Raw genomic sequence first — 72,089 nt, 5'->3', positions numbered from 1 at the left:
TCATTGCTGAGTGATATTGCATTGTACGTAAGTACCACAACTTCTTTATCCATTTTTCGCTTTCTACGATATTGAACTTGTACCGTAAACGAGGTTCTTGAAAACAGAGCCGTCCCAAACTTTGGGGTGGCTGTGTCTTTTTGATTTTAATTTCCCTAAGCTATAGGACCATAAGTGGAAGTGACCTAGGCTCTGTTGCTTTGTTTTTTGGATGTTTCAGGAAACACCATACACTTCTCCAGAGTGGCTGTTGGCAATTTACATCCTGCCCAGCAGCATAACAAGGCTCCCAGTTCTCCATGGCCTGTCTTGCCTTTCTGGATTTTACACTTTTTTCAGATGGCCCTTTGGACCAGGGGGCAGTGAGACTTCAATGTAGTGCAGATTTCCTTTGCAAGCTTGCTTGGTTGGCCAAAAAGGGCGTATGCGTTTTTTCCTGAATATATTCAGGAAAAAACGCATACACCCTTTTTGGCCAAGTGCATCGTAGTGGACGTTCTGCCTCTTTTCCTATGCTTTACATGCAATTCCAGTCTACCTCCTGAAATCGGTTTCCTGCAATTCTGCCCCGCTTTCAAGTCCTCTTGGCAGCCTTACTTCAATATATTTTTGGACGATAGCTGTCATTTATAACTCTGCAGCTTTGTGAATGACAGTGCCCCTGAGCTCCTTTCTTCAACTCGCTTTCTTGTGAGCTGGCCGCAACACTGTTGGATTGCTTCAGGCCCTAGTGTGGTTCCGGCATGGCACTCTGAGCCTTTGGTTAATTCCTCTTCCTGGTGGGAATGAGAGTTAAATTTGCCCGTCCAGACACCTCCAGCTAGTCTCTCATTGGCTCTCCCTATTCCTGTTCATCTTACGCAGAAATTGCAAACTGGGCCAAACAGGGGGTTAAAGGCACTGACTCTCCAAGTGGGGAGAGTGTTAGTAAAGCGTCTGGAATGTTGCACCCGAGTACCAGGGGACGAAAACTGAGACACATTTGAACACGTTTCCCGATCACTCAGTGGATCATACTCTGGGTTCCACATGCATGTTTTAGCTGAAGGAAGAATCCCTTAAACCTGGAGATTTGAGACCCATGGAATGGGTACCATGCAATGTGTCTTAAAAGGGTCTGCATTTGCTCACCGAACCTCAGCAATCCTATCACTGCTGCGTTTATGCCGCTGTACACACGTTTGATTCTCTTTCGGAGACATATAAATCCATAGGTTTTTAGATTCTTACTAGTCAGGTATATTCTCAGGCGTTTAATATGGGGTGTTGAGTCCACTTTGTTGAGCAAGGAGTAGCTCCTGTCTATTACATATTTGGCTTATGGAATGGAATATGTGCTAATTTCAATCTCTCGTTTTATGCAGCACCCCAACTCACTTTTCCCCTTAAGCAAGCATAAGTTGGTTTTCTACATTTGAGACCCTGTTCTGTTTTGTAATTCAGTTCCTGTGTAGCCAAGTTTACATTCCGTGTATTAGTGATATCTTATGATTTTTCTTTTTCTGTGTGACTTATTTCATTTAGAATCATCGTACCTGAATCCACTCATTATGCTGCTACGGGCCTGATGACATAGACTTCATTGCTGAGTGATATTGCATTGTACGTATGTACCACAACTTCTATATCCATTTTTCATTTTCTGTGATATTGAACTTGTACCGTAAACGAGGTTCTTGTAAACAGAGCCGTCCCAAATTTTGGGGTGGCTTTGTCTTTTTGATTTTAATTTCCCTAAGCTATAGGACCATAAGTGGAAGTGCCCTAGGCTCTGTTGCTTTGTTTTTTGGATGTTTCAGGAAACACCATACACTTCTCCAGAGTGGCTGTTGGCAATTTACATCCAGCACATCAGCATAACAAGGCTCCCAGTTCTCCATGGCCTGTCCTGCCTTTCTGGATTTTACACTTTTTTCAGATGGCCCTTTTGACCGGGGGGTAGTGAGACTTCATTGTAGTGCAGATTTCCTTTGCAAGCTTGCTTGGTTGTCCAAAAAGGGCGTATGCGTTTTTTCCTGAATATATTCAGGAAAAAACGCATACGCCCTTTTATGCCAAGTGCATCATTGTGGACGTTCTGCCTCTTTTCGTATGCTTTACATGCAATTCCAGTCTACCTCCTGAAATCGGTTTCCTGCAATTCTGCCCCACTTTCAAGTCCTCTTGGCAGCCTTACTTCAATATATTTTTGGATGATAGCTGTCATTTATAACTCTGCAGTTTGTGAATTACAGTGCCCCTGAGCTCCTTTCTTCAACTCGCTTTCTTGTGAGCTGGCCGCAACACCGCAGGATTGCTTCAGGCCCTAGTGTGGTTCCGGCACGGCACGCAGAGCCTTTGGATAATTCCTCTTCCTGGTGGGGAATGAGAGTTAAATTTGCGCGTCCAGACACCTCCAGCTAGTCTCTCATTGGTTCTCCCTATTCCTGTTCATTTTCCGCAGAAATTGCAAACTGGGCCATACAGGAGGTTAAAGGCACTGACTCTCCAAGTGGGGAGAGTGTTAGTAAAGTGTCTGGAATGTTGCACCCGAGTACCAGGGGACGAAAACTGAGACACATTTGAACACGTTTCCCAATCACATGGTGGATCATACTCTGGGTTCCACATGCATGTTTTAGCTGAAGGAAGAATCCCTTAAACTTGGAGAGTTGAGACCCATAGAATGGGTACCATGCAATATGACTTCAAAGGGTCTGCATTTGCTCACCGAACCTCACCAATCCTATCACTGCTGCGTTTATGCCACTGTACACACGCTTGATTCTCTTTTAGAGACATATAAACCCATAGGTATTAAGATTCTTACTAGTCAGGTATACTCTTAGGCGTTTAATATGATGTCTTGGGTCCACTTCGTTGAGCAAGGAGTAGCTCTTGTCTATTACATATTTGGCTTATCGAACGGTATCCCTGCTAATTTCAATCTGTGGTTTTATGCAGCACCCCAACTCACCTTTCCCCTTAAGCAAGCATAAGTTGGTTTTCTACATTTGAGACCCTGTTCTGTTTTGTAATTCAGTTCCTGTGTAGCCAAGTTTACATTCCGTGTAGTAGTGATATCTTATGATGTTTCTTTTTCTGTGTGACTTATTTCACTTAGAATCATCGTACCTGAATCCACTCATTATGCTGCTACGGGCCTGATGACATAGATTTCATTGCTGAGTGATATTGCATTGTACGTAAGTACCACAACTTCTTTATCCATTTTTCGCTTTCTACGATATTGAACTTGTACCGTAAACGAGGTTCTTGAAAACAGAGCCGTCCCAAACTTTGGGGTGGCTGTGTCTTTTTGATTTTAATTTCCCTAAGCTATAGGACCATAAGTGGAAGTGACCTAGGCTCTGTTGCTTTGTTTTTTGGATGTTTCAGGAAACACCATACACTTCTCCAGAGTGGCTGTTGGCAATTTACATCCTGCCCAGCAGCATAACAAGGCTCCCAGTTCTCCATGGCCTGTCTTGCCTTTCTGGATTTTACACTTTTTTCAGATGGCCCTTTGGACCAGGGGGCAGTGAGACTTCAATGTAGTGCAGATTTCCTTTGCAAGCTTGCTTGGTTGGCCAAAAAGGGCGTATGCGTTTTTTCCTGAATATATTCAGGAAAAAACGCATACACCCTTTTTGGCCAAGTGCATCGTAGTGGACGTTCTGCCTCTTTTCCTATGCTTTACATGCAATTCCAGTCTACCTCCTGAAATCGGTTTCCTGCAATTCTGCCCCGCTTTCAAGTCCTCTTGGCAGCCTTACTTCAATATATTTTTGGACGATAGCTGTCATTTATAACTCTGCAGCTTTGTGAATGACAGTGCCCCTGAGCTCCTTTCTTCAACTCGCTTTCTTGTGAGCTGGCCGCAACACTGTTGGATTGCTTCAGGCCCTAGTGTGGTTCCGGCATGGCACTCTGAGCCTTTGGTTAATTCCTCTTCCTGGTGGGAATGAGAGTTAAATTTGCCCGTCCAGACACCTCCAGCTAGTCTCTCATTGGCTCTCCCTATTCCTGTTCATCTTACGCAGAAATTGCAAACTGGGCCAAACAGGAGGTTAAAGGCACTGACTCTCCAAGTGGGGAGAGTGTTAGTAAAGCGTCTGGAATGTTGCACCCGAGTACCAGGGGACGAAAACTGAGGCACATTTGAACACGTTTCCCGATCACTCAGTGGATCATACTCTGGGTTCCACATGCATGTTTTAGCTGAAGGAAGAATCCCTTAAACCTGGAGATTTGAGACCCATGGAATGGGTACCATGCAATGTGTCTTAAAAGGGTCTGCATTTGCTCACCGAACCTCAGCAATCCTATCACTGCTGCGTTTATGCCGCTGTACACACGTTTGATTCTCTTTCGGAGACATATAAATCCATAGGTTTTTAGATTCTTACTAGTCAGGTATATTCTCAGGCGTTTAATATGGGGTGTTGAGTCCACTTTGTTGAGCAAGGAGTAGTTCCTGTCTATTACATATTTGGCTTATGGAATGGAATATGTGCTAATTTCAATCTCTCGTTTTATGCAGCACCCCAACTCACTTTTCCCCTTAAGCAAGCATAAGTTGGTTTTCTACATTTGAGACCCTGTTCTGTTTTGTAATTCAGTTCCTGTGTAGCCAAGTTTACATTCCGTGTATTAGTGATATCTTATGATTTTTCTTTTTCTGTGTGACTTATTTCATTTAGAATCATCGTACCTGAATCCACTCATTATGCTGCTACGGGCCTGATGACATAGACTTCATTGCTGAGTGATATTGCATTGTACGTATGTACCACAACTTCTATATCCATTTTTCATTTTCTGTGATATTGAACTTGTACCGTAAACGAGGTTCTTGTAAACAGAGCCGTCCCAAATTTTGGGGTGGCTTTGTCTTTTTGATTTTAATTTCCCTAAGCTATAGGACCATAAGTGGAAGTGCCCTAGGCTCTGTTGCTTTGTTTTTTGGATGTTTCAGGAAACACCATACACTTCTCCAGAGTGGCTGTTGGCAATTTACATCCAGCCCATCAGCATAACAAGGCTCCCAGTTCTCCATGGCCTGTCCTGCCTTTCTGGATTTTACACTTTTTTCAGATGGCCCTTTTGACCGGGGGGTAGTGAGACTTCATTGTAGTGCAGATTTCCTTTGCAAGCTTGCTTGGTTGTCCAAAAAGGGCGTATGCGTTTTTTCCTGAATATATTCAGGAAAAAACGCATACGCCCTTTTATGCCAAGTGCATCATTGTGGACGTTCTGCCTCTTTTCGTATGCTTTACATGCAATTCCAGTCTACCTCCTGAAATCGGTTTCCTGCAATTCTGCCCCACTTTCAAGTCCTCTTGGCAGCCTTACTTCAATATATTTTTGGATGATAGCTGTCATGTATAACTCTGCAGTTTGTGAATTACAGTGCCCCTGAGCTCCTTTCTTCAACTCGCTTTCTTGTGAGCTGGCCGCAACACCGCAGGATTGCTTCAGGCCCTAGTGTGGTTCCGGCACGGCACGCAGAGCCTTTGGATAATTCCTCTTCCTGGTGGGGAATGAGAGTTAAATTTGCGCGTCCAGACACCTCCAGCTAGTCTCTCATTGGTTCTCCCTATTCCTGTTCATTTTCCGCAGAAATTGCAAACTGGGCCATACAGGAGGTTAAAGGCACTGACTCTCCAAGTGGGGAGAGTGTTAGTAAAGTGTCTGGAATGTTGCACCCGAGTACCAGGGGACGAAAACTGAGACACATTTGAACACGTTTCCCAATCACATGGTGGATCATACTCTGGGTTCCACATGCATGTTTTAGCTGAAGGAAGAATCCCTTAAACTTGGAGAGTTGAGACCCATAGAATGGGTACCATGCAATATGACTTCAAAGGGTCTGCATTTGCTCACCGAACCTCACCAATCCTATCACTGCTGCGTTTATGCCACTGTACACACGCTTGATTCTCTTTTAGAGACATATAAACCCATAGGTATTAAGATTCTTACTAGTCAGGTATACTCTTAGGCGTTTAATATGATGTCTTGGGTCCACTTCGTTGAGCAAGGAGTAGCTCTTGTCTATTACATATTTGGCTTATCGAACGGTATCCCTGCTAATTTCAATCTGTGGTTTTATGCAGCACCCCAACTCACCTTTCCCCTTAAGCAAGCATAAGTTGGTTTTCTACATTTGAGACCCTGTTCTGTTTTGTAATTCAGTTCCTGTGTAGCCAAGTTTACATTCCGTGTAGTAGTGATATCTTATGATGTTTCTTTTTCTGTGTGACTTATTTCACTTAGAATCATCGTACCTGAATCCACTCATTATGCTGCTACGTGCCTGATGACATAGATTTCATTGCTGAGTGATATTGCATTGTACGTAAGTACCACAACTTCTTTATCCATTTTTCGCTTTCTACGATATTGAACTTGTACCGTAAACGAGGTTCTTGAAAACAGAGCCGTCCCAAACTTTGGGGTGGCTGTGTCTTTTTGATTTTAATTTCCCTAAGCTATAGGACCATAAGTGGAAGTGACCTAGGCTCTGTTGCTTTGTTTTTTGGATGTTTCAGGAAACACCATACACTTCTCCAGAGTGGCTGTTGGCAATTTACATCCTGCCCAGCAGCATAACAAGGCTCCCAGTTCTCCATGGCCTGTCTTGCCTTTCTGGATTTTACACTTTTTTCAGATGGCCCTTTGGACCAGGGGGCAGTGAGACTTCAATGTAGTGCAGATTTCCTTTGCAAGCTTGCTTGGTTGGCCAAAAAGGGCGTATGCGTTTTTTCCTGAATATATTCAGGAAAAAACGCATACACCCTTTTTGGCCAAGTGCATCGTAGTGGACGTTCTGCCTCTTTTCCTATGCTTTACATGCAATTCCAGTCTACCTCCTGAAATCGGTTTCCTGCAATTCTGCCCCGCTTTCAAGTCCTCTTGGCAGCCTTACTTCAATATATTTTTGGACGATAGCTGTCATTTATAACTCTGCAGCTTTGTGAATGACAGTGCCCCTGAGCTCCTTTCTTCAACTCGCTTTCTTGTGAGCTGGCCGCAACACTGTTGGATTGCTTCAGGCCCTAGTGTGGTTCCGGCATGGCACTCTGAGCCTTTGGTTAATTCCTCTTCCTGGTGGGAATGAGAGTTAAATTTGCCCGTCCAGACACCTCCAGCTAGTCTCTCATTGGCTCTCCCTATTCCTGTTCATCTTACGCAGAAATTGCAAACTGGGCCAAACAGGAGGTTAAAGGCACTGACTCTCCAAGTGGGGAGAGTGTTAGTAAAGCGTCTGGAATGTTGCACCCGAGTACCAGGGGACGAAAACTGAGGCACATTTGAACACGTTTCCCGATCACTCAGTGGATCATACTCTGGGTTCCACATGCATGTTTTAGCTGAAGGAAGAATCCCTTAAACCTGGAGATTTGAGACCCATGGAATGGGTACCATGCAATGTGTCTTAAAAGGGTCTGCATTTGCTCACCGAACCTCAGCAATCCTATCACTGCTGCGTTTATGCCGCTGTACACACGTTTGATTCTCTTTCGGAGACATATAAATCCATAGGTTTTTAGATTCTTACTAGTCAGGTATATTCTCAGGCGTTTAATATGGGGTGTTGAGTCCACTTTGTTGAGCAAGGAGTAGCTCCTGTCTATTACATATTTGGCTTATGGAATGGAATATGTGCTAATTTCAATCTCTCGTTTTATGCAGCACCCCAACTCACTTTTCCCCTTAAGCAAGCATAAGTTGGTTTTCTACATTTGAGACCCTGTTCTGTTTTGTAATTCAGTTCCTGTGTAGCCAAGTTTACATTCCGTGTATTAGTGATATCTTATGATTTTTCTTTTTCTGTGTGACTTATTTCATTTAGAATCATCGTACCTGAATCCACTCATTATGCTGCTACGGGCCTGATGACATAGACTTCATTGCTGAGTGATATTGCATTGTACGTATGTACCACAACTTCTATATCCATTTTTCATTTTCTGTGATATTGAACTTGTACCGTAAACGAGGTTCTTGTAAACAGAGCCGTCCCAAATTTTGGGGTGGCTTTGTCTTCTTGATTTTAATTTCCCTAAGCTATAGGACCATAAGTGGAAGTGCCCTAGGCTCTGTTGCTTTGTTTTTTGGATGTTTCAGGAAACACCATACACTTCTCCAGAGTGGCTGTTGGCAATTTACATCCCGCCCATCAGCATAACAAGGCTCCCAGTTCTCCATGGCCTGTCCTGCCTTTCTGGATTTTACACTTTTTTCAGATGGCCCTTTTGACCGGGGGGTAGTGAGACTTCATTGTAGTGCAGATTTCCTTTGCAAGCTTGCTTGGTTGGCCAAAAAGGGCGTATGCGTTTTTTCCTGAATATATTCAAGAAAAAACGCATACGCCCTTTTTGGCCAAGTGCATCATTGTGGACGTTCTGCCTCTTTTCGTATGCTTTACATGCAATTCCAGTCTACCTCCTGAAATCGGTTTCCTGCAATTCTGCCCCGCTTTCAAGTCCTCTTGGCAGCCTTACTTCAATATATTTTTGGACGATAGCTATCATTTATAACTCTGCAGTTTGTGAATTACAGTGCCCCTGGGCTCCTTTCTTCAACTCGCTTTCTTGTGAGCTGGCCGCAACACCGCAGGATTGCTTCAGGCCCTAGTGTGGTTCCAGCACGGCACGCTGAGCCTTTGGATAATTCCTCTTCCTGGTGGAGAATGAGAGTTAAATTTGCGCGTCCAGACACCTGCAGCTAGTCTCTCATTGGTTCTCCCTATTCCTGTTCATCTTCCGCAGAATTTGCAAACTGGGCCAAACAGGAGGTTAAAGGCACTGACTCTCCAAGTGGGGAGAGTGTTAGTAAAGCGTCTGGAATGTTGCACCCAAGTACCAGGGGACGAAAACTGAGACACATTTGAACACATTTCCCGATCACACTGTGGATCATACTCTGCATACCACATGCATGTTTTAGCTGAAGGAAGAATCCCTTAAACCTGGAGAGTTGAGACCCATGGAATGGGTACCATGCAATATGACTTCAAAGGGTCTGCATTTGCTCACCGAACCTCACCAATCCTATCACTGCTGCGTTTATGCCCCTGTACACATGCTTGATTCTGTTTCGGAGACATATAAATCCATAGGTTTTAAGATTCTTACTAGTCAGGTATATTCTTAGGCGTTTAATATGGGGTGTTGAGTCCACTTCGTTGAGCAAGGAGTAGCTCTTGTCTATTACATATTTGGCTTATGGAACAGTATCTGTGCTAATTTCAATCACTGGTTTTATGCAGCACCCCAACTCACCTTTCCCCTTAAGCAAGCATAAGTTGGTGTTCTACATTTGAGACCCTCTACTGTTTTGTAATTCAGTTCCTGTGTAGCCAACTTTACATTCCGTGTATTAGTGATATCTTATGATGTTTCTTTTTCTCTGTGACTTATTTTACGTAGAATCATTGTACCTGAATCCACTCATTATGCTGCTACGGGCCTGATGACATAGATTTCATTGCTGAGTGATATTGCATTGTACGTAAGTACCACAACTTCTTTATCCATTTTTCGCTTTCTGCGATATTGAACTTGTACCGTAAACAAGGTTCTTGTAAACAGAGGCGTCCCAAACTTTGGGGTGGCTGTGTCTTTTTGGTTTTAATTTCCCTAAGCTGTAGGACCATAAGTGGAAGTGCCCTAGGCTCTGTTGCTTTGTTTTTTGGATGTTTCAGGAAACACCATACACTTCTCCAGAGTGGCTGTTGGGAATTTACATCCCGGCCATCAGCATAACAAGGCTCCCAGTTCTCCATGGCCTGTCCTGCCTTTCTGGATTTTACACTTTTTTCAGAGGGCCCTTTTGACCGGGGGGCAGTGAGACTTCATTTTAGTTCAGATTTCCTTTGCAAGCTTGCTTGGTTGGCCAAAAAGGGCCTATGCGTTTTTTCCTAAATATATTCAGGAAAAAACGCATACGCCCTTTTTGGCCAAGTGCATCATTGTGGACGTTCTGCCTCTTTTCCTATGCTTTACATGCAATTCCAGTCTACCTCCTGAAATCTGTTTCCTGCAATTCTGACCCGCTTTCAGGTCCTCTTGGCAGCCTTACTTCAATATATTTCTGGACGATAGCTGTCATTTATAACTCTGCAGGTTTGTGAATGACAGTGCCCCTGAGCTCCTTTCTTTAACTTGCTTTCTTGTGAGCTGGCTGCAATACCGCAGGATTGCTTCAGGCCCTAATCTGGTTCCGGCACGGCACGCTGAACATTTGGTTAATTAGTCTTCCTGGTGGGAAATGAGAGTTAAATTTGCCCGTCCAGACACCTCCAGCTAGTCTCTCATTGGTTCTCCCTATTCCTGTTCATTTTCCGCAGAAATTGCAAACTGGGCCAAACAGGAGGTTAAAGGCACTGATTCTCCAAGTGGGGAGAGTGTTAGTAAAGCGTCTGGAATGTTGCACCCGAGTACCAGGGGACAAAAACTGAGACACATTTGAACACGTTTCCCGATCACATGGTGGATCATACTCTGGGTTCCACATGCATGTTTTAGCTGAAGGAAGAATCCCTTAAACATGGAGAGTTGAGACCCATGGAATGGGTACCATGCAATATGACTTCAAACAGTCTGCATTTGCTCACCGAACCTCACCAATCCTATCCCTGCTGTGTTTTTGCCACTGTACACACGCTTGATTCTCTTTTGGAGACATATCAATCCATAGGTTTTAAGATTCTTACTAGTCAGGTATATTCTTAGGCGTTTAATATGGGGTGTTGAGTCCACTTCGTTGAGAAAGCAGTAGCTCTTGTCTATTACATATTTGGCTTATGGAACGGTATCTGTGCCAATTTCAATCTCTGGTTTCATGCAGCACCCCAACTCACCTTTCCCCTTAAGCAAGCATAAGTTGGTTTTCTACATTTGAGACCCTGTTCTGTTTTGTAATTCAGTTCCTGTGTAGCCAAGTTTACATTCCGTGTAGTAGTGATATCTTATGATGTTTCTTTTTCTGTGTGACTTATTTCAGTTAGAATCAACGTATCTGAAGCCACTCATTATGCTGCTATGGGCCTGAAGCCATAGATTTCATTGCTGAGTGATATTGCATTGTACTTAATACCACAACTTCTTTATCCATTTTTCGCTTTCTGCGATATTGAACTTGTCCTGTAAACGAGGTTTTTGTAAACAGGGCTGTCCCAAACTTTGGGGTGGCTGTGTCTTTTTGATTTTAATTTCCCTAAGCTATAGGAGCATAAGTGGAAATGCCCTAGGCTCTGTTGCTTTGTTTTTTAGATGTTTCAGGAAACACCATACACTTCTCCAGAGTGGCTGTTGGCAATTTACATCCCGCCCAGCAGCATAACAAGGCTCCCAGGTCTCCATGGCCTGTCCTGCCTTTCTGGATTTTAAACTTTTTTCAGATAGCCCTTTTGACCGGGGGGCAGTGAGACTTCATTGTAGTGCATCTTTCCTTTGCAAGCTTGCTTGGTTGGCCAAAAAGGGCGTATGCGTTTTTTCCTGAATATATTCAGGAAAAAACGCATACGCCCTTTTTGGCCAAGTGCATCATTGTGGACGTTCTGCCTCTTTTCCTATGCTCTACATGCAATTCCAGTCTACCCCCTGAAATCAGTTTCCTGCAATTCTGCCCTGCTTTCAAGTCCTCTTGGCAGCCTTACTTCAATATATTTTTGGACGATAGCTGTCATTTATAACTCTGCAGGTTTGTGAAATACAGTGCCCCTGAACTCCTTTCTTCAACTCGCTTTCTAGTGAGCAGGCCGCAACACCGCAGGATTGCTTCAGGCTCTAGTGTGGTTCCGGGATGGCACGCTGAGCCTTTGGTTAATTCCTCTTCCTGGTAGGAAATGAGAGTTAAATTTGCCCATCCAGACACCTCCAGCTAGTCTCTCACTGGTTCTCCCTGTTCCTGTTCATCTTCCGCAGAAATTGCAAACTGGGCCAAACAGGAGGTTAAGGGCACTGACTCTCCAAGTGGGGAGATATTTAGTAAAGCGTCTGGAATGTTGCACCAGAGTAACAGGGGACGAAAACTGAGACACATTTGAACACATATCCCGATCACATAGTGGATCATACTCTGGGTGCCACATGCATGTTTTAGCTGAAGGAAGAATCCCTTAAACCTGGAGAGTTGAGACCCATGGAATGGGTACCATGCAATATGACTTCAAAGGGTCTGCATTTGCTCACCAAACCTCACCAATCCTATCACTGCTGCGTTTATGCCGCTGTACACACGCTTGATTCTCTTTCGGAGACATATAAATCCATAGGTTTTAAGATTCTTACTAGTCAGGTATATTCTTAGGCGTTTAATATGGGGTGTTGAGTCCACTTCGTTGAGCAAGGAGTAGCTCTTATCTATTACATATTTGGCTTATGGAACGGGATCTGTGCTACTTTCAATCTCTGGTTTTATGCAGCACCCCAACTCACCTTTCCCCTTAAGCAAGAATAAGTTGGTGTTCTACATTTGAGACCCTGTTGTGTTTTGTAATTCAGTTCCTCTGTAGCCAAGTTTACATTCCGTGTAGTAGTGATATCTTATGATGTTTCTTTTTCTGTGTGACTTATTTCATTTAGAATCATCGTACCTGAATCCACTCATTATGCTGCTACGGGCCTGATGACATAGACTTCATTGCTGAGTGATATTGCATTGTACGTATGTACCACAACTTCTATATCCATTTTTCGTTTTCTGTGATATTGAACTTGTACCGTAAACGAGGTTCTTGTAAACAGAGCCGTCCCAAATTTTGGGGTGGCTTTGTCTTCTTGATTTTAATTTCCCTAAGCTATAGGACCATAAGTGGAAGTGCCCTAGGCTCTGTTGCTTTGTTTTTTGGATGTTTCAGGAAACACCATACACTTCTCCAGAGTGGCTGTTGGCAATTTACATCCCGCCCATCAGCATAACAAGGCTCCCAGTTCTCCATGGCCTGTCCTGCCTTTCTGGATTTTACACTTTTTTCAGATGGCCCTTTTGACCGGGGGGTAGTGAGACTTCATTGTAGTGCAGATTTCCTTTGCAAGCTTGCTTGGTTGGCCAAAAAGGGCGTATGCGTTTTTTCCTGAATATATTCAAGAAAAAACGCATACGCCCTTTTTGGCCAAGTGCATCATTGTGGACGTTCTGCCTCTTTTCGTATGCTTTACATGCAATTCCAGTCTACCTCCTGAAATCGGTTTCCTGCAATTCTGCCCCGCTTTCAAGTCCTCTTGGCAGCCTTACTTCAATATATTTTTGGACGATAGCTGTCATTTATAACTCTGCAGTTTGTGAATTACAGTGCCCCTGGGCTCCTTTCTTCAACTCGCTTTCTTGTGAGCTGGCCGCAACACCGCAGGATTGCTTCAGGCCCTAGTGTGGTTCCAGCACGGCACGCTGAGCCTTTGGATAATTCCTCTTCCTGGTGGAGAATGAGAGTTAAATTTGCGCGTCCAGACACCTGCAGCTAGTCTCTCATTGGTTCTCCCTATTCCTGTTCATCTTCCGCAGAATTTGCAAACTGGGCCAAACAGGAGGTTAAAGGCACTGACTCTCCAAGTGGGGAGAGTGTTAGTAAAGCGTCTGGAATGTTGCACCCAAGTACCAGGGGACGAAAACTGAGACACATTTGAACACATTTCCCGATCACACTGTGGATCATACTCTGCATACCACATGCATGTTTTAGCTGAAGGAAGAATCCCTTAAACCTGGAGAGTTGAGACCCATGGAATGGGTACCATGCAATATGACTTCAAAGGGTCTGCATTTGCTCACCGAACCTCACCAATCCTATCACTGCTGCGTTTATGCCCCTGTACACATGCTTGATTCTGTTTCGGAGACATATAAATCCATAGGTTTTAAGATTCTTACTAGTCAGGTATATTCTTAGGCGTTTAATATGGGGTGTTGAGTCCACTTCGTTGAGCAAGGAGTAGCTCTTGTCTATTACATATTTGGCTTATGGAACAGTATCTGTGCTAATTTCAATCACTGGTTTTATGCAGCACCCCAACTCACCTTTCCCCTTAAGCAAGCATAAGTTGGTGTTCTACATTTGAGACCCTCTACTGTTTTGTAATTCAGTTCCTGTGTAGCCAACTTTACATTCCGTGTATTAGTGATATCTTATGATGTTTCTTTTTCTCTGTGACTTATTTTACGTAGAATCATTGTACCTGAATCCACTCATTATGCTGCTACGGGCCTGATGACATAGATTTCATTGCTGAGTGATATTGCATTGTACGTAAGTACCACAACTTCTTTATCCATTTTTCGCTTTCTGCGATATTGAACTTGTACCGTAAACAAGGTTCTTGTAAACAGAGGCGTCCCAAACTTTGGGGTGGCTGTGTCTTTTTGGTTTTAATTTCCCTAAGCTGTAGGACCATAAGTGGAAGTGCCCTAGGCTCTGTTGCTTTGTTTTTTGGATGTTTCAGGAAACACCATACACTTCTCCAGAGTGGCTGTTGGGAATTTACATCCCGGCCATCAGCATAACAAGGCTCCCAGTTCTCCATGGCCTGTCCTGCCTTTCTGGATTTTACACTTTTTTCAGAGGGCCCTTTTGACCGGGGGGCAGTGAGACTTCATTTTAGTTCAGATTTCCTTTGCAAGCTTGCTTGGTTGGCCAAAAAGGGCCTATGCGTTTTTTCCTAAATATATTCAGGAAAAAACGCATACGCCCTTTTTGGCCAAGTGCATCATTGTGGACGTTCTGCCTCTTTTCCTATGCTTTACATGCAATTCCAGTCTACCTCCTGAAATCTGTTTCCTGCAATTCTGACCCGCTTTCAGGTCCTCTTGGCAGCCTTACTTCAATATATTTCTGGACGATAGCTGTCATTTATAACTCTGCAGGTTTGTGAATGACAGTGCCCCTGAGCTCCTTTCTTTAACTTGCTTTCTTGTGAGCTGGCTGCAATACCGCAGGATTGCTTCAGGCCCTAATCTGGTTCCGGCACGGCACGCTGAACATTTGGTTAATTAGTCTTCCTGGTGGGAAATGAGAGTTAAATTTGCCCGTCCAGACACCTCCAGCTAGTCTCTCATTGGTTCTCCCTATTCCTGTTCATTTTCCGCAGAAATTGCAAACTGGGCCAAACAGGAGGTTAAAGGCACTGATTCTCCAAGTGGGGAGAGTGTTAGTAAAGCGTCTGGAATGTTGCACCCGAGTACCAGGGGACAAAAACTGAGACACATTTGAACACGTTTCCCGATCACATGGTGGATCATACTCTGGGTTCCACATGCATGTTTTAGCTGAAGGAAGAATCCCTTAAACATGGAGAGTTGAGACCCATGGAATGGGTACCATGCAATATGACTTCAAACAGTCTGCATTTGCTCACCGAACCTCACCAATCCTATCCCTGCTGTGTTTTTGCCACTGTACACACGCTTGATTCTCTTTTGGAGACATATCAATCCATAGGTTTTAAGATTCTTACTAGTCAGGTATATTCTTAGGCGTTTAATATGGGGTGTTGAGTCCACTTCGTTGAGAAAGCAGTAGCTCTTGTCTATTACATATTTGGCTTATGGAACGGTATCTGTGCCAATTTCAATCTCTGGTTTCATGCAGCACCCCAACTCACCTTTCCCCTTAAGCAAGCATAAGTTGGTTTTCTACATTTGAGACCCTGTTCTGTTTTGTAATTCAGTTCCTGTGTAGCCAAGTTTACATTCCGTGTAGTAGTGATATCTTATGATGTTTCTTTTTCTGTGTGACTTATTTCAGTTAGAATCAACGTATCTGAAGCCACTCATTATGCTGCTATGGGCCTGAAGCCATAGATTTCATTGCTGAGTGATATTGCATTGTACTTAATACCACAACTTCTTTATCCATTTTTCGCTTTCTGCGATATTGAACTTGTCCTGTAAACGAGGTTTTTGTAAACAGGGCTGTCCCAAACTTTGGGGTGGCTGTGTCTTTTTGATTTTAATTTCCCTAAGCTATAGGAGCATAAGTGGAAATGCCCTAGGCTCTGTTGCTTTGTTTTTTAGATGTTTCAGGAAACACCATACACTTCTCCAGAGTGGCTGTTGGCAATTTACATCCCGCCCAGCAGCATAACAAGGCTCCCAGGTCTCCATGGCCTGTCCTGCCTTTCTGGATTTTAAACTTTTTTCAGATAGCCCTTTTGACCGGGGGGCAGTGAGACTTCATTGTAGTGCATCTTTCCTTTGCAAGCTTGCTTGGTTGGCCAAAAAGGGCGTATGCGTTTTTTCCTGAATATATTCAGGAAAAAACGCATACGCCCTTTTTGGCCAAGTGCATCATTGTGGACGTTCTGCCTCTTTTCCTATGCTCTACATGCAATTCCAGTCTACCCCCTGAAATCAGTTTCCTGCAATTCTGCCCTGCTTTCAAGTCCTCTTGGCAGCCTTACTTCAATATATTTTTGGACGATAGCTGTCATTTATAACTCTGCAGGTTTGTGAAATACAGTGCCCCTGAACTCCTTTCTTCAACTCGCTTTCTAGTGAGCAGGCCGCAACACCGCAGGATTGCTTCAGGCTCTAGTGTGGTTCCGGGATGGCACGCTGAGCCTTTGGTTAATTCCTCTTCCTGGTAGGAAATGAGAGTTAAATTTGCCCATCCAGACACCTCCAGCTAGTCTCTCACTGGTTCTCCCTGTTCCTGTTCATCTTCCGCAGAAATTGCAAACTGGGCCAAACAGGAGGTTAAGGGCACTGACTCTCCAAGTGGGGAGATATTTAGTAAAGCGTCTGGAATGTTGCACCAGAGTAACAGGGGACGAAAACTGAGACACATTTGAACACATATCCCGATCACATGGTGGATCATACTCTGGGTGCCACATGCATGTTTTAGCTGAAGGAAGAATCCCTTAAACCTGGAGAGTTGAGACCCATGGAATGGGTACCATGCAATATGACTTCAAAGGGTCTGCATTTGCTCACCAAACCTCACCAATCCTATCACTGCTGCGTTTATGCCGCTGTACACACGCTTGATTCTCTTTCGGAGACATATAAATCCATAGGTTTTAAGATTCTTACTAGTCAGGTATATTCTTAGGCGTTTAATATGGGGTGTTGAGTCCACTTCGTTGAGCAAGGAGTAGCTCTTATCTATTACATATTTGGCTTATGGAACGGGATCTGTGCTACTTTCAATCTCTGGTTTTATGCAGCACCCCAACTCACCTTTCCCCTTAAGCAAGAATAAGTTGGTGTTCTACATTTGAGACCCTGTTGTGTTTTGTAATTCAGTTCCTCTGTAGCCAAGTTTACATTCCGTGTAGTAGTGATATCTTATGATGTTTCTTTTTCTGTGTGACTTATTTCATTTAGAATCATCGTACCTGAATCCACTCATTATGCTGCTACGGGCCTGATGACATAGACTTCATTGCTGAGTGATATTGCATTGTACGTATGTACCACAACTTCTATATCCATTTTTCGTTTTCTGTGATATTGAACTTGTACCGTAAACGAGGTTCTTGTAAACAGAGCCGTCCCAAATTTTGGGGTGGCTTTGTCTTCTTGATTTTAATTTCCCTAAGCTATAGGACCATAAGTGGAAGTGCCCTAGGCTCTGTTGCTTTGTTTTTTGGATGTTTCAGGAAACACCATACACTTCTCCAGAGTGGCTGTTGGCAATTTACATCCCGCCCATCAGCATAACAAGGCTCACAGTTCTCCATGGCCTGTCCTGCCTTTCTGGATTTTACACTTTTTTCAGATGGCCCTTTTGACCGGGGGGTAGTGAGACTTCATTGTAGTGCAGATTTCCTTTGCAAGCTTGCTTGGTTGGCCAAAAAGGGCGTATGCGTTTTTTCCTGAATATATTCAAGAAAAAACACATACGCCCTTTTTGGCCAAGTGCATCATTGTGGACGTTCTGCCTCTTTTCGTATGCTTTACATGCAATTCCAGTCTACCTCCTGAAATCGGTTTCCTGCAATTCTGCCCCGCTTTCAAGTCCTCTTGGCAGCCTTACTTCAATATATTTTTGGACGATAGCTGTCATTTATAACTCTGCAGTTTGTGAATTACAGTGCCCCTGGGCTCCTTTCTTCAACTCGCTTTCTTGTGAGCTGGCCGCAACACCGCAGGATTGCTTCAGGCCCTAGTGTGGTTCCAGCACGGCACGCTGAGCCTTTGGATAATTCCTCTTCCTGGTGGAGAATGAGAGTTAAATTTGCGCGTCCAGACACCTGCAGCTAGTCTCTCATTGGTTCTCCCTATTCCTGTTCATCTTCCGCAGAATTTGCAAACTGGGCCAAACAGGAGGTTAACGGCACTGACTCTCCAAGTGGGGAGAGTGTTAGTAAAGCGTCTGGAATGTTGCACCCAAGTACCAGGGGACGAAAACTGAGACACATTTGAACACGTTTCCCGATCACACTGTGGATCATACTCTGCGTAGCACATGCATGTTTTAGCTGAAGGAAGAATCCCTTAAACCTGGAGAGTTGAGACCCATGGAATGGGTACCATGCAATATGACTTAAAAGGGTCTGCATTTGCTCACCGAACCTCACCAATCCTATCACTGCTGCGTTTATGCCCCTGTACACATGCTTGATTCTGTTTCGGAGACATATAAATCCATAGGTTTTAAGATTCTTACTAGTCAGGTATATTCTTAGGCGTTTAATATGGGGTGTTGAGTCCACTTCGTTGAGCAAGGAGTAGCTCTTGTCTATTACATATTTGGCTTATGGAACAGTATCTGTGCTAATTTCAATCTCTGGTTTTATGCAGCACCCCAACTCACCTTTCCCCTTAAGCAAGCATAAGTTGGTGTTCTACATTTGAGACCCTCTACTGTTTGTAATTCAGTTCCTGTGTAGCCAACTTTACATTCCGTGTATTAGTGATATCTTATGATGTTTCTTTTTCTCTGTGACTTATTTTACGTAGAATCATTGTACCTGAATCCACTCATTATGCTGCTACGGGCCTGATGACATAGATTTCATTGCTGAGTGATATTGCATTGTACGTAAGTACCACAACTTCTTTATCCATTTTTCGCTTTCTGCGATATTGAACTTGTACCGTAAACAAGGTTCTTGTAAACAGAGGCGTCCCAAACTTTGGGGTGGCTGTGTCTTTTTGGTTTTAATTTCCCTAAGCTGTAGGACCATAAGTAGAAGTGCCCTAGGCTCTGTTGCTTTGTTTTTTGGATGTTTCAGGAAACACCATACACTTCTCCAGAGTGGCTGTTGGGAATTTACATCCCGGCCATCAGCATAACAAGGCTCCCAGTTCTCCATGGCCTGTCCTGCCTTTCTGGATTTTACACTTTTTTCAGAGGGCCCTTTGACCGGGGGGCAGTGAGACTTCATTTTAGTTCAGATTTCCTTTGCAAGCTTGCTTGGTTGGCCAAAAAGGGCCTATGCGTTTTTTCCTGAATATATTCAGGAAAAAACGCATAGGCCCTTTTTGGCCAAGTGCATCATTGTGGACGTTCTGCCTCTTTTCCTATGCTTTACATGCAATTCCAGTCTACCTCCTGAAATCTGTTTCCTGCAATTCTGACCCGCTTTCAGGTCCTCTTGGCAGCCTTACTTCAATATATTTCTGGACGATAGCTGTCATTTATAACTCTGCAGGTTTGTGAATGACAGTGCCCCTGAGCTCCTTTCTTTAACTTGCTTTCTTGTGAGCTGGCTGCAATACCGCAGGATTGCTTCAGGCCCTAATCTGGTTCCGGCACGGCACGCTGAACATTTGGTTAATTAGTCTTCCTGGTGGGAAATGAGAGTTAAATTTGCCCGTCCAGACACCTCCAGCTAGTCTCTCATTGGTTCTCCCTATTCCTGTTCATTTTCCGCAGAAATTGCAAACTGGGCCAAACAGGAGGTTAAAGGCACTGACTCTCCAAGTGGGGAGAGTGTTAGTAAAGCGTCTGGAATGTTGCACCCGAGTACCAGGGGACAAAAACTGAGACACATTTGAACACGTTTCCCGATCACATGGTGGATCATACTCTGGGTTCCACATGCATGTTTTAGCTGAAGGAAGAATCCCTTAAACATGGAGAGTTGAGACCCATGGAATGGGTACCATGCAATATGACTTCAAACAGTCTGCATTTGCTCACCGAACCTCACCAATCCTATCCCTGCTGTGTTTTTGCCACTGTACACACGCTTGATTCTCTTTTGGAGACATATCAATCCATAGGTTTTAAGATTCTTACTAGTCAGGTATATTCTTAGGCGTTTAATATGGGGTGTTGAGTCCACTTCGTTGAGAAAGCAGTAGCTCTTGTCTATTACATATTTGGCTTATGGAACGGTATCTGTGCCAATTTCAATCTCTGGTTTCATGCAGCACCCCAACTCACCTTTCCCCTTAAGCAAGCATAAGTTGGTTTTCTACATTTGAGACCCTGTTCTGTTTTGTAATTCAGTTCCTGTGTAGCCAAGTTTACATTCCGTGTAGTAGTGATATCTTATGATGTTTCTTTTTCTGTGTGACTTATTTCAGTTAGAATCAACGTATCTGAAGCCACTCATTATGCTGCTATGGGCCTGAAGCCATAGATTTCATTGCTGAGTGATATTGCATTGTACTTAATACCACAACTTCTTTATCCATTTTTCGCTTTCTGCGATATTGAACTTGTCCTGTAAACGAGGTTTTTGTAAACAGGGCTGTCCCAAACTTTGGGGTGGCTGTGTCTTTTTGATTTTAATTTCCCTAAGCTATAGGAGCATAAGTGGAAATGCCCTAGGCTCTGTTGCTTTGTTTTTTAGATGTTTCAGGAAACACCATACACTTCTCCAGAGTGGCTGTTGGCAATTTACATCCCGCCCATCAGCATAACAAGGCTCCCAGGTCTCCATGTCCTGTCCTGCCTTTCTGGATTTTAAACTTTTTTCAGATAGCCCTTTTGACCGGGGGGCAGTGAGACTTCATTGTAGTGCATCTTTCCTTTGCAAGCTTGCTTGGTTGGCCAAAAAGGGCGTATGCGTTTTTTCCTGAATATATTCAGGAAAAAACGCATACGCCCTTTTTGGCCAAGTGCATCATTGTGGACGTTCTGCCTCTTTTCCTATGCTCTACATGCAATTCCAGTCTACCCCCTGAAATCAGTTTCCTGCAATTCTGCCCTGCTTTCAAGTCCTCTTGGCAGCCTTACTTCAATATATTTTTGGACGATAGCTGTCATTTATAACTCTGCAGGTTTGTGAAATACAGTGCCCCTGAACTCCTTTCTTCAACTCGCTTTCTAGTGAGCAGGCCGCAACACCGCAGGATTGCTTCAGGCTCTAGTGTGGTTCCGGGATGGCACGCTGAGCCTTTGGTTAATTCCTCTTCCTGGTAGGAAATGAGAGTTAAATTTGCCCATCCAGACACCTCCAGCTAGTCTCTCACTGGTTCTCCCTGTTCCTGTTCATCTTCCGCAGAAATTGCAAACTGGGCCAAACAGGAGGTTAAGGGCACTGACTCTCCAAGTGGGGAGATATTTAGTAAAGCGTCTGGAATGTTGCACCAGAGTAACAGGGGACGAAAACTGAGACACATTTGAACACATATCCCGATCACATGGTGGATCATACTCTGGGTTCCACATGCATGTTTTAGCTGAAGGAAGAATCCCTTAAACCTGGAGAGTTGAGACCCATGGAATGGGTACCATGCAATATGACTTCAAAGGGTCTGCATTTGCTCACCAAACCTCACCAATCCTATCACTGCTGCGTTTATGCCGCTGTACACACGCTTGATTCTCTTTCGGAGACATATAAATCCATAGGTTTTAAGATTCTTACTAGTCAGGTATATTCTTAGGCGTTTAATATGGGGTGTTGAGTCCACTTCGTTGAGCAAGGAGTAGCTCTTATCTATTACATATTTGGCTTATGGAACGGGATCTGTGCTACTTTCAATCTCTGGTTTTATGCAACACCCCAACTCACCTTTCCCCTTAAGCAAGAATAAGTTGGTGTTCTACATTTGAGACCCTGTTGTGTTTTGTAATTCAGTTCCTGTGTAGCCAAGTTTACATTCCGTGTAGTAGTGATATCTTATGATGTTTCTTTTTCTGTGTGACTTATTTCAGTTAGAATCAACGTATCTGAAGCCACTCATTATGCTGCTATGGGCCTGAAGACATAGATTTCATTGCTGAGTGATATTGCATTGTACTTAATACCACAACTTCTTTATGCATTTTTCGCTTTCTGCGATATTGAACTTGTCCTGTAAACGAGGTTTTTGTAAACAGAGCCGTCCCAAACTTTGGGGTGGCTGTGTCTTTTTGATTTTAATTTCCCTAAGCTATAGGAGCATAAGTGGAAATGCCCTAGGCTCTGTTGCTTTGTTTTTTAGATGTTTCAGGAAACACCATACACTTCTCCAGAGTGGCTGTTGGCAATTTACATCCCGCCCATCAGCATAACAAGGCTCCCATGTCTCCATGGCCTGTCCTGCCTTTCTGGATTTTACACTTTTTTCAGATGTCCCTTTTGACCGGGGGGCAGTGAGACTTCATTGTAGTGCATCTTTCCTTTGCAAGCTTGCTTGGTTGGCCAAAAAGGGCGTATGCGTTTTTTCCTGAATATATTCAGGAAAAAACGCATACGCCCTTTTTGGCCAAGTGCATCATTGTGGACGTTCTGCCTCTTTTCGTATGCTTTACATGCAATTCCAGTCTACCTCCTGAAATCGGTTTCCTGCAATTCTGCCCCGCTTTCAAGAACTCTTGGCAGCCTTACTTCAATATATTTTTGGACGATAGCTGTCATTTATAACTCTGCAGGTTTGTGAATGACAGTGCCCCTGAACTCCTTTCTTCAACTCGCTTTCTTGTGAGCTGGCCGCAACACCGCAGGCCTGCTTCAGGCCCTAGTGTGGTTCCGGCACGGCACGCTGAGCCTTTGGTTAATTCCTCTTCCTGGTGGGAAATGAGAGTTAAATTTGCCCGTCTAGACACCTCCAGCTAGTCTCTCATTGGTTCTCCCTATTCTTGTTCATTTTACGCAGAAATTGCAAACTGGGCCAAACAGGAGGTTAAAGGCACTGACTCTCCAAGTGGGGAGAGTGTTAGTAAAGCGTCTGGAATGCTGCACCCGAGTACCAGGGGACGAAAACTGAGACACCTTAGAACACGTTTCCCGATCACACGGTGGATCATACTCTGGGTTCCACATGCATGTTTTAGCTGAAGGAAGAATCCCTTAAACCTGGAGAGTTGAGACCCATGGAATGGGTGCCATGCAATATGACTTCAAAGGGTCTGCATTTGGTCACCGAACCTCACCAATCCTATCACTGCTGCGTTTATGCCGCTGTACACACGCTTGATTCTCTTTTAGAGACATATAAATCCATAGGTTTTAAGATTCTTACTAGTCAGATATATTCTTAGGCATTTAATATGGGGTGTTCAGTCCACTTCGTTGAGCAAGGAGTAGCTCTTGTCTATTACATATTTGGCTTATGGAACGGTATCTGTGCCAATTTCAGTCTCTGGTTTTATGCAGCACCCCAACTCACCTTTCCGCTTAAGCAAGCATAAGTTGGTTTTCTACATTTGAGACCCTGTTCTGTTTTGTAATTCAGTTCCTGTGTAGCCAAGTTTACATTCCGTGTAGTAGTGATATCTTATGATGTTTCTTTTTCTGTGTGACTTATTTCAGTTAGAATCAACGTATCTGAAGCCACTCATTATGCTGCTATGGGCCTGAAGACATAGATTTCATTGCTGAGTGATATTGCATTGTACTTAATACCACAACTTCTTTATCCATTTTTCGCTTTCTGCGATATTGAACTTGTCCTGTAAACGAGGTTTTTGTAAACAGAGCCGTCCCAAACTTTGGGGTGGCTGTGTCTTTTTGATTTTAATTTCCCTAAGCTATAGGAGCATAAGTGGAAATGCCCTAGGCTCTGTTGCTTTGTTTTTTAGATGTTTCAGGAAACACCATACACTTCTCCAGAGTGGCTGTTGGCAATTTACATCCCGCCCATCAGCATAACAAGGCTCCCATGTCTCCATGGCCTGTCCTGCCTTTCTGGATTTTACACTTTTTTCAGATGTCCCTTTTGACCGGGGGGCAGTGAGACTTCATTGTAGTGCATCTTTCCTTTGCAAGCTTGCTTGGTTGGCCAAAAAGGGCGTATGCGTTTTTTCCTGAATATATTCAGGAAAAAACGCATACGCCCTTTTTGGCCAAGTGCATCATTGTGGACGTTCTGCCTCTTTTCGTATGCTTTACAAGCAATTCCAGTCTACCTCCTGAAATCGGTTTCCTGCAATTCTGCCCCGCTTTCAAGTCCTCTTGGCAGCCTTACTTCAATATATTTTTGGACGATAGCTGTCATTTATAACTCTGCAGGTTTGTGAATGACAGTGCCCCTGAACTCCTTTCTTCAACTCGCTTTCTTGTGAGCTGGCCGCAACACCGCAGGCCTGCTTCAGGCCCTAGTGTGGTTCCGGCACGGCACGCTGAGCCTTTGGTTAATTCCTCTTCCTGGTGGGAAATGAGAGTTAAATTTGCCCGTCTAGACACCTCCAGTTAGTCTCTCATTGGTTCTCCCTATTCTTGTTCATTTTACGCAGAAATTGCAAACTGGGCCAAACAGGAGGTTAAAGGCACTGACTCTCCAAGTGGGGAGAGTGTTAGTAAAGCGTCTGGAATGCTGCACCCGAGTACCAGGGGACGAAAACTGAGACACCTTAGAACACGTTTCCCGATCACACGGTGGATCATACTCTGGGTTCCACATGCATGTTTTAGCTGAAGGAAGAATCCCTTAAACCTGGAGAGTTGAGACCCATGGAATGGGTGCCATGCAATATGACTTCAAAGGGTCTGCATTTGGTCACCGAACCTCACCAATCCTATCACTGCTGCGTTTATGCCGCTGTACACACGCTTGATTCTCTTTTAGAGACATATAAATCCATAGGTTTTAAGATTCTTACTAGTCAGATATATTCTTAGGCATTTAATATGGGGTGTTTAGTCCACTTCGTTGAGCAAGGAGTAGCTCTTGTCTATTACATATTTGGCTTATGGAACGGTATCTGTGCCAATTTCAGTCTCTGGTTTTATGCAGCACCCCAACTCACCTTTCCGCTTAAGCAAGCATAAGTTGGTTTTCTACATTTGAGACCCTGTTCTGTTTTGTAATTCAGTTCCTGTGTAGCCAAGTTTACATTCCGTGTAGTAGTGATATCTTATGATGTTTCTTTTTCTGTGTGACTTATTTCAGTTAGAATCAACGTATCTGAAGCCACTCATTATGCTGCTATGGGCCTGAAGACATAGATTTCATTGCTGAGTGATATTGCATTGTACTTAATACCACAACTTCTTTATCCATTTTTCGCTTTCTGCGATATTGAACTTGTCCTGTAAACGAGGTTTTTGTAAACAGAGCCGTCCCAAACTTTGGGGTGGCTGTGTCTTTTTGATTTTAATTTCCCTAAGCTATAGGAGCATAAGTGGAAATGCCCTAGGCTCTGTTGCTTTGTTTTTTAGATGTTTCAGGAAACACCATACACTTCTCCAGAGTGGCTGTTGGCAATTTACATCCCGCCCATCAGCATAACAAGGCTCCCATGTCTCCATGGCCTGTCCTGCCTTTCTGGATTTTACACTTTTTTCAGATGTCCCTTTTGACCGGGGGGCAGTGAGACTTCATTGTAGTGCATCTTTCCTTTGCAAGCTTGCTTGGTTGGCCAAAAAGGGCGTATGCGTTTTTTCCTGAATATATTCAGGAAAAAACGCATACGCCCTTTTTGGCCAAGTGCATCATTGTGGACGTTCTGCCTCTTTTCGTATGCTTTACAAGCAATTCCAGTCTACCTCCTGAAATCGGTTTCCTGCAATTCTGCCCCGCTTTCAAGAACTCTTGGCAGCCTTACTTCAATATATTTTTGGACGATAGCTGTCATTTATAACTCTGCAGGTTTGTGAATGACAGTGCCCCTGAACTCCTTTCTTCAACTCGCTTTCTTGTGAGCTGGCCGCAACACCGCAGGCCTGCTTCAGGCCCTAGTGTGGTTCCGGCACGGCACGCTGAGCCTTTGGTTAATTCCTCTTCCTGGTGGGAAATGAGAGTTAAATTTGCCCGTCTAGACACCTCCAGCTAGTCTCTCATTGGTTCTCCCTATTCCTGTTCATTTTCCGCAGAAATTGCAAACTGGGCCAAACAGGAGGTTAAAGGCACTGACTCTCCAAGTGGGGAGAGTGTTAGTAAAGCGTCTGGAATGTTGCACCCGAGTACCAGGCGATGAAAACTGAGACACATTTGAACACGTTTCCAGATCACACGGTGGATCATACTCTGGGTTCCACATGCATTTTTTAGCTGAAGGAAGAATCCGTTAAACCTGGAGAGTTGAGACCCATGGAATGGGTACCATGCCATATGACTTCAAAGGGTCTGCATTTGCTCACCGAACCTCACCAATCCTATCACTGCTGCGTTTATGCCTCTGTACACACGCTTGATTCTCTTTCGGAGACATATAAATCCATAGGTTTTAAGATTCTGACTAGTCAGGTATATTCTTAGGCGTTTAATATGTGGTTTTGAGTCCACTTCGTTGAGCAAGGAGTAGCTCTGGTCTATTACATATTTGGCTTATGGAACGGTATCTGTGCTAAGTTCAATCTCTGGTTTTATGCAGCCCCGCAACTCACCTTTCCCCTTCAGCAAGCATATGTTGGTTTTCTACATTTGAGACCCTGTTCTGATTTGTAATTCAGTTCCGCTGTAGCCAAGTTTACATTCTGTGTACTAGTGATATCTTATGTTGTTTCTTTTTCTGTGTGACTTTTTTCACTTAGAATCATCGTAGCTGAATCCACTCATTATGCTGCTACGGGCCTGATGACATAGATTTCATTGATGAGTGATATTGCATTGTACGTAAGTACCACAACTTCTTTATCCATTTTTCGCTTTCTGTGATATTGAATTTGTACCATAAATGAGCTTCTTGTAAACAGAGCCGTCACAAACTTTGGGGTGGCTGTGTCTTTTTTATTTTAATTTACCTAAGCTATAGGACCATAAGTGTAAGTGCCCTAGGCTCTGTTGCTTTGTTTTTCAGATGTTTCAGGATACACCATACACTTCTCCAGAGTGGCTGTTGGCAATTTACATGCCGCCCATCAGCATAACAAGGCTCCCAGTTCTCCATGGCCTGTCCTGCCTTTCTGGATTTTACACTTTTTTCAGATGTCCCTTTTGACCGGGGGGCAGTGAGACTTCATTGTAGTGCAGATTTCCTTTGCAAGCTTGCTTGGTTGGCCAAAAAGGGCGTATGCGTTTTTTCCTGAATATATTCAGGAAAACAAACCTAAGCCCTTTTTGGCCAAGTGCATCATTGTGGACGTTCTGCCTCTTTTCCTATGCTTTACATGCAATTCCAGTCTACCTCCTGAAATCTTTTTCCTGCAATTCTGCCCCGCTTTCAAGTCCTCTTGGCACCCTTACTTCAATATATTTTTGGACGATAGCTGTCATTTATAACTCTGCAGGTTTGTGAATGACAGTGCCCCTGAGCTCCTTTCTTCTACTCGCTTTCTTGTGAGCTGGCCGCAACACCGCAGGATTGCTTCAGGCCCTAGTGTGGTTCCGGCACGGCTCGCTGAGCCTTTGGTTAATTCCTCTTCCTGGTGGGAAATGAGAATTAAATTTGCCCATCCAGAGACCTCCAGCTAGTCTCTCATTGGTTCTCCCGATTCCTGTTCATCTTCTGCAGAAATTGCAAACTGGGCCAAACAGGAGGTTAAAGGCACTGACTCTCCAAGTGGGGAGAGTGTTAGTAAAGCGTCTGGAATGTTGCACCCAAGTACCAGGGGACGAAAACTGAGACACATTTGAACACGTTTCCCGATCACACGGTGGATCATACTCTGGGTTCCACATGCATGTTTTAGCTGAAGGAAGAATCCCTTAAACCTGGAGAGTTGACACCCATGGAATGGGTACCATGCTATATGACTTCAAAGGGTCTGCATTTGCTCACCGAACCTCACCAATCCTATCACTGCTGCGTTTATGCTGCTGTACACACGCTTCATTCTCTTTCAGAGACATATAAATCCATAGGTTTTAAGATTCTTACTAGTCTGGTATATTCTTAGGCATTTAATATGGGGTGTTGTGTCGTCTTCGATGAGCAAGGAGTAGCGCTTTTTATTACATATTTGGCTTATGGAACGGTATCTGTGCTAATTTCAATCTCTGGTTTTATGCAGCACCCCAACTCACTTTTCCCCTTAAGCAAGCATAAGTTGGTTTTCTACATTTGAGACCCTGTTCTGTTTTGTAATTCAGTTCCTGTGTAGCCAAGTTACATTCCGTGTAGTAGTGATATCTTATGATGTTTCTTTTTCTGTGTGACTTATTTAACTTAGAATCATCGTACCTGAATCCACTCATTATGCTGTTACGGGCTTGATGACATAGATTTCATTGCTGAGTGATATTGCATTGTACGTAAGTACCACAACTTCTTTATCCATTTTTCGCTTTCTGTGATATTGAACTTGTCCCGTTAACGAGGTTCTTGTAAACAGAGCCGTCCCAAACTTTGGGGTGGCTGTGTCTTTTTGATTTTAATTTCCCTAAGCTATAGGACCATAAGTGGAAGTGCCCTGGGCTCTGTTGCTTTGTTTTTTAGATGTTTCAGGAAACAACATACACTTCTCCAGAGTGGTTTTTGGCAATTTACATCGCGCCCATCATAATAACAAGGCTCCCAGTTCTCCATGGCCTGTTCTGCCTTTCTGGATTTTACACTTTTTTCAGATGGCCATTTTGACCGGTGGGCAGTGAGACTTCATTGTAGTGCAGATTTCCTTTGCAAACCTGCTTGCTTTCCCAAAAAGGGCGTATGCGTTTTTTCCTGAATATATTCAGGAAAAAACGCATACGCCCTTTTCGGCCAAGTGCATCATTGTGGACGTTCTGCCTCTTTTCCTATGCTTTACATGCAATTCCAGTCTACCTCCTGAAATTGGTTTCCTGCAATTCTGCCCCACTTTCAAGTGTTCTTGGCAGCCTTACTTCAATATATTTTTGGACGATAGCTGTCATTTATAACTCTGCAGGTTTGTGAATGACAGTGCCCCTGAGCTCCTTTCTTCAACTCGCTTCCTTGTGAGCTGGCTGGAACACTGCAGGATTGCTTCAGGCCCTAGTGTGGTTCCGGCATGGCACGCTGAGCCTTTGGTTAATTCTTCTTCCTGGTGGGAAATGAGAGTTACATTTGCCCGTCCAGACACCTCCAGCTAGTCTCTCATTGGTTCTCCCTATTCCTGTTCATCTTCCGCAGAAATTGCAAAGTGGGCTAAACAGGAGGTTAAAGGCACTGACTCTCCAAGTGGGGAGAGTGTTAGTAAAGCGTCTGGAATGTTGCACCCGAGTACCAGGGGACGAAAACTGAGACACATTTGAACACGTTTCCCGATCACACTGTGGATCATACTCTGCGTACCACATGCATGTTTTAGCTGAAGGAAGAATCCCTTAAACCTGGAGAGTTGAGACCCATGGAATGGGTAACACGCAATATGACTTCAAAGGGTCTGCATTTACTCACCGAACCTCACCAGTCCTATCACTGCTGCGTTTATGCCACTGTACACACGCTTGATTCTCTTTCGGAGACATATAAATCCATAGGTTTTAAGATTCTTACTAGTCAGGTATATACTTAGGCGTTTAATATAGGGTGTTAAGTCCACTTCATTGAGCAAGGAGTAGCTCTTGTCTATTACATATTTGGCTTATGGAATGGTATCTGTGCTAATTTCAATCTCTGGTTTTATGCAGCACCCCAACTCACCTTTCCCCTTAAGCAAGCATAAGTTGGTTTTCTACATTTGAGACACTGTTCTGTTTTGTAATTCAGTTCCTTTGTAGCCAAGTTTACATTCCGTGTATTAGTGATATCTTATGATGTTTCTTTTTCTGTGTGACTTATTTCACTTAGAATCATCATACCTGAGTCCACTCATTATGCTGCTACGTGCCTGATGACATAGATTTCATTGCTGAGTGATATTGCATTGTACGTAAGTAGCACAACTTCTTTATCCATTTTTCACTTTCTGCGATATTGAACTTGTACCATAAACGAGGTTCTTGTAAACAGAGCCGTCCCAAACTTTGGGGTGGCTGTGTCTTTTTGATTTTAATTTCCCTAAGCTATAGGACCATAAGTGGAAGTGCCCTAGGCTCTGTTGCTTTGTTTTTTGGATGTTTCAGGAAACACCATACACTTCTCCAGTGTGGCTGTTGGCAATTTACATCCCGCCCATCAGCATAACAAGGCTCCCAGTTCTCCATGGCCTGTCCTGCCTTTCTGGATTTCATACTTTGTTCAGATGGCCCTTTAGACCACAGGGAAGTGAGACTTCATTGAAGTGTAGATTTCCTTTGCAAGCTTGCTTGGTTGGCCAAAAAGTGTGTATGCGTTTTTTCCTGCATATATTCAGGAAAAAAGGCATACGCCCTTTTTGGCCAAGTGCATCATTGTGGACGTTCTGCCTCTTCCTATGCTTTACATGAAATTCCAATCTACCTCCTGAAATTGGTTTCCTGCAATTCTGCCCCGCATTCAATTCCTCCTGGCAGCCTTATTTCAATATATTTTTGGACGATAGCTGTCATTTATAACTCTGCAGGTTTGTGAATTACAGTGCCCCTGAGCTCCTTTCTTCAACTCGCTTTCTTGTGAGCTGGCCGCAACACCGCAAGATTGCTTCAGGCCCTAGTGTGGTTCCGGCATGGCACGTTGAGCCTTTGGTTAATTCCTCTTCCTGGTGGGAAGTGAGAGTTAAATTTGCGCGTGCAAACACCTCCAGCTAGTCTCTCATTGGTTCTCCCTATTCCTGTTCATCTTCCGCAGAAATTGCAAACTGGGCCAAACAGGAGGTTAACGGCACTGACTCTCCAAGTGGGGAGAGTGTTAGTAAAGCATCTGGAATGTTGCACCCGAGTACCAGGGGACGAAAACTGAGACACATTTGAACACGTTTCCCGATCACATGGTGGATCATACTCTGGGTTCCACATGCATGTTTTAGCTGAAGGAAGAATCCCTTAAACCTGGAGAGTTGTGACCCAGGGAATGGGTACCATGCAATATGACTTCAAAGGGTGTGCATTTGCTCACCAAACCTCACCAATCCTATCACTGCTGCATTTATGCCGCTGTACACACGCTTGATTCTCTTTCGGAGACATATAAATCCATAGGTTTTAAGATTCTTACTAGTCAGGTATATTCTTAGGCGTTTAATATGGGGTGTTGAGTCCACTTCGTTGAGCAAGGAGTAGCTCTTTTCTATTACATATTTGGCTTATGGAACGGTATCTGTGTTAATTTCAATCTCTGGTTTTATGCAGCACCCCAACTCACCTTTCCCGATAAGAAAGTATAAGTCAGTTTTCTACATTTGAGACCCTGTTCTGTTTTGTAACTCAGTTCCTGTGTAGCCAAGTTTACATTCCGTGTATTAGTGATATCTTATTATGTTTCTTTTTCTGTGTGACTTATTTCACTTAGAATCATCGTACCTGAATCCACTCATTATGCTGCTATGGGCCTGATGACATAGATTTCATTTCTGAGTGATATTGCATTGTACGTAAGTACCACAACTTCTTTATCCATTTTTCGTTTTCTGTGATATTGAACTTTTCCCGTAAATGAGGTTCTTGTAAACAGAGCCATTCCAAACTTTGGGGTGGCTGTGTCTTTCTGATTTTAATTTCCCTAAGCTATAGGACCATAAGTGGAAGTGCCCTAGGCTCTGTTGCTTTGTTTTTTAGATGTTTCAGGAAACACCATACACTTCTCCAGAGTGGCTGTTGGCAATTAACATCCCGACCATCAGCATAACATGGCTCCCTGTTCTCCATGGCATGTCCTGCCTTTCTGAATTTTACACTTTTTTCAGATGGCCCTTTTGACATGGGGGAAGTAAGACTTCATTGTAGTGCAGATTTCCTTTGCAAGCTTGCTTGGTTGGCCAAAAAGGGCGTATGCGTTTTTTCCTGAATATATTCAGGAAGAAACGCATATGCTCTCTTTGGCCAAGTGCATCGTTGTGGACGTTCTGCCTCTTTTCCTATCTTTTAAATGCAATTCCAGTCTACCTCCTGAAATCGGTTTCCTGCAATTCTGCCCCGCTTTCAAGTCCTCTTGGCAGCCTTACTTCAATATATTTTTGAACGATAGCTGTCATTTATAACTCTGCAGGTTTGTGAATGACAGTGCCCCTGAGCTCCTTTCTTCAACTCGCTTTCTTGTGAGCTGGCCGCAACACCGCAGGATTGCTTCAGGCCCTAGTGTGGTTCCGGCATGGCACGCTGAGCCTTTGGTTAATTCCTCTTCCTGGTGGGAAATGAGAATTAAATTTGCCCATCCAGACACTTCCAGCTAGTCTCTCATTGGTTCTCCCGATTCCTGTTCATCTTCTGCAGAAATTGCAAACTGGGCCAAACAGGAGGTTATAGGCACTGACTCTCCAAGTGGGGAGAGTGTTAGTAAAGCGTCTGGAATGTTGCACCAGAGTACCAGGGGACGAAAACTGAGACACATTTGAACACGTTTCCCGATCACACAGTGGATCATACTCTGGGTTCCCCATGCATGTTTTAGCTGAAGGAAGAATCCCTTAAACCTGGAGAGTTGACACCCATGGAATGGGTACCATGCAATATGGCTTCAAAGGGTCTGCATTTGCTCACCGAACCTAAACAATCCTATCACTGCTGCGCTTATGCCGCTGTACACACGCTTGATTCTCTTTTGGAGATATATACATCCATAAGTTTTAAGATTCTTACTAGTCAGGTATATTCTTAGGCGTTTAATATGGGGTGTTGTGTCCACATCGTTGAGCAAAGAGTAGCTCTTGTCTATTACATATTTGGATTATGGAACGGTATGTGTGCTAATTTTAATCTCTGGTATTATGCAACACCCCAACTCACCTTTCCCCTTAAGCTAGCATAAGTTGGTTTTCTACATTTGAGACCCTGTTCTGTTTTGTAATTCAGTTCCTGTGTAGCCAAGTTTACATTCCGTGTAGTAGTGATATATTATGATGTTTCTTTTTCTGTGTGACTTATTTTACTTAGAATCATCGTGCCTGAGTCCACTCATTATTCTGCTCTGGGCCTGATGACATAGATTTCATTGCTGAGTGATATTGCATTGTACATAACTACAACAACTTCTTTATCCATTTTTCGCTTTCTGTGATATTGAACTTGTACCGTAAACGAGGTTCTTGTAAACAGAGGCGTCCCAAACTTTGGGGTGGCTGTGTCTTTTTGATTTTAATTTCCCTAAGCTATAGGACTATAAGTGGAAGTGCCCTAGACTCTGTTGCTTTGTTTTTTAGATTTTTCAGGAAACACCATACACTTCTCCAGAGTGGCTGTAGGCAATTTACATGCTGCCCATCAGCATAACAAGGCTCCCAGTTCTCCATGGCCTGTCCTGCCTTTCTGGATTTTACACTTTTTTCAGATGGCCCTTTTGACCGTGGGGCAGTGAGACTTCATTGTAGTGCAGATTTCCTTTGCAAGCTTGCTTGGTTGGCCAAAAAGGGCATATGCATTTTTTCTTGAATATATTCAGGAAAAAACGCATACGCCCTGTTTGGCCAAGTGCATCATTGTGGACGTTCTGCCTCTTCCTATGCTTTACATGCAATTCCAGTCTACCTCCAGTAATTGGTTTCCTGCAATTCTGCCCTGCTTTCAAGTCCTCTTGGCAGCCTTACTTCAATATATTTTTGGACGATAGCTGTCATTTATAACTCTGCAGGTTTGTGAATGACAGTGCCCCTTAGCTCCTTTCTTCAACTCGTTTTCTTGTGAGCTGGCTGCAACACCACGGGATTGTTTCAGGCCCTAGTGTGGTTCCGGCACGGCACGCTGAGCCTTTCTTTAATTCTTCTTCCTGGTGGGAAATGAGAGTTAAATATGCCCGTCCAGATATCTCCAGCTAGTCTCTCATTGGTTCTCCTTGTTCCTGTTCATCTTCCGCAGAAATTGCAAACTGGGCCAAACAGGAGGTTAAAGGCCCTGACTCTTCAAGTGTGGAAAGTGTTAGTACTGCGTCTGGAATGTTGCACCCGAGTACCAGGGGACAGAAACTGAGACACATTTGAACAAGTTTCCCGATCACACAGTGGATCATACTCTGGGTTCCACATGCATGTTTTCGCTGAAGGAAGAATCCCTTAAACCTGGAGAGTTGAGACCCATGGAATGGGTACCATGCGATATGACTTCAAAGGGTCTGCATTTGCTCACCGAACCTCACCAATCCTATCACTGCTGCTTTTATGCCGCTGTACACACGCCTGATTCTCTTTCGGAGACTTATAAATCCATAGGTTTTAAGATTCTTACTAGTCAGGTATATTCTGAGGCGTTTAATATGGCGTCTTGAGTCCACCTCGTTGAGCAAGGAGTAGCTCTTGTCTATTATATATTTGGCTTATGGAACAGTATCTGTGCTAATTTCAATCTCTGGTTTTATGCAGCACCCCAACTCACCATTCCCCTTAAGCAAGCATAAGTTGGTTTTCTGCATTTGAGACCCTGTTCTGTTTTGTAATTCAGTTTCTGTGTAGCCAAGTTTACATTCCGTGTAGTAGTGATATCTTATGATGTTTCTTTTTCTGTGTGACTTATTTCACTTAGAATCATCGTACCTGAATCCACTCATTATGCTGCTATGGGCCTGATGACATAGATTTCATTGCTGAGTGATATTGCATTGTACGTAAGTACCACAACTTCTTTATCCATTTTTCGCGTTCTGCGATATTGAACTTGTACTGTAAACGAGGTTCTTGTAAACAGAGCCGTCCCAAATTTTGGGGTGGCTCTTTCTTTTTGATTTTAATTTCCCTAAGCTATAGGACCATAAGTGGAAGTGCGCTAGGCTCTGTTGCTTTGTTTTTTGGATGTTTCAGGAAACACCATACACTTCTCCAGAGTGGCTGTTGGCAATTTACATGCCGCCCATCAGCATAACAAGGCTCCCAGTTCTCCATGGCCTGTCCTGCCTTTCTGGATTTTACACTTTTTTCAGATGGCCCTTTTGACCGGGGGGCAGTGAGACTTCATTGTAGTGCAGATTTCCTTTGCAAGCTTGCTTGGTTGGCCAAAAAGGGCGTATGTGTTTTTTCATGAATATATTCAGGAAAAAACGCATACACCCTTTTTGGCCAAGTGCATCATTGTGGACGTTCTGCCTCTTTTCCTATGCTTTACATGCAATTCCAGTCTACCTCCTGAAATTGGTTTCCTGCAATTCTGCCCCACTTTCAAGTCCTCTTGGCAGCCTTACTTCAATATATTTTTGGACGATAGCTGTCCTTTATAACTCTGCAGGTTTGTGAATGACAGTGCCCCTTAGCTCCTTTCTTCAACTCACTTTCTTGTGAGCTGGCAACAACACCGCAGTATTGCTTCATGCCCTAGTGTTGTTCCGGCACGGCACGCTGAGCCTTTGGTTAATTCCTCTTCCTGGTGGGAAATGAGAGTTAAATTTGCCCGTCCAGACACCTCCATCTAGTCTCTCATTGGTTCTCCCTATACCTGTTCATTTTCCGCAGAAATTGCAAACTGGGCCAAACAGGAGGTTAAAGGCACTGACTCTCCAAGTGGGGAGAGTGTTAGTAAAGCGTCTGGAATGTTGCACCCGAGTACCAGGGGACGAAAACTGAGACACATTTGAACACGTTTCCCGATCACACGGTGGATCATACTCTGGGTTCCACATGCATGTGTTAGCTGAAGGAAGAATCCCTTAAATGTGGAGAGTTGAGACCCATGGAATGGGTACCATGAAATATGACTTCAAAGGGTCTGCATTTGCTCACTGAACCTCACCAATCCTATCACTGCTGCGTTTATGCCAATGTACACATGCTTGATTCTCTTTCAGAGACATATAAATCCATAGGTTTTAAGATTCTTACTAGTCAGGTATATTCTTAGGCGTTTAATATGGGGTGTTGAGTCCACTTTGTTGAGCAAGGAGTAGCTCTTGTCTATTACAAATTTGGCTTATGGAACGTTATCTGTGCTAATTTCAATCTCTGGTTTTATGCAGCACCCCAACTCACCTTTCCCCTTAAGCAAGCATAAGTTGGTTTTCTACATTTGAGACGCTGTTGTGTTTTGTAATTCAGTTCCTGTGTAGCCAAGTTTACTTTCCGTGTATTAGTGATATCTTATGATGTTTCTTTTTCTGTGTGACTTATTTCACTTAGAATCATCGTACCTGAATCCACTCATTATGCTGCTATGGGCCTGATGACATAGATTTCATTGCTGAGTGATATTGCATTGTACGTAAGTACCACAACTTCTTTATCCATTTTTCGCTTTCTGTGATATTGAACTTGTACCGTAAACGAGGTTCTTGTAAACAGAGCCGTCCCAAACTTTGGGGTGGCTGTGTCTTTTTGATTTTAATTTCCCAAATCTATAGGACCATAAGTGGAAGTGCCCTAGGCTCTGTTGCTTTGTTTTTCGGATGTTTCAGGAAACACCATACACTTCTCCAGAGTGGCTGTTGGCAATTTACATCCCGCCCATCAGCATAACAAGGCTCCCAGTTCTCCATGGCCTGTCCTGCCTTTCTGGATTTTACACTTTTCTCAGATGGCCCTTTTGACCGGGGGGCAGTGAGACTTCATTGTAGTGCAGATTTCCATTGCAAGCTTGCTTGGTTGGCCAAAAAGGGCCTATGCGTCTTTTCCTGAATATATTCAGGAAAAAACGCATACGCCCTTTTTGGCCAAGTGCATCATTGTGGACGTTCTGCCTCTTTTCCTATGCTTTACATGCAATTCCAGTCTACCTCCTGAAATTGGTTTCCTGCAATTCTGCCCCACTTTCAAGTTCTCTTGGCAGCCTTACTTCAATATATTTTTGGACGATAGCTGTCCTTTATAACTCTGCAGGTTTGTGAATGACAGTGCCCCTTAGCTCCTTTCTTCAACTCACTTTCTTGTGAGCTGGCAACAACACCGCAGTATTGCTTCATGCCCTAGTGTTGTTCCGGCACGGCACGCTGAGCCTTTGGTTAATTCCTCTTCCTGGTGGGAAATGAGAGTTAAATTTGCCCGTCCAGACACCTCCATCTAGTCTCTCATTGGTTCTCCCTATACCTGTTCATTTTCCGCAGAAATTGCAAACTGGGCCAAACAGGAGGTTAAAGGCACTGACTCTCCAAGTGGGGAGAGTGTTAGTAAAGCGTCTGGAATGTTGCACCCGAGTACCAGGGGACGAAAACTGAGACACATTTGAACACGTTTCCCGATCACACGGTGGATCATACTCTGGGTTCCACATGCATGTGTTAGCTGAAGGAAGAATCCCTTAAATGTGGAGAGTTGAGACCCATGGAATGGGTACCATGAAATATGACTTCAAAGGGTCTGCATTTGCTCACTGAACCTCACCAATCCTATCACTGCTGCGTTTATGCCAATGTACACATGCTTGATTCTCTTTCAGAGACATATAAATCCATAGGTTTTAAGATTCTTACTAGTCAGGTATATTCTTAGGCGTTTAATATGGGGTGTTGAGTCCACTTTGTTGAGCAAGGAATAGCTCTTGTCTATTACAAATTTGGCTTATGGAACGTTATCTGTGCTAATTTCAATCTCTGGTTTTATGCAGCACCCCAACTCACCTTTCCCCTTAAGCAAGCATAAGTTGGTTTTCTACATTTGAGACGCTGTTGTGTTTTGTAATTCAGTTCCTGTGTAGCCAAGATTACATTCCGTGTATTAGTGATATCTTATGATGTTTCTTTTTCTGTGTGACTTATTTCACTTAGAATCATCGTACCTGAATCCACTCATTATGCTGCTATGGGCCTGATGACATAGATTTCATTGCTGAGTGATATTGCATTGTACGTAAGTACCACAACTTCTTTATCCATTTTTCGCTTTCTGTGATATTGAACTTGTACCGTAAACGAGGTTCTTGTAAACAGAGCCGTCCCAAACTTTGGGGTGGCTGTGTCTTTTTGATTTTAATTTCCCAAATCTATAGGACCATAAGTGGAAGTGCCCTAGGCTCTGTTGCTTTGTTTTTCGGATGTTTCAGGAAACACCATACACTTCTCCAGAGTGGCTGTTGGCAATTTACATCCCGCCCATCAGCATAACAAGGCTCCCAGTTCTCCATGGCCTGTCCTGCCTTTCTGGATTTTACACTTTTCTCAGATGGCCCTTTTGACCGGGGGGCAGTGAGACTTCATTGTAGTGCAGATTTCCATTGCAAGCTTGCTTGGTTGGCCAAAAAGGGCCTATGCGTCTTTTCCTGAATATATTCAGGAAAAAACGCATACGCCCTTTTTGGCCAAGTGCATCATTGTGGACGTTCTGCCTCTTTTCCTATGCTTTACATGCAATTCCAGTCTACCTCCTGAAATCGGTTTCCTGCAATTCTGCCTCGCTTTCAAGTCCTCTTCGCAGCCTTACTTCAATATATTTTTGGACGATAGCTGTCCTTTATAACTCTGCAGGTTTGTGAATTACAGGGCCCCTGAGCTCCTTTCTTCAACTCGCTTTCTTGTGAGCTGGCCGCAACACAGCAGGATTGCTTCAGTCCCTTGTGTGGTTCCGGCAGGGCACGCTGAGCCTTTGGTTAATTCCTCTTCCTGGTGGGAAATGAGTGTTAAATATGCCCGTCCAGACACCTACCTCACTCTCAACCCCTTGGTGATGTGGGTCCTCTGGTTTGTGGCCACCTTTGCTGGGTTCCTCACCTTTTGATGATGTGGCCCCACTAGTGTGAGGACACTCCTGCCTGGTTCTCATCCACGTGGTTATGTGGACCCCCTGGTGAGAGTCTGTTCCTGGCTGTGTTCCTCACCCTTCTGTGAGGGAGACCCTCTGCTGATAGGTCACTCCTGCATGGCTGGCACACATTGCCTTGGTGAAGTCAGCCGTGTGGTGGCAGTTGGAGCGTGCTGGGAATCTGCTCCCCCCGGTGATGAGGGCCCTCTTGGGTCAGGCCCTAACTGCTGGGCTCACCAACTTTTCTTAGTGAGCCCAGTGATGCTTTGGCACTCCTCTTAGGATCCCATCTCCATGGGGATGTGGGCCTTCTGCTCTGAGGTCCCAACGGCTGGGTTGTTCACATTTTCATGATGTGGGCTCTCTGGTGTTAGTTCACAGAGGCCTGGATCCCATAGTCTCTGTGCTCTTGGCCGACTGCTGGGAGGTTCCAACTGCCGGATTCCTCACTTTTTTAATTTTTTGGGCCCTCTGTTGTGAGGATCCTCCTGCCTGCCTCACTCCCAGCCCCTTCGTGATGTGTGTCGTCTGGTTTGAGGCCACATGTGCTGGGTTCCTCACCTTTCGATGATGTGGGACCAATGGTCTTAGGAGACTCCTGCCTGGTTCACATCCCCTTGGTGATGTGGGCCCTCTGTTGAGAGTCTGATCCTGGCTGGGTTCCTCACCCATCTGTGAGGTGGGCCGTCTGCTGTGAGGTCACTCCTGCCTGGCTTGCTCACCTCGCCTTGTGGACATGAGCCCTCTGGTGGCACATGCAGCCTGCTGGGAGCCTCCTCCCCTCGGTGATGAGGGCCCTCTGGCGTCAGGCCCTAACTGCTGGGCTCCCCACATTTTGTGACGTGCACCCAGTGGTGCGAGGACACTCCAGCCAGGTTCACATCCCCATTGGGATGTGGGCCTTCTGCTCTGAGGTCCCAACGCCTGGGTTGCTCACAGTTTCATGATGTGGGCTCTCTGCTGTTAGTTCACTCCTGCCTGCATCCCATAGCTTCTGTGCTCTCAGCCGCCTGCTGGGAGGTTCCAACTGCTGGATTCCTCACCTTTCTGATTCTTTGGGCCCTCTGTTTTTAGGCTACTCCTGCCTGCCTCACTCCCATTCCCTTTGTGATATGTGTCCTCTGATTTGAGGCCACATGTGCTGGGTTCCGCACCTTTCGATGATGTGGCCCCACTGGAGGGAAGACAGTCCTGACTGGTTCCCATCCCCTTGCTGATGTGGGCCCTCAGGTGAGAGTCTGATCCTGGCTGGGTTCCTCACCCTTCTGTGAGGTGGGCCCTCTGCTGTGAGGTCAATCATGCCTGTCTGGCACACATCACCTTGGCGACGTGGGCCCTCTGGTGGCAGTTGGAGTGTGCTGGGATCCTCCTCCCCTCGGTGATGAGGGCCCTCTTGCCTTAGGCCATAACTGCTGGGCTCCCCACATTTTCTGATGTGCGCCAAGTGAGTGAGGACACTCTTGCCAGGTTCCCATCCCCATGGGGATATGGGCCTTCTGCTCTGAGGTCAAAACGGCTGGCTTGCTCACAGTACCATGATGTGGGCCCTCTGTTGTGAGTTCACTCTGGCAAGGATCCCTTATCATCAGTGCTCTGAGCCACCTGCTGGGGGGTTCCAACTGCTGGATTCCTCAACTTTTTTATTCTATGTGCCCTCTGTTGTGAGGCTCCTCCTGCCTGCCTCACTGCCAGCCCCTTGGTGATGACTGTCCTATGGCTTGAGGCCACATGTGCTGGGTTCCTCACCTTTCGATGATGTGGCCCCACTGGTGGGAGGACAGTCCTGACTGGTTCCCATCCCCTTGGTGTTGTGGGCCCTCTGGCGAGAGTCTCATCCTGCCTCAGTTCCTCACCCTTCTGTGAGATAGGCCCTCTGCTGTGAGGTCACTACTGCCTGGCTGGCGCATGCCACCTTGTAGACGTGGGCCCTCTGTTGGCAGTTGGAACCTGCTGGGAGTCTCCTCCCCTCAGTTATGAGGGCCCCCTGGCGTCAGGCCCTAACTGCTGGGCTCCTAACATTTTCTGATATGTGCTAAGTGGTGCAAAGCCACTCCAGCCAGGTTCTCATCCCAATGGGGATGTGGGCCTTCTGTTCTGAGGTCCCAATGGCTGGGCTGCTCACAGGTTCATGATGTGGGCCCTCTGCTGTGAGTTCACTGCGGCCTGGATCCCATAGCCTCGGTGCTCTGGGCCACTTGCTGGGAGGTTCCAACTGCTAGATTCCTCAATTTTTATATTCTATGGACCCTGTGTTGTGAGGCCGGTCCTGCCAGCCTCATTCTGAACCCCTTGGTGGTGTGGTTCCTGTGGTTTGAGGCTACATGTGCTGGGATCCTCACCTTTCGATGATGTTGTCCCACTGGTGTGGGGACACTCCTGCCTGGTTCCCATCCCCTTGGTGATGTGGGCCCTCTGGTGAGAGTCTGATCCTGGCTGTGTTCCTCACCCTTCTTTGAGGTGGGCCTTCTGCTGTGAGGTCACTCCTGCCGGGCTGGCACACATCGCCTTGGCGACGTTGGCCCTCTGGTGGCAGATGGAGCCTGCTGGGAGCCTCCTCCTCTCGGTGATGAGTGCCCTCTAGCGTCAGGCCCTAACTTCTGAGCACCCCACGTTTTCTGATGTGAGCCCAGTGATGCCAGGACACTCCTGTCATGTTCCCATCACCATGGGGATGTGGGCCTTCTGCTCTGAGGTCCCAATGTCTGGGTTGCTCACAGTTTCATGATATGGGCTGTCTGGTGTTAGTTCACTCCGGCCTGGATCCCCTAGCCTCTGTGCTCTGGGCCGCCTGGGAGGTTCCAACTGCTGGATTCCTCACCTTTCTTATTTTTGGGCCCTCTGTTATGAGGCTCCTCCTGCCTGCCTCACTCCCAGCCCCTTGGTGATGGGTGTCCTATGGTTTGAAGCCACATGTTCTGGGTTCCTCACCTTTAGATGATGTGGCCCTACTCATGTGAGGACACTCCTGCCTGGTTCCAATCCATTTGCTGATGTGGGCCCTCTGCTGCAAGTCTGATCCTGACTGGGTTCGTCACACTTCTCTGAGGTGGGCCCTCTGCTGTGAGGTCATTCGTGCCTGGTTGGCACACATCGCCTTGGCGACGTCAGCCCTCTGGTGGCAGTTGGAGCCTGCTGGGAGCCTCCTTCCCTTGGTGATGAGGGTCCTCTGGCGTCAGGCCCTAAGTGCTGGTCGCCCAAAATTTTCTGATATGTTCTCAGTGGTGCGAGGACACTCCTACCAGATTTCCATCCCCATGGGGATGTGGACCTCCTGCTCTGAGGTCCCAATGGCTGGGTTGCTCAGTTTCATGACATGGGCCCTCTTCTGTGAGTTCACTGTGGCCTGGATCCCATAGCCTCAGTGCTCTGGGCCACCTGCTGGGAGGTTCCAACTGCTGGATTCCTCACTTTTTTATTCTATGGGCCCAGTGTTGTGAGGCTACTCCTGCCTGCCTCACTCCGAGGCCCTTGGTGATGTGGGTCCTCTGGTTTGAGGACACATGTGCTGAGTACCTCACCTTTCGATGATGTGGCCCCACTGGTGTGAAGACACTCCTGCCTGTTTCCCATCCCCTTGGTGATGTGGGCCCTCTGGTGAGAGTCTGATGTTGGCTGGGTTTCTCACCCTTCTGTGAGGTGGGACCTCTGCTGTGAGGTAACTCCTGCCTGGCTTGCTCACGTTGCCTTGGCAATGTGAGCCCTCAGGTGGCAGTTGGAACCTGCTGGGAATCTCCTCCCCTCAGTTATGAGAGCTCTGGATAAAACACATATGCCCTTTTTTGCCAAGTGCATTATTTTCCAAGTTCTGTCTCTTTTCCTATGCTTTAAGAGCGACTCCCGTGTACCTTCTGAAATCGGTTTCCAGCAATTCTGCCCCACTTTCAAGTCTTCTTGGCAGCCTTACTTCAATATATTTTTGGACGATAGCTGTCATTGATAACTCTGCAGGTTTGTGAATTACAGTGCCCCTGAGCTCCTTTCTTCAACTCGCTTTCTTGTGAGCAGGCTGCAACACCGCAGGATTGCTTCAGGCCCTAGTGTGGTTCCGGCATGGCATGCTGAGCCTTTGGTTAATTCCTCTTCCTGGTGGTAAATGAGAGTTAAATTTGCCCGTCCAGACACCTCCAGCTAGTCTCTCATTGGTTCTCCCTATTCCTGTTCATCTTCCGCAGAAATTGCAAACTGGGCCAAACAGGAGGTTAAAGGCACTGACTCTCCAAGTGGGGAGAGTGCTAGTAATGCGTCTGGAATGTTGCACCCGAGTACCAGGGGATGAAAACTGAGACACATTTGAACACGTTTCCTGATCACATGGTGAATCATACTCTGGGTTCCACATGCATGTTTTAGCTGAAGGAAGAATCCCTTAATTCTGGAGAGTTGAGACCCATGGAATGGGTACCATGCAATATGACTTCAAAGGGTCTGCATTTGCTCACCGAACCTCACCAATCCTATCACTGCTGCGTTTATGCCACTGTACACACGCTTGATTCTCTTTCGGAGACATAGAAATCCATAGGTTTTAAGATTCTTACTAGTTAGGTATATTCTTAGGCGTTTAATATGGGGTGTTGAGTCCACTTCGTTGAGCAAGGAGTAGCTCTTGTCTATTACATATTTGGCTTATGGAACAGTATCTGTGCTAATTTCAATCTCTGGTTTTATGCAGCACCCCAACTCACCTTTCCCGTTAAGCAAGCATAAGTTGGTTTTCTACATTTGAGACCCTGTTCTGTCTTGTAATTCAGTTCCTGTGTAGCCAAGTTTACATTCCGTTTATTAGTGATATCTTATGATGTTTCTTTTTCTGTGTGACTTATTTCACTTAGAATCATCCTACCTGAATCCACTCAATATGCTGCTACGGACCTGATGACATAGATTCCATTGCTGAGTGTTATTGCATTGTACTTAAGTACCACAACTTCTTTATCCATTTTTCGCTTTCTGTGATATTGAACTTGTACCGTAAACTAGGTTCTTGTAAACAGAGCCGTCCCAAACTTTGGGGTGGCTGTGTCTTTTTGATTTTAATTTTCCTAAGCTATAGGACCATAAGTGGAAGTGACCTAGGCTCTGTTGCTTTGTTTTTTAGATGTTTCAGGAAACACCATACACTTCTCCAGAGTGGCTGTTGGCAATTTACATCCCGCCCATCAGCATAAAAAGGCTCCCAGTTCTCCATGGCCTGTCCTGCCTTTCTGGATTTTACACTTTTTTCAGATGGCCCTTTTGACGGGGGGAAGTGATACTTCATTGTAGTGCAGATTTCCTTTGCAAGCTTGCTTGTTTGGCCAAAAAGGGCGTATGCGTTTTTTCCTGAATATATTCACGAAAAAACGCATACGCCCTTTTTGGCCAAGTGCATCATTGTGGACGTTCTGCTTTTCCTATGCTTTACTTGCAATTCCAGTCTACCTCCTGAAATCGGTTTCCTGCAATTCTGCCCCGCTTTCAAGTCCTATTGACAGCCTTAGTTCAATATATTTTTGGACAATAGCTGTCATTTATAACTCTGCAGGTTTGTGAATTACAGTGCCCCTGAGCTCCTTTCTTCAACTCGCTTACTTGTGAGCTGGCCGCAACACCGCAGGATTGCTTCAGGTCCTAGTGTGGTTCCGGCACAGCATGCTGAGCTTTTGGTTAATTCCTCTTCCTGGTGGGAAATGAGAGTTAAATTTGCCCGTCCAGACACTTGCAGATAGTCTCTCATTGGTTATCCCTATTCCTGTTCATCTTACGCAGAAATTGCAAACTGGGCCAAACAGGAGGTTAAAGGCACTGACTCTGCAAGTGGGGAGAGTGTTAGTAAAGCATCTGGAATGTTGCACCCGAATACCAGTTGACGAAATCTGAGACACATTTGAACACGTTTCCCAATCACACGGTGGATCATACTCTTGGTTCCACATGCATGTTTTAGCTGAAGGAAGAATCCCTTAAACCTGGAGAGTTGAGACCCATGGAATGGGTACCATGCAATATGACTTCAACCACATTTTCTTTATCCATTGTTCTCTTTCCTGGGATATTTAAGGTGTAGTGAAGTTGAGGTTCTTGTAAACAGAGTAGCCCTAAACTGCGGTGTGCTTGTGTCTTGTTGATTTTTAGACTTCCCTAGATATACTCCCGTGATTGGAAGTGCCCTATGCTCTGTAGGTCTGTTTTTAGATGATTTAGGAACCACCATACACTTCTCCAGAGTGGCTCTCGGCAGTTCACACACTGTCCATCAGCGTATAAAGGCTCCCTGTTCTCCATGGCCTGTCCTGCATTTCTGGTGTTTACAATTTTTTCGGATGGCCCTTTTGTCCGGTGGGAAATGAGACTTCTTTGTTGTGCACATTTGCATTGCTTGCTTGTTTGGTTGCCCATAAAGTGCGTATGCGTTTTTTCCTGGATATATTCAGGAAAAAACGCATACTCCCTTTTGGGCCAACTGCATCATTGTCGAAATTCTGCCGCTTTTCATGTGCTTTAAAGACGAGTCCAATCTATCTCTTGAAATCTGTTTCTTGCAATTCTGTCTTGCATTCAGATCCTCTTCTTTGCCTTACCTCAACATATTTTTGGACATTAGTTTTCATTTATAACTCTGCAGGTTTGTGAATTGCAGTGACCCTGAGCTCCATTTTTTAAGTTGCTCTTTTGTGAGCTGGCCTCAAAGCCGCAGGATTGCTTCAGGCCCTATTTTGGCTCTGGCGAGGCGGGCTGAGCCTTTTTTTAATTCTTATTCTTAATGGGAAATTAGAGTGACATGTGCCCGTCCAAACCCCGACAACTATTCTCTCATTGGTTCCCCCTCTTCCCGTTCATCCTCCTCACAATTTGCAAAATGTGTGAAACAGAAGTTTAAATGTGCTGATTCTCTAAGTGGGGAGATTCTAAGTAACGTGGCTGGAATGATGAACAGGAGTACCAGGAGAGGATAAATGCGGTGCATTTTAGACACATCTCCCGATCACATGGTGTACAGTTCTCTGGGTTTTCCATGCATGTTTTAGCTGTAGGAAGATTCCTTGAACCTGCAGATTTGTGACCCATTGAATGGGTACCAGGTAGTATTACTTTCAAGGGTGTGCATTTCCTTACCCAACCTCACATTTCTCTTAGCGCGAACAGTTTCCAGCCTTATGTCTCATCCTGCTGTGGGTCTAGATGTGTTCAATCCATGTTGCATCACCGTCCCTGAGGAAAAGTTGTAAGAGGTTTTCTCTGTCTCTCTGTCGTTTATTTTTTTCAATTTATTACTATATTGGTTACAGCTGATTTTCAAAGCTCTGTTTCTTGCTGCTGTACATCCACTTGATTCACGTACAGAGAGACATCAATAAATTCTTTTTCAGATTCTTACCAGTCATAGATATTCTTTTCCGGTGACTTGAGTGTGCTGAGTGCAGTTCTTTTAGCTACCGTGTAGACCTTGTTGATTATCAGTTTAGTATTTGGAATGGTATCTTTGCTAATTTCAACCTCCTGGATGATGCCTCATCCCTCCCCACCTTTCCCGTTTAGCAGCCTTACGCGTGTTTTCTACATATTTGACTATGTTTTTGTTTTGTAATTTATTTCATGTGTAGCCATTTTGGATTCCACCTTTAAGTGATATCTTATGATACGTGTCTTTTTCTTTTTGAATTATGTCACTTAGAACGATCATACGTAACTCCTCCGGAGTTGTTACAACTGGCCATATTTCATTGATTTCCAGGCTGAGTAATATTCCACTCTACATAAGTACCACATCTCTATCCATTTTTTCCCTCCAGAGACATTGAAGTTCTATCCTAGTCGAGGATCTTTTAAACAGAGAGGCAGTAAACATTGGGGTGCCTGTGTCCTCTCGATTTTTGTTTTTCCCAAGATATACGCCCATGAGTGCAAGTGCCCTATGCTCTGTAGCTCATTTTTTAGATGCTTTAGTAAACACAATACACTTCTCCAGAATGGCCGTTGGCAATATACATTTCCACTATAAGCCTCACAGGGCTCCCTCTTCTCCTTGCCCTGTCCTGCATTTCTGGTGTTTACACTTTATGAGGATGGCTCTTCTGACTGATGCGAAGTGATATCTTTTGTAGTATTGATTTCCAGTGCCCACCTGTTTGGTTGGCTAAAAAAGTGTATGCCCTTTTCTTGAATATATACAGAAAAAAACGCATACAGCCTTTTTGGCCAACTGCAATGTTGGCAATGTTCAGCCCCTTTTCTTGTGCTTAATGGCGAGTCCTTTCTACCTCCTCAAATCCCTTTCCTGCCATTCTCCCTTGCTTACCAATCCTTTTCTCTGACTTTCCTCAAGACATTTTTCAGTGATAGATATTTTCAACTCTGCAGTTTCGTGAATTTTACTGCCCCTGAGTTCCATTGTTCAACTTGTGTTTATGGGAACTGGCCACAAAGCAGTGGGATTTCCTCAAGCCCTATACTGTTTCCATGGGCAACCCTAGCCTTTGGTCAATTCATCTTCCTGATTGGAAATTAGAGTGACATGTGCCTGTCTGAACACCTAGGACTTGTCTCTCATTGTTCCTCATCCTTCCGCTTCATCCTCTGGACAAATTCCAAACTGTACGCAACAGGATGTTGACAGTGCTGACATCTCCAAGTGGGGAGACTGTTAGTAAAGACGCTGGAGGGGTGAACCCGAGCACCAGGAGATCAGGAGATGAGATGCCTTTTCCAAACTCTTCCCGATCAGACGGTATACTATCCTCTGGATGTGACAGACATGTTTTAGCAGTAGGAAGAGTCCCATTCATGTAAGGAGAACACCAGGGCTTTTTCAAAATCAGTGTCTCCCCGAAACCCAAACTGGGGAGTTTTTTAAGCTACGGCTACACATATGTTCATTAAGGGCCTTGGGAAGTAGGCAGAGTCCAAACTTTAGATGATTGAAGTCTTCAGGGTCAGAAGCACTCACCACCGGCTTCCCTTAGGTTACACTTTAACTGTCATTGATAGATGATGTCAATAAAAATATCTATTCTTTTTCCGATTATTTCCCCTTATAGGTTATTGCAAAATATTGAGTGTAGTTCCCTGTGCTATACAGTAGTTCCTTGTTGATGATCTATTTTATACATAGCAGTGTGTATGTGTTAATTCCAAACTGTTAATTTATCCCTCCTCCCACCTTTCCCCTTTGGTAATAATAAATTATAAGATTTTATACTTCTCAGTAATGGGGGAGCTGAAAGAGAGGTATCATTTTCAATGGAAAAGCATTTAAAACAAGATTGAAGCTTTAACCAAGATTATTAGATGTACATCCTTGGAAAGAAATCACTTCATTTCTCTAATATTGACCTGACAAATAAGACAAACCTTTTCACTGAACTTGCTTATAATAAAGTGATGGAAATATCAAATGGAAGTGTTAGAAACATCTTATTTTACCCGAGCCTTATAAACTGTTCTATGTTAACTACAGTTTGGCTCACACATCTGTTCATTGAAGTTACAATAGTCTCAATTTCTGTTACTGATCCTCCAGAGTGGACCCCAACAAGTGTCCCCCTGCCCAGTGTCATTGGGGCCAACAGATCGAGACTGAGTTTGGTTCCCAAGCAAAGGAAACTTTATATTTTGATCAGAGAATGGAGAGGTGAGAGCATGCACTACCCCGTGGGCTGTGGGCTGGGCTGCTGTGTAGAGATCCTGTCAGAGTTAGTGGGAGGGAGGGGGCGGAGCTCTCGAGGGCCGGGTTGGCTGCAGCTCAGGCTCTATATCTCAGAGTCTGCACTGGGCCCCAGGAGCTGAGGTGTCGACCCAGCCATTCTGCACTAGGAAATCTGGTCTGAAGTGCCGGGTGTGGAACCTCTGCATGCGGGACCCTAGGAGCATGTGAAATTAGACAAAGCACAAAGGATAAAAAAGGTCAGACTTGACTTTATTGCCCAGATTCTATCTTTATCTCCCAGGGATTTTTAATGGGCTTTGCTGGGGACAAACCCCTCCTCTGCCTTTTGTCCCGTTCCTCATTCTTGGAGTGCTGAGGGTGCAGACCCTTCTTCTGTAACTGCTGAGTGCTGAGTTGGGAGCCCTCATACCAGGGGACGAGTGTCAGAACTTCTCCCCAGCAGCCTCCAGGTGATGTTGATTGGCCCCAGGACCCCTGCTTCCCTGCTCATCCGCCTGAGCACCAGCATTGGAAGTGTTATAGATTCTAATGACCTTTAAGGGTCCAGGAAAGAGATGTGCAGAGACGCTGTGGGGGCCGGATTCACCCCGCCCCACATTTGTTCGGCCACCTTAGGCTGACCGTTTGTGCCAGCCTAGATGCTCTGACCAGTAGTCTGCTCTTTCTTCAATTAGGCCCCTGAATTAACGTAAAAACAGCACCAGGTGTCAGAGCCCTGCCCACTCAACTCCCAGACAGTCCAGGGTTAGTGGTGATCAAGGACCATGATGGCCACTGAGTCAACAGCCTTTTGAAGTAAACAGGAGTCCAGCCGGTCTTATTGGCCACCATCATCACAGTGTCTGTAGGCTTTTCTATGGTGACAGTGTGATATACGGTTCCCCCGCCAAGATTATTAGCTCCCCTCCGGGTGCAGTAAGTCCTGCAAGCAGTAGTCTACTCCTTCGGGACACACTATTGTTGTTTTATGAGAGAAACTCCAGGTCAAGTGATGTTCACACGAGTCATCATGGTGCCCTGTTGCCCCCGGTTATCTCTCTGGATGTTGGAGTTGGAGGGCCTCCTCACTCGAGGTCGGTGTGCCCACGGAGCGAACCCTGCAACTTCAGGGCATGGTTGGTGATTAGGATCACCACGTGGGGTCCTTTTCCCTTAGGAGGGAGGTGGCCTTTTGGGCTGCTGATTTCCAGGTTTTTAGATACCGCCAGTATCTTGGCCAGATGTGGCAGTGGGCCAAGCCCCTTGGTGACTGTAGTTTATCCTACCTGGATGGCATTCTTGCGTTGTTCCATTTCAAGTGGTCCCAGTTTTTGCACTAATTCTCCAATGGCGATTCACCTTTCACCGGGAATGTAAAGGTCAAAGGGTTTAGCTCAATTAGGGAGTTCCAGGGCAAGGGTCTGAATTGACTGCTCTTTCCATTCTTGAAAGGCCACTTCTGGATTCTGTTCAAAAGGATCATCATCTTTTCCTTTCAGTGTTTCATATAGAGGCCCAGCTAGTAGACTGTAGTTAGGGATCCAGAAGCAGCAAACCCTGGCCTCCCCAGGAACCCCTAAGCTGTCTTCTAGTTTTAGAAAGGGGTAAGGCTGCAAATGGTTTCTTCCCTTTCCTGGGATGTGCTTCTGTGACCTTGTGTGAGAATGAAGCCCAGGCAGGTCACTGCAGTCTGTGATATTTGAGCTTTTTCTTGGACAACTTCTATCCTTTATTGGCTTGGTAGTTCAGAGGCCTCCTTAGTAGGGCTGGCGATCAGAATGTCATCTGCATATTGAAGGAGGGTTTCCTTTTCCAGAGGTAGAACTTTTCGGTCTTTAGCTAAGCTTTCCCCAAAGATGGTGTGGGAATTTTTGAACCCTTGGGGCAAGACGGCCCGGAAGTATTGTTTTAGTTGTATGTTGAGTCCTGCCACTCACAAGCCAAAATTTCTTGTGACTCTGGGACTAATGGAATACAAAAGAAGGCATCATTGAAGACTAATACAGAATACCATGTCCTGGTGGTTGGTAGAATGACCAGCAGGGTGTAGGAATCAGGAGCAACTGGAGGTATATCCTCGGTGGCTTCACTGACTGTCCTGACATCCTTTACCAGGTCCCCAGCAGCCCATGGGGCTCTCGTGGTCAGGCCAATCCCAGGATATGGAGCTCTCCTGGGCAGGTACCCCACCCCCAACCCAGCCCACGGGGCTCTCATGGTCAGGCCCCTCCCAGGATACAGAGCTACCCTTGCAGGTACCGTGGCAGGGCTGGGCACACAGGAACCGTGCACATAGCCCTCATTGAAGAGCACCCCCAGCTCACCTGTCGCTCAGAGCTGACACAGAGCACCTCAGAGCAGGACTTGAACTAACAAACAGCAGCTCCGACAGGTCTGTGACCCTGGGCATCACTCTGTGTGGCCTCCCTCCACCTGGTCTTCCAGAGACTTCCACTGCACCCAGGGCACCAGGCCTCTGTCTCCAACCACCACCCACCCCCTCCTCTCCCTGACTCCTGGGTTCCTCTCATTAGGAGAGGGTTTTCTTGAAGTTGTCTCCCACTCATGGGCCAGATAAAATGATTAGAAAACAAGCCAAAGCTGCAGCCCCTTGTCTATCCTGACTCTCAGGAGCCCACACCTGTTCCTTGGACCTGGCCGGTTCAGCAAGTTCCATTTTCTGCAACTGTGAGCCCCTGAGGGGTGATGATTGGCTGACCTGGGCAGCCTTACCGTGCCGGCCAGCCCTCCCCAGGTGTGCCTGGGTTGAGATCAATATAAATACCACTCCAGGCAGCAAGAGCCCCTGCAGCTGTGCCTGATGGCATTTTCTCTGCCCTGTCAGCAGTCTCGGGGCTGGGCTGGTGGGAGGCAGTGAGAGGCCACGGCTTTGTGGGTGGCCCAGTGTGAGTGGGGCTCTGCTGGACTTTCTGCAGCAGTTGCCAGGCTGCCACCTGCTAAAGAAGAGGATGTGTCACCCATACCTGCTGCTGGAATTTCTCCCTGGGCAGAGATGAGGAAGGAAAAAAGCAGTGGGGGCAGGGACAGGACGGGTATCTCAGGCAGGGAAATGGAAATCTTCCAGAAGAGCACCCAGGGCCAGGACCATCCTGGCTGGCCTGCAGGCACCAAGTCAGCTGGCATGCTGTCACTCGTGTGGCTCCATGGCCCTTCCTCTAGGCTTTCAAGTCCTTGTATATATTCAGGTGTTTTACCTGGGAAGGGTGGGAACAGTTCAGCAGCAACTGGCCTGGGGCTCAGCTCACGTTTACGCACAGATGCCTCGGCACGGTGCCCCAGCTTTGCAATGAGGACGCTTGTTGTGTGGGGGCTGCTGGCTGAATGGGAGACGATTCCCCACCACTGACCAACTTCAGAATTGTTTACAACTGGAGCAAGTGCCCTGCTACGGTTTTCCTCTGAGTAACTGGTGGGTTCTGTTTTTTTTTTTCTCTTTTTCGTTTTTGGTTCAAGGTAGATTTTATTCCTCTTTTTTGTATTTACAGATATAAGCATGGAAATAATTTATTCATATAAATACATGTATGTGAAGGGAATAATTGTTTTTTCTGTTTTATTTTTTAAATTTTATTTCTTTTTAATTTTGAATTTTATTTTATATTTTTATACAGCAGGTTCTTATTGGTTATCTATTTTATACATATAAATGTTTACATGCCAATCCCAATCTCTCAACTCCTCCCACCACCACACCCCCAAGAGCTTTCCCCCCTTGTTGTCCATACGATTGTTGTCTACATCTGTTGCTCTATTTATGCCTTGCAAAACGGTTAATCTGTACAGTTTTTCTAGGTTCCACATATATGCATGAATATACAAGATTTGTTCTTCTCTTTCTGACTTACTTCACTCTGTATGACAGTCTCTAGATCCATCGACGTCTCTACAAATGACCCAATTTCATTCCTTTCATGGCTTAGTAATATTCCATTTTATATATGTACCACATCTTTATGCATTCATCTGTCTGTGGGCATTTAGGTTGCTTCCATTACCTCGATATTGTAAATAGTGATGCAATGAACATTGCAGTGAATGTCTCTTTTTGATTTATGGTTTTGTCTGGGTATATGTCCAGTACTGGGATTTCTGTATCATATGGTAATTCTATTATTAGTTTCTTAAGAAACTCCATATTGTTCTCCATAATGACTGTATCAATTTATATTCACAACAATAGTGGAAGAGGGTTCCTTTTCTCCACACCCTTTTCCAGCATTTGTTGTTTGTAGATTTTCAGATGATGCCCATTCTAACAGGTGTGAGGTGATACCTCATTGTTGAGTCCATTTCGTTGAGCAAGGGGTAGGTCTTGTCTATTACATATTTGGCTTATGGAATGGTATCTGTGCTAATTTCAATCTCTGGTTTTATGCAGCACCCCAACTCACCTTTCCCCTTAAGCAAGCATAAGTTGGTTTTCTAAACTTGAGACCCTGTTCTGTTTTGTAATTCAGTTCATGTGTAGCCAAGTTTCCATTCCGTGCATTAGTGATACCTTATGATGTTTCTTTTTCTGTGTGACTTATTTCACTTAGAATCATCGTGCCTCAATCCACTCATTATGCTGGTACAGGCCTGGTGACACAGATTTCATTGCTGAGTGGTATTCTGTTGTCCGTAAGTACCGCAACTTCTTTATCAATTATTTGTTCTCTGGGATATTTAACTTGTACTGTAGAAGAGGTTCCTGTAAACAGAGCTGTCCCACATTTTGGGGTGGCTGTGTCTTTTTGATTTTAATTTCCCTAAGCTATAGGACCATAAGTGGAAATGCCCTAGACTCTGTTGCTTTGTTTTTCAGATGTATCAGGAAACACCATACACTTCTCCAGAGTGGCTGTTGGCAATTTACATCCCGCCCATAAGCATAACAAGGCTCCTTTTTCCCCATGGCCTGTCTTGCCTTTCTGGATTTTACACTTTTCTCAGATGGCCCTTTAGACCGGGGGGGAAGTGACACTTCATAGTAGTTCAGATTTCCATTGCAAGCTTGCTTGGTTTGCCAAAAAGGGCGTATGTGTTTTTTCCTGAATATATTCAGGAACAAACTCATACGCCCTTTTTTGCCAAGTGCATCATTGTCGATGTTCTGCCTCTTTTTCTATGCTTTAAATGCAAATCCAGTCTACCTCCTGAAATCGGTTTCCTGCAATTCTGCCCCCCTTTCAAGTCCTCTTCGCAGCCTTACTTCAATATATTTTTGGACGTTATCTGTCATTTATAACTCTGCAGGTTTGTGAATTACAGGGCCCCTGAGCTCCTTTCTTCAACTCGCTTTCTTGTGAGCTGGCCGCAAACCCGCAAGACTGTTTCAGGCCCTATCTGCTTCTGGCAGGGCATGCTGAGCCTTTGGTTAATTCCTCTTCCTGGTGGGAAATGAGTGTTAAATATGCCCGTCCAGACACCTACCTCACTCTCAACCCCTTGGTGATGTGGGTCCTCTGGTTTGTGGCCACCTTTGCTGGGTTCCTCACCTTTTGATGATTTGGCCCCACTAGTGTGAGGACACTCCTGCCTGGTTCTCATCCACGTGGTTATGTGGACCCCCTGGTGAGAGTCTGTTCCTGGCTGTGTTCCTCACCCTTCTGTGAGGGAGACCCTCTGCTGATAGGTCACTCCTGCATGGCTGGCACACATTGCCTTGGTGAAGTCAGCCATGTGGTGGCAGTTGGAGCGTGCTGGGAATCTGCTCCCCCCGGTGATGAGGGCCCTCTTGGGTCAGGCCCTAACTGCTGGGCTCACCAACTTTTCTTAGTGATCCCAGTGATGCTTTGGCACTCCTCTTAGGATCCCATCTCCATGGGGATGTGGGCCTTCTGCTCTGAGGTCCCAACGGCTGGGTTGTTCACATTTTCATGATGTGGGCTCTCTGGTGTTAGTTCACAGAGGCCTGGATCCCATAGCCTCTGTGCTCTTGGCCGCTTGCTGGGAGGTTCCAACTGCCGGATTCCTCACTTTTTTAATTTTTTGGGCCCTCTGTTGTGAGGATCCTCCTGCCTGCCTCACTCCCAGCCCCTTCGTGATGTGTGTCGTCTGGTTTGAGACCACATGTGCTGGGTTCCTCACCTTTCGATGATGTGGGACCAATGGTCTTAGGAGACTCCTGCCTGGTTCCCATCCCCTTGGTGATGTGGGCCCTCTGTTGAGAGTCTGATCCTGGCTGGGTTCCTCACCCATCTGTGAGGTGGGCCGTCTGCTGTGAGGTCACTCCTGCCTGGCTTGCTCACCTCGCCTTGTGGACATGAGCCCTCTGGTGGCACTTGGAGCCTGCTGGGAGCCTCCTCCCCTCGGTGATGAGGGCCCTCTGGCGTCAGGCCCTAACTGCTGGTCGCCCAAAATTTTCTGATACGTTCTCAGTGGTGCAAGGACACTCCTACCAGATTTCCATCCCCATGGCGATGTGGGCTTCCTGCTCTGAAGTCCCAATGGCTGGGTTGCTCAGTTTCATAACATGGGCCCTCTTCTGTGAGTTCACTGTGGCCTGGATCCCATAGCCTCGGTGCTCTGGGCCGCCTGCTGGGAGGTTCCAACTGCTGGATTCCTCACTTTTTTAGTCTATGGGCCCAGTGTTGTGAGGCTACTCCTGCCTGCCTCACTCCGAGGCCCTTGGTGATGTGGGTCCTCTGGTTTGAGAACACATGTGCTGAGTACCTCACCTTTCGATGATGTGGCCCCACTGGTGTGAAGACACTCCTGCTTGGTTCCCATCCCCTTGGTGATGTGGGCCCTCTGGTGAGAGTCTGATGTTGGCTGGGTTTCTCACCCTTCTGTGAGGTGGGACCTCTGCTGTGAGGTAACTCCTGCTTGGCTTGCTCACGTTGCCTTGGCAATGTGAGCCCTCAGGTGGCAGTTGGAGCCTGCTGGGAATCTCCTCCCCTCAGTTATGAGAGCTCTGGATAAAACACATATGCCCATTTTTGCCAAGTGCATTATTTTCCAAGTTCTGTCTCTTTTCCTATGCTTTAAGAGCGACTCCCTTGTACCTTCTGAAATCGGTTTCCAGCAATTCTGCCCCGCATTCAAGTCCTCTTCGCAGCCTTAATTAAGTATAATTTTGGATGATAGCTGTCATTTATAACTCCGCAGATTTGTGAATTACAGTGCCCCTCAGCTCCTTTCTTCAACTCGCTTTCCTGTGAGCTGGCCGCAAAACCGCAGGATCTCTTCAGGCCCTAATCTAGTTCCAGCATGGCATGCGGACTCCTTTGGTTCATTCATCTTCCTGGTGGGAAATGAGAGTTAAATTTGCCCGTCCAGACACCTACAGATAGTCTCCCATTGCTTCTCCTTATTCCTGTTCATCTTCTGAAGAAATTGCAAACTGGGCCAAACAGGAGGTTAAAGGCACTGACTCTCCGAGTGGGGAGAGTGTTAGTAAAATGCCTGGAATGTTGCACCCGAGTACCAGGGGACGAAAACTGAGACACATTTGAACACGTTTCCTGATCACACGGTGGATCATACTCTGGGTTCCACATGCATGTTTTAGCTGAAGGAAGAATCCCTTAAACCTGGAGAGTTGAGACCCATGGAATGGGTACCATGCAATATGACTTCAAAGGGTCTGCATTTGCTCACCGATCCTCACCAATCCTATCACTGCTGCGTTTATGCCGCTGTACACACGCTTGATTCTCTTTCAGAGACATATAAATCCATAGGTTTTAAGATTCTTAGTAGACAGGTATATTCTTAGGCGTTCAATATGGGGTGTTGTGTCCACTTCGTTGAGCAAGGAGTAGATGTTGTCTATTACATATTTGGCTTATGGAACGGTATCTGTGCTAATTTCAATCTCTGGTTTATGCAGCACCCCAACTCACCTTTCCCCTTAAGCAAGCATAAGTTTGTTTTATATATTTGAGACCCTGTTCTGTTTTGTAATTCAGTTCCTGTGTAGCCAAGTGTACATTCCGTGTAGTAGTGATATCTTATGATGTTTCTTTTTCTGTGTGACTTATTTCACTTAGAATCATCGTACCTGAATCCACTCATTATGCTGCTACGGGCCTGATGACATAGATTTTATTGCTGAGTGATATTGCATTGTACGTAAGTACCACAACGTCTTTATCCATTTTTCTCTTTCTGTGATATGGAACTTGTACCGTAAATGAGGTTCTTGTAAACAGAGCCGGCCCAAACTTTGGGGTGGCTGTGTCTTTTTGATTTTAATTTCCCTAAGCTATAGGACCATAAGTGGAAGTGCCCTAGGCTCTGTTGCTTTGTTTTGTAGATGTTTCAGGAAACACCATACATTTTTCCAGAGTGGCTGTTGGCAATTTACATCCCGCCCATCAGCATAACAAGGCTCCCAGTTCTCCGTGGCCTGTCATGCCTTTCTGGATTTTACACTTTTTTCAGATGGCCCTTTTGACAGGGAGGCAGTGAGACTTCATTGTAGTGTAGATTTCCTTTGTAAGCTTGCTTGGTTGGCCAAAATGGGCGTATGTGTTTTTTCCTGAATATATTCAGGAAAAAACACATACGCCCTTTTTGGCCAAGTGCATCATTGTGGACGTTGTGCGTCTTTTCCTATGGTATACATGCAATTCCAGTCTACCTCCTGAAATCGGTTTCCTGCAATTCTGCCCCGCTTTCAAGTCCTCTTGGCAGCCTTACTTCCATATATTTTTGGACGATAGCTGTTCTTTATAACTCTGCAGGTTTGTGAATGACAGTGCCCCTGAGCTCCTTTCTTCAACTCGCTCTCTTGTGAGCTGGCCGCAACACCAAAGGATTGCTTCAGGCCCTAGTGTGGTTCCGGCATGGCACGCTGAGCCTTTGGTTAATTCCTCTTCCTGGTGGGGAATGAGAGTTAAATTTGCCCGTCCAGACACCTCCAGCTAGTCTCTCATTTGTTCTCCCTATTCCTGTTCATCTTCCGCAGAAATTGCAAACTGGGCCAAACAGGAGGTTAAAGGCACTGACTCTCCAAGTGGGGAGAGTGTTAGTAAAGCGTCTGGAATTTTGCACCCGAGTACCAGGGGACGAAAACTGAGACACATTTGAACACCTTTCCTGATCACACAGTGGACCATAATCTGGGTTCCACATGCATGTTTTAGCTGAAGGAAGAATCCCTTAAACCTGGAGACTTGAGACCCATGGAATGGGTACCATGCAATATGACTTCAAAGGGTCTGAGTTTCCTCACCGAACCTCACCAATCCTATCACTGCTGCGTTTATGCTGCTGTACACATGCTTGATTCTGTTTCGGAGACATATAAATCCATAGGTTATAAGATTCTTACTAGTCAGGTATATTCTTTTGCGTTTAATATGGGGTGTTGAGTCCTCTTCGTTGAGCAAGGTGTAGCTCTTGTCTATTACATATTTGGCTTATGGAACGGTATCTGTGCTAATTTCAATCTGTGGTTTTATGCAGCACCGCAACACACCTTTCCCCTTAAGCAAGCATAAGTTGGTTTTCTACATTTGAGACCCTGTTCTGTTTTGTAATTCAGGTCCTGTGTAGCCAAGTTTACATTCCGTGTAGTAGGGATATCTTATGATGTTTCTTTTTCTGTGTGACTTATTTCACTTAGAATCATCGTACCTGAATCCACTCATTATGCTTCTACAGGCCTGATGACATAGATTTCATTGCTGAGTGATATTGCATTGTACGTAAGTACCACAACGTCTGTATCAAATTTTCGCTTTCTGTGATATTGAACTTGTACTGCAAACGGGGTTCTGGTAAACAGAGCCGTCCCAAACTTTGGGGTGGCTGTGTCTTTTTGAATTTAATTTCCCTAAGCTATAGGACCATAAGTGGAAGTGCCCTAGGCTCTGTTGCTTTGTTTTTTAGATGTTTCAGGAAACACCATACACTTCTCCAGAGTGGGTGTTGGGAATTTACATCCCGCCCATCAGCATAACAAGGCTCTCAGTTCTCCATGGCCTGTCCTGCCTTTCTGCATTTTACACTTTTTTCAGATGGCCCTTTTGACCACGGGGCAGTGAGACTTCATTGTAGTGCAGATTTCCTTTGCAAGCTTGCTTGGTTGGCCAAAAAGTGCGTATGCGTTTTTTCCTGAATATATTCAGGAAAAAACGCATACGCCCTTTTCGGCCAAGTGCATCATTGTGGACGTTCTGCCTCTTTTCCTATGCTTTACATGCAATTCCAGTCTACCTCCTGAAATCGGTTTCGTGCAATTCTGCCCCGCTTTCGAGGCCTTTAGGCAGCCTTACTTCAATATATTTTTGGTCGATAGCTGTCATTTATAACTCTGCAGGTTTGTGAATGACAGTGCCCCTGAGCTCCTTTCTTCAACTCGCTTTCTTGTGAGCAGGCCGCAACACCGCAGGATTGCTTGAGGCCCTAGTGTGGTTCCGGCACGGCACGCTGAGCCTTTGGTTAATTCCTCTTCCTGGTGGGAAATAAGAGTTAAATTTGCCCATCCAGACACCTCCAGCTAGTCTCTCATTGGTTCTCCCTATTCCTGTTCATTTTCCGCAGAAATTTCAAACTGGGCCAAACAGGAGTTTAAAGGCACTGACTCTCCAAGTGGGGAGAGTGTTAGTAAAGCGTCTGGAATGTTGCACCCAAGTACCAGGGGACGAAAACTGAGACACATTTGAACACGTTTCCTGATCACTCGGTGGATCATACTCTGGGTTCCACATGCATGTTTTAGCTGAAGGAAGAATCCCTTAAACCTGGAGAGTTGAGACCCATGGAATGGGTACCATGCAATATGACTTCAAAGGGTCTGCATTTGCTCACCGAACCTCACCAATCCTATCACTGCTGCGTTTATGCCGCTGTACACATGCTTGATTCTCTTTCAGAGACATATAAATCCATAGGTTTTAAGATTCTTACTAGTCAGGTATATTCTTAGGCGTTTAATATGGGGTGTTGTGTCCACTTCGTTGAGCAAGGAGTAGCTCTTGTCTATTACATATTTGGCTTATGGAACGGTATCTGTGCTAATTTCAATCTCTGGTTTTAGGCAACACCGCAACTCACCTTTCGCCTTAAGCAAGCATAAGTTGGTTTTCTACATTTGAGACCCTTTCTGTTTTGTAATTCAGTTCCTGTGTAGCCAAGTTTACATTCCATGTAGTAGTGATATCTTATGATGTTTCTTTTTCTGTGTGACTTATTTCACTTAGAATCATCGTACCTGAATCCACTCATTATGCTGCTACGGGCCTGATGACATAGATTTCATTGCTGAGTGATATTGCATTGTACGTAAGTACCACAACGTCTTTATCCATTTTTCTCTTTCTGTGATATTGAACTTGTACCGTAAATGAGGTTCTTGTAAACAGAGCCGGCCCAAAGTTTGGGGTGGCTGTGTGTTTTTGATTTTAATTTCACTAAGCTATAGGACCATAAGTGGAAGTGCCCTAGGCTCTGTTGCTTTGTTTTGTAGATGTTTCAGGAAACATCACACATTTCTCCAGAGTGGCTGTTGGCAATTTACATCCCGCCCATCAGCATAACAAGGCTCCCAGTTCTCCCTGGCCTGTCCTGCCTTTCTGGATTTTACACTTTTTTCAGATGGCCCTTTTGACCGGGGGGTAGTGAGACTGCATTGTAGTGCAGATTTCCTTTGCAAGCTTGCTTCCTTGGCCAAAAAGGGCGTATGCATTTTTTCCTGAATATATGCAGGAAAAAACGCATAGGCACTTTTTGGCCAAGTGCATCATTGTGGACGTTCTGCCTCTTTTCCTATGCTTTAAATGCAATTCCAGTCTACCTCCTGAAATCGGTTTCTTGCAATTCTGCCCCGCATTCAAGTCCTCTTGGCAGCCTTACTTCAATATATTTTTGGACGATAGCTGTCATTTATAACTCTGCAGGTTTGTGAATTACAGTGCCCCTGTGCTCCTTTCTTCAACTCACTTTCTTGTGAGCTGGCCGCAACACGGCAGGATTGCTTCAGGGCCTAGTGTGGTTCCAGCATGGCACGCTGAGCCTGTGGTTAATTCCTCTTCCTGGTGTGAAATGAGAGTTAAATTTGCCCGTCCAGACACCTGCAGCTAGTCTCTCATTGGTTCTTCCTATTCCTATTCATTTTCCGCAGAAATTGCAAACTGGGCCAAACAGGAGGTTAAAGGCACTGACTCTCCAAGTGGGGAGAGTGTTAGTAAAGCGTCTGGAATGTTGCACCCGAGTACCAGGGGACAAAAACTGAGACACATTTGAACACGTTTCCCGATCACACGGTGGATCATACTCTGGGTTCCACATGCATGTTTTAGGTGAAGGAAGAATCCCTTAAACCTGGAGAGCTGAGACCCATTGAATGGGTACCATGCAATATGACTTCAAAGGGTCTGCATTTGCTCACCGAACCTCACCAATGCTATCACTGCTGCGCTTATGCTGCTGTACGCATGCTTCATTCTCTTTCGGAGACATATAAACCCATAGGTTTTAAGATTCTTACTAGTCATGTATATTCTTAGGCGTTTAATATGGGGTGTTGTGTCCACTTCGTTGAGCAAGGAGTAGCTCTTGTCTATTACATATTTGACTTATGGAACGGTATCTGTGCTAATTTCAATCTCTGGTTTTATGCAGCACCCCAACTCACCTTTCCCCTTCAGCAAGCGTAAGTTGGTTTTCTACATTTGAGACCCTGTTCTGTTTTGTAATTCAGTTCCTGTGTTGCCAAGTTTACATTCCGTGTAGTAGTGATATCTTATGATGTTTCTTTTTCTGTGTGACTTATTTCACTTAGAATCATCGTAGCTGAATCCACTCATTATGCTGCTACGGGCCTGATGACATAGATTTCATTGCTGCGTGATATTGCATTGTACGTAAGTACCACAACGTCTTTATCCATTTTTCGCTTTCTGCGATATTGAACTTGTACCGTAAACGAGGTTCCTGTAAACAGAGCCGTCCCAAACTTTGGGGTGGCTGTGTCTTTTTGGGTTTAATTTCCCTAAGCTATAGGACCATAAGTGGGAGTGCCCTAGGCTCTGTTGCTTTGTTTTTTAGATGTTTCAGGAAACACCATACACTTCTCCAGAGTGGCTGTTGGCAAATTACATCCCGCCCATCTGCATAACAAGGCTCCCAGTTCTCCATGGCCTGTCCTGCCTTTCTGGAGTTTACACTTTTTTCAGATGGCCCTTTTGACCGGGGGGCAGTGAGACTTCATTGTAGTGCAGATTTCCTTTGCAAGCTTGCTTGGTTGGCCAAAAAGGGCGTATGCGTTTCTTCCTGAATATATTCAGGAAAAAACGCATACGGTCTTTTTGGCCAAGTGCATGATTGTGGATGTTCTCAGTCTTTTCATATGTTTTCAATGCAATTCCTGTCTACCTCCTGAAATCGGTTTCCTGCAATTCTGCCTTGCTGTCAGTGCCTCTTCATAGCCTTACCTCAATATACTTTTGGAAAATAGTTGGCCTTTATAACTCTGCATGTTTTTGAATTGCAGTTGCCCTTAGTTCCATTTTTCAGCTCTTATTTTTGTGATCTTGCCTCATATCCACAGGATTTCTTCAGGCCCTATTCTTCTTCTGGGGCGCCTTGTTGTGCCTTTGGTTAATTCTTCTTCCTATGTGAAATTAGAGTGACATGTGGCCATTGAAACCGCTACAGCTATTTTCTCACTGGTTCCCCCTATTCCCATTCATCCTCCGCACTAACTGCAGGCTGTGCGATACCGGAACTTAAAGTCATTGACTCTCCATGTGGGGATGTTGTTAGTAAAGTGGCTGGAATGTTGATCCGGAGCCCCAGGAGAGGAAAATGATGTGTGGTTTAGAAACCTTTCCCGATCATATGGTATACCATCTGCTGGATTTCCCATGCATGGTTTAGCTGTAGGAAGATTCCCTTCAACCTGGAGTGTTGGGACCCTTGGAAAGAGTAGCATGAAGTATTGCATTAAACTTTCGGCAGTTGCTCACCAAAGCTCACCAATCCTCTCAGCCCCAAGTGTCCAGCCTTATGTCTTATCCAGCTGTGGGTTTATTTGTGGTCATTCCAGGTTGCATCACAGCCCCTGAGTGAATTTTGTAAGAATTTTTCTCTCTTTCATTGTTTCTGCGTTTTGGTTTTAAAATTTATTTCTATAATGGGGTTTAGCTCATTTTCACTGCTGTGTTTGTGCCGCTCTGAACACACTTGATTCCCTTATGGAGATATATCAATACATGGGTTTTAAGATTCTTATTACTCAGATATATTTCTCTGCGGTGTATAGGGTGTGTTGAGGCCAGTTCATTGAGCAAGGTGTAGATCTTGTCTAATACCTATTTGGTTTATTGAACGGTATCTGTGCTAATTTCAAACTCTGGTTTTATGCATCACCCCACCTCTCCTTTCCCCTTAAGCTGACATAAGTGTGTTTTCTAAATGTGAGACACTGTTGTGTTTTGTAATTCATTTTTTGTGCAGCCATATTTATCCTCCCTCTATAAGTGATATCTTATGATATGTTTCTTTTTCTGTTTGACTTATTTCAAGTAGTATTATCGGACCTAAATCCACTCTTTATCCTTCTACTAGCCTTATTACATTGATTTCATGGTGAAGAGATATTCCATTGTACATAAGTACCACATTTTCTTTATCCATTGTTCTCTTTCCTGGGATATTTAAGGTGTACTGAAGTTGAGGTTCTTGTAAACAGAGTAGCCCTAAACTGTGGTGTGCTTGTGTCTTGTTGATTTTTAGACTTCCCTAGATATACTCCCGTGATTGGAAGTGCCCTATGCTCTGTAGCTCTGTTTTTTAGATGATTTAGGAACCACCATACACTTCTCCAGAGTGGCTCTCGGCAGTTCACACACTGTCCATCAGCGTATAAAGGCTCCCTGTTCTCCATGGCCTGTCCTGCATTTCTGGCTTTTACAATTTTTTCGGATGGCCCCTTTGACTGGTGGGAAATGAGACTTCTTTGTTGTGCACATTTGCATTGCTTGCTTGCTTGGTTGCCCATAAAGTGCGTATGCGTTTTTTCCTGGATATATTCAGGAAAAAACGCATACTCCCTTTTGGGCCAACTGCATCATTGTCGAAATTCTGCCGCTTTTCATGTGCTTTAAAGACGAGTCCAATCTATCTCTTGAAATCTGTTTCTTGCAATTCTGTCTTGCATTCAGATCCTCTTCTTTGCCTTACCTCAACATATTTTTGGACGTTAGTTTTCATTTATAACTCTGCAGGTTTGTGAATTGCAGTGACCCTGAGCTCCATTTTTTAAGTTGCTCTTTTGTGAGCTGGCCTCAAAGCCGCAGGATTGCTTCAGGCCCTATTTTGGCTCTGGTGAGGCGGGCTGAGCCTTTTTTTAATTCTTATTCTTAATGGGAAATTAGAGTGACATGTGCCCGTCCAAACCCCTACAACTATTCTCTCATTGGTTCCCCCTCTTCCCGTTCATCCTCCTCACAATTTGCAAAATGTGTGAAACAGAAATTTAAATGTGCTGATTCTCTAAGTGGGGAGATTCTAAGTAACGTGGCTGGAATGATGAACAGGAACACCAGTAGAGGATAAATGAGGTGCATTTTAGACACATCTCCCGATCACATGGTGTACAGTCCTCTGGGTTTTCCATGCATGTTTTAGCTGTAGGAAGATTCCTTGAACCTGCAGATTTGGGACCCATTGAATGGGTATCAGGTAGTATTACTTTAAAAGGTGTGCATTTCCTCACCCAACCTCACATTTCTCTTAGCACGAACAGTTTCCAGCCTTATGTCTCATCCTGCTGTGGGTCTAGATGTGTTCAATCCATGTTGCATCACTGTCCCTGAGGAAAAGTTGTAAGAGGTTTTCTCTGTCTCTCTGTCGTTTATTTTTTTCAATTTATTACTATATTGGTTACAGCTGATTTTCAAAGCTCTGTTTCTTGCTGCTGTACATCCACTTGATTCACATACAGAGAGACATCAATAAATTCTTTTTCAGATTCTTACCAGTCATAGATATTCTTTTCCGGTGACTTGAGTGTGCTGAGTGCAGTTCTTTTAGCTACCGTGTAGGCCTTGTTGATTATCAGTTTGGTATTTGGAATGGTATCTTTGCTAATTTCAACCTCCTGGATGATGCCTCACCCCTCCCCACCTTTCCCGTTTAGCAACCTTACGCGTGTTTTCTACATATTTGACTATGTTTTTGTTTTGTAATTTATTGCATGTGTAGCCATTTTGGATTCCACCTTTAAGTGATATCTTATGATATGTGTCTTTTTCTTTTTGAATTATGTCACTTAGAATGATCATACGTAACTCCTCCGGAGTTGTTACAACTGGCCATATTTCATTGATTTCCAGGCTGAGTAATATTCCACTCTACATAAGTACCACATCTCTATCCATTTTTTCCCTCCAGAGACATTTAACTTATATCCTAGTCGAGGATCTTTTAAACAGAGAGGCAGTAAACATTGGGGTGCCTGTGTCCTCTCGATTTTTGTTTTTCCCAAGATATACGCCCATGAGTGCAAGTGCCCTATGCTCTGTAGCTCATTTTTTAGATGCTTTAGTAAACACAATACACTTCTCCAGAATGGCCGTTGGCAATATACATTTCCACTATAAGCCTCACAGGGCTCCCTCTTCTCCTTGCCCTGTCCTGCATTTCTGGTGTTTACACTTTATGAGGATGGCTCTTCTGACTGATACGAAGTGATATCTTTTGTAGTATTGATTTCCAGTGCCCACCTGTTTGGTTGGCTAAAAAAGTGTATGCCCTTTTCTTGAATATATACAGAAAAAATGCATACAGCCTTTTTGGCCAACTGCAATGTTGGCAATGTTCAGCCCCTTTTCTTGTGCTTAATGGCGAGTCCTTTCTACCTCCTCAAATCCCTTTCCTGCCATTCTCCCTTGCTTACCAATCCTTTTCTCTTACTTTCCTCAAGACATTTTTCAGTGATAGATATTTTCAATTCTGCAGTTTCATGAATTTTACTGCCTCTGAGTTCCATTGTTCAACTTGTGTTTATGGGAACTGGCCACAAAGCAGTGGGATTTCCTCAAGCCCTATACTGTTTCCATGGGCAACCCTAGCCTTTGGTCAATTCATCTTCCTGATTGGAAATTAGAGTGACATGTGCCTGTCTGAACACCTAGGACTTGTCTCTCATTGTTCCTCATCCTTCCGCTTCATCCTCTGGACAAATTCCAAACTGTACGCAACAGGATGTTGACAGTGCTGACATCTCCAAGTGGGGAGACTGTTAGTAAAGACGCTGGAGGGGTGAACCCGAGCACCAGGAGATCAGGAGATGAGGAGATGAGATGCCTTTTCCAAACTCTTCCCGATCAGACGGTATACCATCCTCTGGGTGTGACAGACATGTTTTAGCAGTAGGAAGAGTCCCATTCATATAAGGAGAACACCAGGGCTTTTTCAAAATCAGTGTCTCCCCAAAACCCAAACTGGGGAATTTTTTAAGCTACGGCTACACATATGTTCATTAAGGGCCTTGGGAAGTAGGCAGAGTCCAAACTTTAGATGATTGAAGTCTTCAGGGTCAGAAGCACTCACCACCGGCTTCCCTTAGGTTACACTTTAACTGTCATTGTTAGATGATGTCAATAAAAATATCTATTCTTTTTCCGATTATTTCCCCTTATAGGTTATTGCAAAATATTGAGTGTAGTTCCCTGTGCTATACAGTAGTTCCTTGTTGATGATCTATTTTATACATAGCAGTGTGTATGTGTTAATTCCAAACTGTTAATTTATCCCTCCTCCCACCTTTCCCCTTTGGTAATAATAAATTATAAGATTTTATACTTCTCAGTAATGGGGGAGCTGAAAGAGAGGTATCATTTTCAATGGAAAAGCATTTAAAACAAGATTGAAGCTTTAACCAAGATTATTAGATGTACATCCTTGGAAAGAAATCACTTCATTTCTCTAATATTGACCTGACAAATAAGACAAACCTTTTCACTGAACTTGCTTATAATAAAGTGATGGAAATATCAAATGGAAGTGTTAGAAACATCTTATTTTACCCGAGCCTTATAAACTGTTCTATGTTAAGTACAGTTTGGCTCACACATCTGTTCATTGAAGGAACAGTAGTCTCAATTTCTGTTACTGATCCTCCAGAGTGGACCCCAACAAGTGTCCCCCTGCCCAGTGTCATTGGGGCCAACAGATCGAGACTGAGTTTGGTTCACAAGCAAAGGAAACTTTATATTTTGATCAGAGAATGGAGAGGTGAGAGCATGCACTACCCCGTGGGCTGTGGGCTGGGCTGCTGTGTAGAGATCCTGTCAGAGTCAGTGGGAGGGAGGGGGCGGAGCTCTCGAGGGCCGGGTTGGATGCAGCTCAGGCTCTATATCTCGGAGTCTGCACTGGGCCCCAGGAGCTGAGGTATCGACCCAGCCATTCTGCACTAGGAAATCTGGTCTGAAGTGCCGGGTGTGGAACCTCTGCATGCGGGACCCTAGGAGCACGTGAAATTAGACAAAGCGCAAAGGATAAAAACGGTCAGACTTGACTTTATTGCCCAGATTCTATTTTTATCTCCCAGGGATTTTTAATGGGCTTTGCTGGGGACAAACCCCTCCTCTGCCTTTTGTCCCGTTCCTCATTCTTGGAGTGCTGAGGGTGCAGACCCTTCTTCTGTAACTGCTGAGTGCTGAGTTGGGAGCCCTCATACCAGGGGACGAGTGTCAGAACTTCTCCCCAGCAGCCTCCAGGTGATGTTGATTGGCCCCAGGACCCCTGCTTCCCTGCTCATCCGCCTGAGCACCAGCATTGGAAGTGTTATAGATTCTAATGACCTTTAAGGGTCCAGGAAAGAGATGTGCAGAGACGCTGTGGGGGCCGATTTCACCCCGCCCCACATTTGTTCGGCCACCTTAGGCTGACCGTTTCTGCCAGCCTAGATGCTCTGACCAGTAGTCTGCTCTTTCTTCAATTAGGCCCCTGAATTAACGTAAAAACAGCACCAGGTGTCAGAGCTCTGCCCGCTCAACTCCCAGACAGTCCAGGGTCAGTGGTGATCAAGGACCATGATGGCCACTGAGTCAACAGCCTTTTGAAGTAAACAGGAGTCCAGCCGGTCTTATTGGCCACCATCATCACGGTGTCTATAGGCTTTTCTATGGTGACAGTGTGATATACGGTTCCCCCGCCAAGATTATTAGCTCCCCTCCGGGTGCAGTAAGTCCTGCAAGCAGTAGTCTACTCCTTCGGGACACACTATTGTTGTTTTATGAGAGAAACTCCAGGTCAAGTGATGTTCACACGAGTAGTCATGGTGTCCTCTTGCCCCCGGTTATCTCTCTGGATGTTGGAGTTGGAGGGCCTCCTCACTCGAGGTCGGTGTGCCCACGGAGCGAACCCTGCAACTTCAGGGCATGGTTGGTGATTAGGATCACCACGTGGGGTCCTTTTCCCTTAGGAGGGAGGTGGCCTTTTGGGCTGCTGATTTCCAGGTTTTTAGATACCGCCAGTATCTTGGCCAGATGTGGCAGTGGGCCAAGCCCCTTGGTGACTGTAGTTTATCCTACCTGGATGGCATTCTTGCGTTGTTCCATTTCAAGTGGTCCCAGTTTTTGCACTAATTCTCCAATGACGATTCACCTTTCACCGGGAATGGAAAGGTCAAAGTGTTTAGCTCAATTAGGGAGTTCCAGGGCAAGGGTCTGAATTGACTGCTCTTTCCATTCTTGAAAGGCCACTTCTGGATTCTGTTCAAAAGGATCATCATCTTTTCCTTTCAGTGTTTCATATAGAGGCCCAGCTAGTAGACTGTAGTTAGGGATCCAGAAGCAGCAAACCCTGGCCTCCCCAGGAACCCCTAAGCTGTCTTCTAGTTTTAGAAAGGGGTAAGGCTGCAAATGGTTTCTTCCCTTTCCTGGGATGGGCTTCTCTGACCTTGTGTGAGAATGAAGCCCAGGCAGGTCACCGCAGTCTGTGATATTTTAGCTTTGGACAACTTCTATCCTTTATTGGCTTGGTAGTTCAGAGGCCTTCTTAGTAGGGCTGGCGATCAGAATGTCATCTGCATATTGAAGGAGGGTTTCCTTTTCCAGAGGTAGAACTTTTCGGTCTTTAGCTAAGCTTTCCCCAAAGATGGTGTGGGAATTTTTGAACCCTTGGGGCAAGACGGCCCGGAAGTATTGTTTTAGTTGTATGTTGAGTCCTGCCACTCACAAGCCAAAATTTCTTGTGACTCTGGGACTAATGGAATACAAAAGAAGGCATCATTGAAGACTAATACAGAATACCATGTCCTGGTGGTTGGTAGAATGACCAGCAGGGTGTAGGAATCAGGAGCAACTGGAGGTATATCCTCGGTGGCTTCACTGACTGTCCTGACATCCTTTACCAGGTCCCCAGCAGCCCATGGGGCTCTCGTGGTCAGGCCAATCCCAGGATATGGAGCTCTCCTGGGCAGGTACCCCACCCCCAACCCAGCCCACGGGGCTCTCATGGTCAGGCCCCTCCCAGGATACAGAGCTACCCTTGCAGGTACCGTGGCAGGGCTGGGCACACAGGAACCGTGCACATAGCCCTCATTGAAGAGCACCCCCAGCTCACCTGTCGCTCAGAGCTGACACAGAGCACCTCAGAGCAGGACTTGAACTAACAAACAGAAGCTCCGACAGGTCTGTGACCCTGGACATCACTCTGTGTGGCCTCCCTCCACCTGGTCTTCCAGAGACTTCCACTGCACCCAGGGCACCAGGCCTCTGTCTCCAACCACCACCCACCCCCTCCTCTCCCTGACTCCTGGGTTCCTCTCATTAGGAGAGGGTTTTCTTGAAGTTGTCTCCCACTCATGGGCCAGATAAAATGATTAGAAAACAAGCCAAAGCTGCAGCCCCTTGTCTATCCTGACTCTCAGGAGCCCACACCTGTTCCTTGGACCTGGCCGGTTCAGCAAGTTCCATTTTCTGCAACTGTGAGCCCCTGAGGGGTGATGATTGGCTGACCTGGGCAGCCTTACTGCCGGCCAGCCCTCCCCAGGTGTGCCTGGGTTGAGATCAATATAAATACCACTCCAGGCAGCAAGAGCCCCTGCAGCTGTGCCTGACGCCATTTTCTCTGCCCTGTCAGCAGTCTCGGGGCTGGGCTGGTGGGAGGGAGTGAGAGGCCACGGCTTTGTGGGTGGCCCAGTGTGAGTGGGGCTCTGCTGGACTTTCTGCAGCAGTTGCCAGGCTGCCACCTGCTAAAGAAGAGGATGTGTCACCCATACCTGCTGCTGGAATTTCTCCCTGGGCAGAGGTGAGGAAGGAAAAAAGCAGTGGGGGCAGGGACAGGACGGGTATCTCAGGCAGGGAAATGGAAATCTTCCAGAAGAGCACCCAGGGCCAGGACCATCCTGGCTGGCCTGCAGGCACCAAGTCAGCTGGCATGCTGTCACTCGTGTGGCTCCATGGCCCTTCCTCTAGGCTTTCAAGTCCTTGTATATATTCAGGTGTTTTACCTGGGAAGGGTGGGAACAGTTCAGCAGCAACTGGCCTGGGGCTCAGCTCACGTTTACTCACAGATGCCTCGGCACGGTGCCCCAGCTTTGCAATGAGGACGCTTGTTGTGTGCGGGCTGCTGGCTGAATGGGAGACGATTCCCCACCACTGACCAACTTCAGAATTGTTTACAACTGGAGCAAGTGCCCTGATACGGTTTTCCTCTGAGTAACTGGTGGGTTCTGTTTTTTTTTTTCTCTTTTTCGTTTTTGGTTCAAGGTAGATTTTATTCTTCTTTTTTGTATTTACAGATATAAGCATGGAAATAATTTATTCATATAAATACATGTATGTGAAGGGAATAATTGTTTTTTCTGTTTTATTTTTTAAATTTTATTTCTTTTTAATTTTGAATTTTATTTTATATTTTTATACAGCAGGTTCTTATTGGTTATCTATTTTATACATATAAATGTTTACATGCCAATCCCAATCTCTCAACTCCTCCCACCACCACCCCCCCAAGAGCTTTCCCCCCTTGTTGTCCATACGATTGTTGTCTACATCTGTTGCTCTATTTATGCCTTGCAAAACGGTTAATCTGTACAGTTTTTCTAGGTTCCACATATATGCATGAATATACAAGATTTGTTCTTCTCTTTCTGACTTACTTCACTCTGTATGACAGTCTCTAGATCCATCGACGTCTCTACAAATGACCCAATTTCATTCCTTTCATGGCTTAGTAATATTCCATTTTATATATGTACCACATCTTTATGCATTCGTCTGTCTGTGGGCATTTAGGTTGCTTCCATTACCTCGATATTGTAAATAGTGATGCAATGAACATTGCGGTGAATGTCTCTTTTTGATTTATGGTTTTGTCTGGGTATATGTCCAGTACTGGGATTGCTGTATCATATGGTAATTCTATTATTAGTTTCTTAAGAAACTCCATATTGTTCTCCATAGTGACTGTATCAATTTATATTCCCAACAATAGTGGAAGAGGCTTCCTTTTCTCCACACCCTTTCCAGCATTTGTTGTTTGTAGATTTTCAGATGATGCCCATTCTAACAGGTGTGAGGTGATACCTCATTGTTGAGTCCATTTCGTTGAGCAAGGGGTAGGTCTTGTATATTACATATTTGGCTTATGGAACGGTATCTGTGCTAATTTCAAACTCTGGTTTTATGCAGCACCCCAACTCACCTTTCCCCTTAAGCAAGCATAAGTTGGTTTTGTAAACTTGAGACCCTGTTCTGTTTTGTAATTCAGTTCATGTGTAGCCAAGTTTACATTCCGTGCATTAGTGACACCTTATGATGTTTCTTTTTCTGTGTGACTTATTTCACTTAGAATCATCGTGCCTCAATCCACTCATTATGCTGGTACAGGCCTGGTAACACAGATTTCATTGCTGAGTGGTATTCTGTTGTACGTAAGTACCGCAACTTCTTTATCAATTATTTGTTCTCTGGGGTATTTAACTTGTACTGTAGAAGAGGTTCCTGTAAACAGAGCCGTCCCAAATTTTGGGGTGGCTGTGTCTTTTTGATTTTAATTTCCCTAAGCTATAAGACCATAAGTGGAAATGCCCTAGACTCTGTTGCTTTGTTTTTCAGATGTATCAGGAAACACCATACACTTCTCCAGAGTGGCTGTTGGCAATTTACATCCCGCCCATCAGCATAACAAGGCTCCCAGTTCTCCATGGCCTGTCCTGCCTTTCTGGATTTTACACTTTTCTCAGATGGCCCTTTAGACCGGGGGGAAGTGACACTTCATAGTAGTTCGGATTTCCATTGCAAGCTTGCTTGGTTTGCCAAAAAGGGCGTATGTGTTTTTTCCTGAATATATTCAGGAACAAACTCATACGCCCTTTTTTGCCAAGTGCATCATTGTCGATGTTCTGCCTCTTTTCCTATGCTTTAAATGCAAATCCAGTCTACCTCCTGAAATCGGTTTCCTGCAATTCTGCCCCGCTTTCAAGTCCTCTTCGCAGCCTTACTTCAATATATTTTTGGACGTTATCTGTCATTTATAACTCTGCAGGTTTGTGAATTACAGGGCCCCTGAGCTCCTTTCTTCAACTCGCTTTCTTGTGAGCTGGCCGCAAACCCGCAAGACTGCTTCAGGCCCTAATCTGCTTCTGGCAGGGCACGCTGAGCCTTTGGTTAATTCCTCTTCCTGGTGGGAAATGAGTGTTAAATATGCCCGTCCAGACACCTACCTCACTCTCAACCCCTTGG

This window comes from Orcinus orca, chromosome 2 (genome assembly GCF_937001465.1).
Source record: "Orcinus orca chromosome 2, mOrcOrc1.1, whole genome shotgun sequence".
Lineage (NCBI taxonomy): Eukaryota > Metazoa > Chordata > Mammalia > Artiodactyla > Delphinidae > Orcinus > Orcinus orca.
The sequence above is the reverse complement of the archived record's forward strand: the minus strand, read 5'-3'. Positions refer to the sequence as shown.